General features: G+C 44.4%; 1 long non-coding RNA gene across 1 annotated transcript; it reads left to right on the top strand.

Moving 5' to 3' along the window:
* Positions 1-8,498: 8,498 nt before the first annotated feature.
* LOC132837372 (uncharacterized) lies at positions 8,499-45,272 on the top strand. Its single transcript, XR_009647513.1, has 3 exons — positions 8,499-8,582; positions 12,524-12,652; positions 45,023-45,272. It is a non-coding gene; the product is annotated as an uncharacterized LOC132837372 (long non-coding RNA).
* The last annotated feature ends 26,817 nt before the right edge of the window (positions 45,273-72,089 follow it).

Genomic DNA, 72,089 nt, shown 5'->3' on the forward strand with positions numbered 1-72,089 from the left:
TTTATTCTATCCATGCCCCTCATAATTTTGTAAACATCTGTAAGGTCACCCCTCAGCCTCCGAAGCTCCAGGGAAAACCACCCCAGCCTGTTCAGTCTCTCCCTGTTGCTCAAATCCTCCAACCCTGGCAACATCCTTGTAAATCTTTTCTGAACCCTTTCAAGTTTCACAACAATTTTTCCGATAGAAAGGAGACCGGAATTGCACAAAATATTCCAACAGTGGCCTAACCAATGTCCTGTACAGCCGCAACATGACCTCCCAACTCCTGTACTCAATACTCTGACCAATAAAGGAAAGCATACTAAATGCCGCCTTCACTATCCTATCTACCTGCGACTCTACTGTCAAGGAGCTATGAACCTGCACTCCTAGGTCTCATTGGTCAGCAACACTCCCTAGGACCTTACCATTACATGAATGAGCCCTGCAAAGAGTTGCTTTTCCAAAATGCAGCACATCGAATTAATCTGAATTAAACTCCATCTGCCACTTAGCCTATTGGTCCATCTGGTCCAGATCCTGTTGTAACCTTCTTCGCTATCCACTACACCTCCAATTTTGGTGTTATCTGTAAACTTACTAACTATACCTCTTTTGCTCGCATCCAGATCATTTATGTAAATGACAAAAAGTAGAGGGCCCAGCAGCGATCCTTGTGGCACTGCTCTGTTCACAGGCCTCCAGTCTGAAAAACAACCCTCCACCACCACTCTCTGTCTTTAACCTTTGAGCCAGTTCTGTATCCAAATGGCTAGTTCTCCCTGTATTCCATGCGTTCTAACCTTGCTAATCAGTCTCCCATAGGGAACCTTGTCGAATACCTCACTGAAGTCCATATGGATCAAATCTATCACTCTGCCCTCTTCAATATTCTTTGTTACTTCTTTAAAAAAACTCAATCAAGTTTATGAGACATTATTTCCCATGCACAAAGCCATGTCGACTATTCCTAATCAGTCCTTGCCTTTCCAAATATATGTGCATCTTTTGCCCACCACTGAGTTCAGGCTCACCGGTCTATAGATCCCTGGCTTGTCTTTACCACCCTTCTTAAACAGTGGCACCACGTTTGCCAACCTCCAGTCTTCCGGCACCTCACCTGTGACTATCAATGATATCAATATCTCAGCAAGAGGCCCAGCAATCATTTCTCTAGCTTCCCACAGAGTTCTCGGGTACGCCTGGTCAGTTCCTGGGGATTTATTCACCTTTACCCGTTTGAAGACATCCAGCACTTCCTCCTCTGTTATGTGGACATTTTGCAAGATGTCACCATCTATTTCCCTACAGTCTATATCTTCCATATCTTTTTCCACAGTAAATACTGATGCAAAATATTCATTTAGTATCTCCACCATTTCCTGTGGCTACACACAAAGGCTGCCTTGCTGATCTTTGTGGGGCCCCTAGTTACACTTTTTTCCTTAATATATTTGTAAAAACCCTTTGCATTCTCCTTAATTCTACTTGTCAGACCTATCTCATGTCCGTGTTTTGCCCTCCTGATTTCCCTCTTAAGTATACTCCTACTTCCTTTATACTCTTCTAAGGATTCACTCGATCTATCCTGTCTATACCTGACATATGCTTCCATCTTTTTCTGAACCAAAAGCTCAATTTCTTTAGTCATCCAGAATTCCCTATAGCTACCAGCCTTTCCTTTCACCCTGACAGGAACATACTTCTCTGGACTCTTGTTATCTCATTTCTGAAGGCTTCCCATTTTCCAGCCGTCCCTTTACCTGCGAACATCTGCCTCCAATCAGCTTTCAAAAGTTTTTGCCTAATACCGTCAATATTGGCCTTTCTCCAGTTTAGAACATCAACTTTTAGATCTGGTCTATCCTTTTCCATCACTATTTTAAAACAAATAGAATTATGGTCGCTGGCCCCAAAGTGCTCCCCCACTGACACCTCAGTCACCTGCCCTCCCTTATTTCCTAAGAGTAGATCAGTTTTTGCACCTTCTCTAGTAGGTACATCCACATACTGAAACACAACATTGTCTTGTACACACTTAAGAAATTCCTCTCCATCGAAACCTTTAACACTATGGCAGTCTCAGTCAATGTTTGCAAAGTCAAAATCCCCGACCATACCTACCCCATTATTCTAACAGGTAGCTGAGATCGGCTTACAAGCTTGTTTGGCATTTTCCCTCCGACTACTAGGGGGTCTGTAATACAATCCTAATAAAGTGATCATCCCTTTCTTATTTCTCGGTTCCACCCAAATAACTTCCCTGGATGTATTTCTGGGAATATCCACCCTCAGAACAGCTGTAATGCTATCCCCTATCAAAAATACCACTCCCTTTCCTCTCTTGCCTTCCTTTCTATCCTTCCTGTAGCATTTGTATCCAGGAATATTAAGCTGCCAGTCCTGCCCATTCCTGAGTCATGTTTCTGTAATTGCTATGATATCCCAGTCCCTTGTTCCTAACCATGCCCTGAGTTAATCTGCCTTCCCTGTTAGGCACCTTGCATTGAAATAAATGCAGTTTAATTTATTAATCCTACCTTGTCCCTGCCTGTCCTGACTGTTTGACTCACTTGTGTGCTCAGTTGTACCTGTCTCAGATCGAGCTCCCAAAATCCTCCCTGTGATTGTTATCATGTCCCATCCCTGCATTCCTCCAAATCCGTGTAAGGTCCTCCCATTCCTAAAACCCGCCCTGTATCTGTCACCTGTCCCAGCTTCCACAACCCTCCCTATCTCTGTAAGAAACACCACTGTCCCAGTTGCTACAGCCCGCTGTATCACTAAATGCCAGTCGTCACTATAATATCAGAGTAAGGTGTGAAAGCAGGAACACTGTACTGGGTTAGATATCAGTCCTGATCATATTGAATGGTGGGACCGACTCTGTGTTCAAATGGATGATATCTGCTTTTCTTTCCTGTGGTTCTCTATAAACTTACTATCTATATAACCTCCTTCAGTCCCCACAGCCGTCCCTATCTCCATAAACTCCCCACGACTCTTCCTATCCATGTAACCTGAATCATTCCCCAAAACCTCCCTAACTCCATAACCTCCAAAAGGCCCCACGACCCTCCCTATCTCCATAATATCATCCAGACCCAACGACCCTCCCATTCAGAGTAACCTCCTTCAATTCCCATGATCCACCTGATCTGTGCAACCGCGTTCAGGCCCAACAGCCCTCCCGATCTCTTTGTCCCCTTTCAGGCCCCACAGCACTCCCTGCCTCCATGATGTTCTTCAGTCACCACTGCACTCTCTATGTCCATAATCTCATTCAGTTCCCATATCACTCCCTATCTCCATGATGTCCTTCAGTCCCCATGACCCTCCTTATTTCCAAAGCCTCTATTACCTGTTGAACCTGTAAGCTCCCTCTTTCAGTTTGTTAAACACGAACTCCCATAACCCTTTCTGCTGCCAGTCTGAAACCAAACAGTGTTAGCCTGATAGTAGGTCGGGAGCTAAAATATGTTTGAAAGGATATGTCAGTGAACAATAACTGGACCCTTAGAAACACATTTAATAAGAAGAGAATGTTGCTTTGAGCCTGTAGGATTGTATTTTTATTGGTGTGAGTATAAATGACAGAATAGATACGTGTGTAGGGGTAGTTGTACCGAGGATACAGTTTATTTGAATTTTCAGAAACCTTTACACAAGTTTCAATAAGGGCTAAGAAGTAACTTGGTAGAGAATAGGGCCCCTTAACTATCAGGAGGTGAGTGAGATATTCGACAAAATAGTGATGTCAGTATTTACTGTGGAGAAAGACATGGAAGCTCGGGGGCTTGGGGAAATAAATAGTGATGTCTTGGAAAGAATCCTCACCGGAGAAGAGAAAGTGCTGGAATCTTAAAACAAATAAAGGTAGATCAATCCTCAGTAGCTCTCTAAATCAATCCTTGAATATTCATGGGAAGCCAGGGAAGAGATTGCGGTGACCCTAACAGAGATATTTATATTATCAACAGACACAATGAGTTACCGGAAGAGTGGAGGGTGGCTAATGCTATTCCATCACTTTAGGTCTGCAGGGAAAAGCCAGGAAATCACAGCCCAGTGAGCCAGTGCTGGGTAAGTTGTTGGAGGAGATTCTGAGAGAAAGGAGCTGCATATATTTGGAAAGGCAAAGGCTAATTAGAGAGGGTCATCATGGCTTTGTGAGTGGGAAACTGTGTTTCACAAACTGGATTGACTCTTCGAGGAGGTGGCCAAGAGATAGATGAAGGCAGAGCAGTCAGCGTTGTCTACATGGACTTCAGCAAAGCATTTGACAAGTTTCCAAGGGATGTACAACATCTAATCAAGGTGAAGAAGGAAGCTGACTTAAGGTTGAGGAACCAAGGATCAGAAGGAGGGCTCTAGAGAGTTACATGGGCCAGCACGGTGGCTCAGTGGTTCGCACTGCTGCCTCACAGCACTAGGGACACGATTACAATTCCAGCCCCAGGCGACTGTGTGCATGGAGTTTGCACATTCTCTCCATGTCTGCATGTGTTTCCGACAGGTGCTCCGGTTTCCACCCACATCCCAAAGATGTGCAGGTTAGGTGAATCAGCCATGTGTTGTTCAAGAAAGGGAATAGAGATAATCCTGGGAATCACAGACCTGTCAGTCTTCTGTCTATGATTTGCAGATTATTGGAGACTCTGAGAGACAGGATTTATGATTCCTTGGAAAACCATAGTTTGATTAGAGAAAGTCAGCATGGCTTTGTTAGGGACAGGTCATGACTCTCAAATCTTATTGAATCCTTTGAGAATGTGACAAAACACATTTATGGCTCATTGAGAAAGTACAGAGCATGGGATACATGGAAACTTATCTGTCTGGATACAGAATTCCTGGCCCATAAAAGACAGAGGGTGATGCCAGATGGAAAGCATTCAGCCTGGAGCTCGGTGACCAGTGGTTTTCTGCATGGAGAGGTTACAGGACCTCTGCTCTTTGTGAATTTATGAATGACTTGGATGTGTGAGTGGAAGAGTTGGTTAGTAAGTTTGCCAATGAGATGAAGGTTGGTGGAGTGGTGAATAGTGTGGATGTCTGCTGGACGTTGCAATGGGACATTGACAGGAAGTAGAGCTGGGCTGAGAAGTGGCAGATAAAGTAAAATCTGAAAAAGTGCGAAGTGATGAATTTTGGAAGGTGAGACCTGAATGCAGAATACAGGGAAAAGGCAGAATACTGGATAGTGTGGAGCAACAGATGGATCTTGGATTTCATGACCAGAGATCCATCAAATTTGCCACCAAGCTGATAGTGTTGTTAAGAAAGAATATGTTGTATTGGCTTTCATTCGCTGGGGGATTGAGTTTTAAAGCCATGAGGTTATGCTGGAGCTCTATACAGCCCTGTTTAGATCCCAATTGGAATATTGTGTTCAATTTTGATCCCTTCATTACAGGAAGAATGTGGAAGCTTTTGAGAGGGTAAAGAGGAGATTTACCAGGATGCTGCCTGTACTAGAGAGCATGTCTTATGAAGAAAGGTTGAGGGAGCTAAGGCTTTTCTTATTGGAGTGAAGAAGAGTGTGGTGTGATTTGGTAGAAGTGAACAAGGTGGTGTGAGGCAAAGAGAGAGTGAACAGTGAGAGACCTCTTTATCCCATGGCATACATGGTACCAGGGGGCATGATTGTAAGGCGATTGGAGGATGGGTAAGCGGAGATTACAGATGTAGGTTCTTCACACAGAGTGGTGGGTGGGTAGAACGGGATATTTTCACAGACTCTTGGTAAGGCACATGGATGGTAGCAAAATGAAGGGTATGTCAGTTACTTTGATCTTACAGTCGGGTAAAAGATGGGCATGGCATCATGGCCGAAGGGTCTTCTGCTGTATTATTCTGTGTTCTACGTTCTGTATGGTAAACTGGGTGATAAGCTCACATCAATGTAAAAGGATATGGCATTCAGGAGGAGCTAGTCAACTGGATACAAAATTGGGCTTGATGGTAGGAGACAGAGGGCAATGGGAGGCATGTTGTCTTTCTGACTGGAGGCATGCGACCAGCGGTGTAGTGGGCTTACTGTTGTTTGTCATTTGGATAAATGGTTTGGATGGGAATATCGGTTTTGCGGTAATTAAGTTTTTTTGAGTGACACTGAAATTGTTGGTAAAGTGGACAGTGATGAAGGTTATCTGTGATACAACAGGATGGACAGTACTGCTGGGATAGTGGGCTGAAGAATAGCAGATGGAGTTTAATTAGATAAATGTGAAGTGTTCCATTTTGGTGAAACAAACCAGGGTGGGACTTGTACAGTTAATTTTCGGGCCCTGGGTGGTGTTGTCAGTCAGTGACCCAGGGATGCAGGTACACAGTTCTTTGTAAGTGGTGTCACAGGGAGACAGGCCGGTGAAGCAGGCGTTTGGGATGGTTACCTTCATTAGGCAGAGCATTGAGAGTAGGAGTTGGGATGTCATGTTGTGGCTGTACATAAAAGCATTGTTGACCAGTAGGAAGTACTCATTTGGTTTACTTATGTCCTTTAGAGAAGAACATCTGACATTCTAACCTGGTCTGGCCTGCACGTGAGACCAGACCCACAGCAATAAGGCTGACTCTGTGCTATACTCGAGGTAATTAGCAGCAGAATGCTGGTCCAATCGTGACACCCACATCCCATGAATGAATAAATAATAATACCTATGTCCCTGCCTATCTCTGCAAACCCCTCCCGCTGCAGCGATCTGTACTGATTTTGTAACACCGTTCAGACACTGACCAGTCTCTGTAACACTCTCACCACCTCCAGCACCTTCACCTCTCCCTGTTCCTATCGTGTCAATAAACCCTGACCGTGGTTCCCCTTCCCACTGCCCTCGTCCTGCTAGCAGACCCTTTGCAATCTATTTAACATTTACTCCTAAAGCACCCTCTCACTTCAGGATTTGAAGTACTTTGTGGTGATCTTCTCAGCCTCATAATCTCGTATGATCCCTTTTGTCCTGAGTGAGGGATCAGTGGGAATTTCTTGCTGAGGTTTTTACTGTTTCAATTGAATGTCCTTTTGTTGAGTGTTTTGCCTTGTCCCTTCAAATGTTTACCACTGTCCATTTACAGGCACATATTTCAGTCTGTTTAGCCTGTTTACCTTGGTCAGTTCTCCTCTCAAACTCATGTCATTGGCTATTTTTGTTCCTAGTTGTAGCTTGTCCTTTTTGTGATCCACTTTAAAACTTTATATTTATTTAAACTGCACTTTATCACAATTTCCCGAAGGATCTCTGCAGGTGACATTACTCATTCACTAAGTTTCATTACACGGTCGCTCTGCGATAGTTATGTCCCTTAACAGTTGCACAATGTGTTTTCAAAGAAAAACCGAAAAAAAAATAACCGTACTCCTCTTCCAATGTCAATGTTGTTCGTGTGATTGTCCCAGATTATACAAATATTGAAGATTTCCAAAATTATCACAATGCCTTTGTTATAAAATTCCAATGAGTTCCTGTTCAATGCAGTGATGAGCAACGAAATACTGTTCGGTGGCTATAACTGTTCTGCTGCTTGTGTCCTTGGCAAGTAGTAGCCAGAATTTACATTCAGACTGTCCCTACTTCATGATCTGCGGCCAAATGGTTTCTCTGTAATGCCTTTGTTATCCATTATTGTTAACGTTGCCCATTTTGCCTGAGTTTTCACGAAATTACGAACCACTGAATATTTTTATTCACCCTTTATCCATGTCTCCCTGGTTTCCAAAATCTCTTTTACCTCTGTGTGACAAATCCATTGACCTTATTGCAGCGACGTTGTCCATTTAAAAAAAACATAATATACTCTCTTCCACAATTTTCTGTCACAAATCTAATTGCTGATGTGCAATTTTATTAAAACTCTGTCCCATCCTGTTCCTTTCTGCTTGTCTTCAGCCACATTCCCAAGTTGTTCCATTGCTTCACCTTTTCCCTTTGGATTTGGAAATCTACTTTCACCTGCATCCCCTCTGTCAGTTTAATGCCCTGTCCATAAACCTACCGACATGATTGGCCAGGACACAGGTCCCAGCACGATTCCAGGGGGACCATCCTAATAGATGGGTTTGGATTTGTTACAGTTCGGTAATGGTTTCATACTTAATTGTGGATTGTTAATAATTATTTATAAAATTATTGATTTCAAATGTCTCCTTTTCAGATGGCGGGATTCAATCCTGCCTCCCCTGAACATTAGCTGAGGTTTTGGATACATTCTCTCACAATAATACCACGAGGCCATTACTTCAACTGCTCAGTGGGTGCTCATCCCTGAGCACTGATACCAGGGCATCATGAAGCTAAACCCATTCTTCCAACATGACTGTGTGATCCTGACATCTTCCAGCAATCTGGGACTGTTACTTAATATCGCTCCATTTTCCTGATCTCTGTGGAACTTAGTGCCATTCTCAGTGTGTAACCCTCACTGCATCTGTTTCATTTCCCATTCTGTCCATTTCTCTGTCTCCTGTAGGTACTCAGGAAAGTCCTGACTCAATAGCCTTCCCAGCTGCTGGGTGGATCAACCATCATCACATCATCATCTTCCTGCCAGAGAGACAAAGGGCAGGGAGATCTGGAGCCTTCAATAAATCCTGTAGCGAGGTAAGATCCCCCACAGTGCACAGAGCAAAGAACAATGCGAGGGCTCCAAACATCTGTTAACACAACATGACATAGATACAGTGCTGGAGGGGAGGACAGTACACGCGCGCGCGCACACACACACCCACCGACCCACCCCAGGCTCGATCCCCGCCCCAATGTAACTTCTGTTATATTAAAGCTCACTACTCTGCAATACTGTATCTATGGCATGTCTCGTGGTCCAGTGTCTTCAATAATTTTTAATTCCTGTAACAGGTCCTATCGCTGTAACCTCCTCCCCTCCCGATCGTCCCTCCACATATTAGAAATGTACTTCATTCTTGACGACCATCCCAATCCCTGTAACTTTGTTCAGTGTCTACAACATGCCTTATCTCGGTAATCTCCTCCAATAAGGTAAAAACAAGGACTGCAGATGCTCGAAACCAGAGTCTAGATTAGAGTGGTGCTGGAAAAGCACGGCAGGTCAGGCACCATCCGAGGAACAGGAAAATTGATGTTTCGGGCAAAAGCCCTTCGTCAGGAACAGAGGCAGGGTGCTTGCAGAGTGGGGAGATAAATGAGAAGGGGGTGGGAATGTGGAGAAAGTAGCATAGAGTAAAATAGGGGGTGGAGAAGAAGGTGATAGGTCAGAGAGGAGGATGGGGAAGGTAGCAATGAGTACAATGGGTGAATGGAGTTGGGGAGGGGGGTGATAGGTCAGAGATGAGGATGGAGTGGATAGGTGGGAAGGGAGATAGGTCATTAGGACAGGTCACGAGGGCAGTGCTGAGCTGAAAGGCTGGAGGTGGGGTGAGATGGGGGAAGGGGAAATGAGGAAACTGGTGAAGTCCACATTGATGCCCTGGGGTTGATGTGTTCTGAGGCGGAAGGTGAGGCGTTCTTCCTCCAGGCGTTGGGTGGTGAGGGAGCGGCAGTGGAGGAAGCCCAGGACCTGCATGTCCTCGGCAGAGTGAGAGGGGGAGTTGAAATGTTGGGTCACAGGGCGGGGGGTTGATTGGAATGGGTGTACCAGAGATGTTCCCCTAAAGCGCTCTGCTAGGATGTGTCCAGTCTCCGCAATGTAGAGGAGACCGCATCGGGAGCATGGATACAATAAATGATATTGGTGGATGTGCAGGTAAAACTTTGATGGATGTGGAAGGCTCCTTTGCCGCCATGAATGGTGGTGAGAGGAGAGGTGTGGGCGCAGGTTTTGCAATTCCTGCGGTGGCAAGGAGAAGGTGCCAGGAAGGGAGGGTGGGTTTTTGCTGGGCGTGCAACTGACCAGGTAGTCACAGAGGGAATGGTCTTTGTGGAAAGTGGAGAGGGCTGGGGAGGGAAGTATATCCCTGGTGGTGGGGTCCGTTTGGAGGTGGCAGAAATGTCGGTGGAGGATTTGGTTTATGCGAAGGTAGGTAGGGTGGAAGGTGAGCACCAGGGGCATTCTGTCCTTGTTACGGTTGGAGGGGTGGGGTTTGAAGGCGGAGTTGCGGGATGTGGACGAGATGCGTTGGAGTGCATCTTTACCATGTGGGAAGGGAAATTCCGATCTCTAAAGAAGGAGGCTATTTGGTGTGTTCTGTGGTGGAACTGGCCCACTTGGGAGCAGGTACGGCGGAGATGGAGGAATTGGGAATAGAGGTTGGGAATTCTGCTGGCGGGAGAGTAGGAAGATATGTAATCTACGCATCTGTGGGAGTCGGTAGTTTTGTAAAAAATGTCGGTGTCAAGTCGGTTGTCATTAATGAGGATGCAGTGGTCCAGGAAGGGGAGGGAGGTATCAGAGATGTTCCAGGCAAATTTAAGGTCAGGATGGAATGTGTTGGTGAAGTTGATGAATTGCTCAAACTCCTCGAGGGAGCATGAGGTGGCGTCAATACAGTCATCAATGTTGCGGAGGAAGACGTTGGGAGTGGTGCCATTGTAACTCCAGGAGATGGACTGTTCTACGTAGCCAACAAAGAAACAGGCAGAGCTGGGGCCCATGCGGGTGCCCATTGCTACCCCTTTGGTCTGGAGGAAGTGGGAGGATTTGAAGGAAACATTGTTAAGGGTGAGGACAAGTTCAGCCAAACGAATGAGAGTGTCGGTGGAAGGATACTGTTGGGGACGTCGGGAGAGGAAGAAACGGAGGGCTTGGAGGCACTGGTCATGGTGGATGGAGGTGTAGAGGGATTGGATATCCATTGTGAAGATGAGGCGTTGGGGGCCAGGGAAACGGAAGTCTTGGAGGAGTTGAGGGTGTGGGTGGTTTCTCAACCGTATGTGGACAGTTCCTGGACTGAGGGATAGGACAATGTCGAGGTAGGCAGACATGAGTTCGGTGGGGCAGGAGCATGCTGAGACAATGGGTCGGCCAGGGTGGTCAGGCTTGTGGATCTTGGGAAAGAGGTAGAACCGGGCAGTGGGTGATTCTGGACAATGAGGTTGGAAGCTGTGGGTGGGAGATCTCCTCCTGAGGTGATGAGGTTCTGTATACTCTGGGAGATGACGGTTTGGTGATGGGAGGTGGGTCATGGTGAAGGGGGTGGTAGGAGGAGGTGTCTTTGAGTTGGCATCATGGCTTCAGCGGTGTAGAGGTCAGTGCGCCAGACTCCCACTGCACCCCCTTTATCTGCTGGTTTGATGGTGAGGTTGGGATTGGAGCAGAGGGAGTGGAGGGCTGGGCGTTGTGAGGGTGAGAGGTTGGAGTGGGGGAGGGGGTAGATAGGTTGAGGCGGTTAATGTCTCGATGGAAGTTGGAAATGAAGAGATCGAAGGCAGGTAATACGCCAGCTTGGGGTGACCACGTGGATGGAGTGTGTTGGAGGCCGGAAAAGGGGTTCTCAGAAAATAGGCGGGAGTGTTCATTGTAAAAGTAAGCTTTGAGGCGGAGGCGGTGGGAGACGTGTTCGATGTCACGGCGTGTATTAAATTAATTGATGTGTGGACGGAGGGGGATAAAGGTGAGGCCTTTGCTGAGGACTGATCATTCGTCTTCAGTGAGGGGGAGGTCAGGGGGAATGGTGAAAACTCGGCAGGAGTGGGAGCTGGGACCAGGCGTAGGTGTGGAGCTGGGGGAGGGGACGGTGCCTGTAACTGGAGTGGGTGTGGTGTTAGGCGGGATGGGGATGGAGTCATGGGCAGGAGTGGTGTTCCCCTCAGGGTTCTGGGGGTGGGGATGGTGACAGTGGGACTTGGGGGTGGTGTGAGCAGAATGCAGGTGAGTGGTGTTGGTGGGGGCGGAAGTGTTGGCAAACACGGCAGTGGGGGGGAGCGGCAGTCACTGAGTGTGTGACATCAGCGATGATGTGAGGGGCGGAAGTGATGTCACTTGTGGTGTATGAGGAATTGTGAGGGGCGGGAATGGCATTTACTTTATTTTAACGAATAATTTCCTGTCACAAATCTATTTGATAATGTCGTATTTTAATTAAACTCAGTCCCTTAATGTTTCTTTCTGTTGGTCTTCATCCACATCTCCATGGTGTTCCAATATTTCAACTATTCTCTTTGGTCTTGGGAATTTCCATTCACCTGAGACCTGTCCCTCTCCTCATCTGTGTCCGTTTATAGCACACTGCATAATCCTGGTACCAGAGGAGCCTATCCCAATAAAATAGCTCAGTCCTCCCTGAGTACTGGGAGCAGTGCTCACTGGTCAGAACCACTTCTGATGATACCATTGTGTGATCCTGACACCTTCCAGCACTCTGCTGATATCACTCAGTCTCTCTCCATGTGGTATCCCTCACTGTGTTGGTCTAATTGCTGCCTCTGTCAGTGTCTCTCGCTCTTGCAACTACTCCAGATCCTGAGCCAACAGCATTCCCCACTCCAGAGGGAAGCAACTGCACAGGCCATGGATGGAGACTGGGAATTTCCAGATCTCTATGGGACTCATTGCCATTCTCCATGTGTAACCTTCATTGCATTAGTCTCATTTCCCATTCTGTCTACTTCTCTATCTACTGTAGGTATTCCTGATGTCCCAGACTGAGCAGAATTCCCAATTCCTGTCTCGTCCATCACCACATTGAAGACGGTTGGTCAGCCAGAGAGAGATGGAGAGTGAGATCTGGAGCTTTTAGTAAATCCTGCAGCCGGTAAGATCACTCACAGTAAACAGCATAGGGAGGAGTTCATGGGCTTTAATTCAGACCCTGAGGGCATGATGTAGGAACAATGCTGGGCAAGGAACATGAGAAAAATCTCAGGCTTCATTATCACCACCTTGTCTGTAAATTCATCTGTTCAACAGAACCCTCCCTGTGTCTGTCAGTTTCATCGATACCACTTCCCCAATCTCTATCAGCCCCTACAATCCTGCTTCTCCCTGTCAGCTCCTCATATCAGTAAAACTCTCCAGGTCTCTGCCTTTGCCTTTCATCCCGGGTTTCACATCTCTCCTTAACTGAAGAAAAATAGCTCTTCAGTTCCTGAAGCCATCCCTGTCAGTGTAGTCCTTTCCAGACCTGAACAACCTCCCTGTCTTTGTGACTTTTTCAAATTCCTACTACCTTCATGATCTCAGTAATCTTCCCGTCACGACAACAAAAAAGCTCTGTACCTTAGTAACCTCCTCCAGCTGTTAGACTCCTCCTTGTCTCTGGGCACAAAGCAGAGTGGCCCTGCTTCTCTCATAAATTAGTTTCTGCATTTCTAATGATGACTATGAACTCTTCCTGTCTCTAAGACACACTCAGTCTCTGTAAACTCTGCTGGTCCCGATTGATGTAATTTCCTTCAGTAACTACAAACCATTATACCTTTAATCTCCTCCAGACGCGACCACGCAGTTTATTTCTATAACCTCCATGAGTGATACAGTCATAGAGATGTAGAGCACGGAAACAGACCCTTCAGTCCAACCCGTCCATGCCAACCAGATATCCCAGCCCAATCTAGTCTCACCTGGCAGCACCCGGCCCATATTCTTCCAAACCTTTCCTATTCATATACCCATCCAAATGCCTCTTAAATGTTAAAATTGTACCATCCTCCACCACACCCACTGGCAGCTCGTTCCATCCATGTACCACACTCTGCGTGAAAAAGCTGCCCCTTAGTTCTCTTTTATATCTTTCCCCTCTCACCCTAAACATATGCCTTCGAGTTCTTTTCTCCCTGACCCCACGGAAAAGACTTTGACTATTTATCCTATCCTATCCATGCCCCTCATAATTTTGTAAACCTCTGTAAGGTCACCCCTCAGCCTCCGAAGCTCCAGGGAAAACCACCCCAGCCTGTTCAGCCTCTCCCTGTAGCTCAGATCCTCCAACCCTGACAACATCCTTGTAAATCTTTTCTGAACCCTTTCAAGCTTCACAACAATTCTTCCGATAGGAAGGAGACCGGAATTGCATAAAATATTCCAACAGTGCCCTAACCAATGCCCTGTACAGCCGCAACATGACCTTCCATCTCCTGTACTGAATACTCTGGCCAATAAAGGAAGGCTTACCAAATGCCACCTTCACTATCCTATCTACCTGCGACTCTACTTTCAAGGAGCTATGAACCTGCACTCCAAGGTCTCTTTGGTCAGCAACACTCCGTAGGACCCTACCATTACGTGTATAAGTCCTGCTAAAACTTGCTTTATCAAAATGCAGCACATCACATTTATCTGAATTAAACTCCATCTGCCAGTTAGCCCATTGGCTCATCTGGTCCAGATCCTGTTGTAACCCTCTTCGCTAAACACTACACCTCCAATTTTGGTGTCATCTGTAAACCTACTAACTGTACCTCTTATGCTGGCATCCAAATCATTTATGTAAATGACAAACAGTAGAGGGCCCAGCACCGATCCTTGTGGCACTGCTCTGGTCAAAGGCCTCCAGTCTGAAAAACAACCCTCCATCACCACCCTCTGTCTTCTCCCTTTGAGCCAGTACTGTATCCAAATGGCTACTTCTCCCTGTATTCCATGAGTTCTAACCTTGCTAATCAGTCTCCCATGGGGAACCTTGTCGAATGCCCCACTGAAGCCCATATAGATCACATCTATCACTCTGCCCTCCTCAATATTCTTTGTTACTGCTTCAAAAAAGTCAATCAAGTTTATGAGACATGATTTCCCATGCGCAAAGCCATGTCGACTCTTCCTAATCAGTCCTTGCCTTTCCAAATACATGTGCATCCTGTCCCTCAGGATTCTCTCCAACAACTTGCCCACAACTGAGTTCAGGCTCACCGGTCTATAGTTCCCTGGCTTGTCTTTACCACCCTTCTTAAACAGTGGCACCACGTTTGCCAACCTCCAGTCTTCCGGCACCTCACCTGAGATACAAATATCTCAGCAAGAGGCCCAGCAACCATTTCTCTAGCTTCCCACAGAGTTCTCGGGTACACCTGGTCAGTTCCTGGCGATTTATTCACCTTTACCCGTTTGAAGACATCCAGCACTTCCTCCTCTGTTATGTGGACATTTTGCAAGATGTCACCATCTATTTCTCTGCAGTCTATATCTTCCATATCCTTTTCCACAGTAAATACTGATGCAAAATATTCATTTAATATCTCCCCCATTTTCTGCGGCTCCACACAAAGGCCGCCTTGCTGATCTTTGTGGGGCCCTATTCTCTCCTTTGTTACCATTTTTTCCTTAATATATTTGTAAAAACCCTTTGCATTCTCCTTAATTCAATTTGTCAGATCTATCTCATACGCATTTTGCCCTCCTGATTTCCCTCTTATGTATACTCCTACTTCCTTTATACTATTTTAAGGATTCCCCCGATCTATCCTGTCTATACCTGACATATGCTTCCTTCCTTTTCTGAACCAAACTCTCAATTCCTTAGTCATCCAGAATTCCCTATAACTACCAGCCTTCCCTTTCATCCTGACCGGAATATACTTTCTCTTGACTCTTGTTATCTCATTTCTGAAGGCTTCCCATTTTCCAGCCGTCCCTTTACCTGCGAACATCTGCCTCCAATCAATTTTCAAAAGTCCTTGCCTAATCTCGTCAAAATTGGCCTTTATCCAACTGAGAACATCAACTTTTAGATCTGGTCTATCCTTTTCCATCACTATTTTAAAACAAATAGAATTATGGTCGCTGGCCCCAAAGTGCTCCCCCACTGACACCTTACTCACCTGCCCTCCCTTATTTCCTTAGAGTCGGTCAAGTTTTGCACCTTCTCTAGTAGGTACATCCACATACTGAAACAGAAAATTGTCTAGTACACACTTAAGAAGTTCCTCTGCATCTAAACCTTTAACACTATGGCAGTCCCAGTCAATGTTTGGAAAGTTAAAATCCCCTACCATACCTACCCTATTATTCTTACAGATAGCTGAGATCTCCTTACAAATTTGTTTCTCAATTTCCCTCTGACTGTTGGGGGGTCTATAATACAATCCTAATAAGGTGATCATCCCGTTCTTATTTCTCAGTTCCAACCAAATAACTTCCCTGGATGCATTTCTGGGAATATCCTCCCTCTGCACAGCTGTAATGCTATCCCCTATCAAAAATGTCATTCCCACTCCTCTCTTCCCTCCCTTTCTATCCTTCCTGTAGCATTTGTATCCTGGAACATTAAGCTGCCAGTCCTGCCCATTCCTGAACCATGTTTCGGTACTTGTAATGAGATCCCAGTCCCATGTTCCTAACCATGCACTGAGTTCATCTGCCTTCCCTGTTAGGCCCCTTGCATTAAAATAAATGCAGCTTAATTTATTAGTCCTACCTTGTCCATGCCTGCCCTCACTGTTTGGTTCTCTTCTGTTCTCAGCTGTACCCGTTTCAGATCGAGCTCCCAAAATCCTCCCTGTGATTCTTACCACGTCCCATCCCTGCATTCCTCCAAATCCCTGTAAAGTCCTCCCATTCCTAAAACCCTCAGTGTATATGTCACCTGTTCCAGCTTCCACAACCCTCCCTATCTTTGTAAGACAACCCCCCCGCACCCCTGTCCCAGTTACTACAGCCCGCTGTGTCACTAAATGCCAGTAGTCACTATAATATCAGAGGAAGTGTGAAAGCACGAATACTGTACTGGGTTAGATGATCAGTCCTGATCTTATTAAATTGTGGGACCGACTCAGTAGTCAAATGGTTGATACCTGCTCTTCTTTCCTGTGCTTCTCTATAAACGTACTATCTGTATAACCTCTTCAGTCCCCACAGCTCTCCCTATCTCCATAAATTCCTTCAGTCTCCACGACTCTTCCTATCTATGTACCCTGAATCATTCACGACAAACCTCCCTAACTCCATAACCCCCAATATACCCCACGACGCTCCTTATCTCCAGAATCTCATCCAGACCCGACGACCCTCCCATTCAGAGTAGCCTCTTTCAGTCCCCATGATCCTCCTGATCTGTACAACCTCCTTCAGGCCAAACATCCCACCAGATCTCCTTGGCCTCTTTCAGGCCCCACTGCACTACCTATCTCCATCATGTCCTTCAGTCACCTCTGCACTCTCTATGTCCATAATCTCATACAGTCCGCACATTACTCCCTACCTCTATAATGTCCTTCAGTCACCACGACCCTCCCTATTTCCAAAGCCTTACTGACCTGTTGACCCTGTAAGCTACCTTTTTCAGATTGAGAAACAAGAACCCCCATAACCCTTTCTGCTATCAGTCTGAAACCAAACCGTGTTAGCCTGACAGTCAGTCGGGATCTGGAATGTGTTAGAAAGGATATGTCAATAGAAACACATTTAATAAAAAGAGAACGTGGTTTTGAGCCTGTTGGATTGTATTTTTATTGTTGTGAGTCTAAATGGAAGAATAGATACGGGTGTAGGAGTGGTGTGCCAAGGATACGGTTTATTTGAATTTTCCGAAACATTTACACAAGTTTCAGTAAGGGCTATAGAGTAACTTGGTAGAGAAAAGGGCACCTTAACTATCAGAAGGTGGTTGAGAAATTAAACAAAGTAGTGTTGACAGAATTTAACGTGTTGAAAGACATGGAAGCTCGGGGAAATAAATAGCGATGTCTTGGAAAGAATTGTAAGGAGATTAGATTACTTAGTGTGGAAACAGGCCCTTCGGCACAACAAGTCTACACCAATCCTCCGAAGCGCAACCCACCCATACCCCTAACCGAACAATACGGACAATTTAGCATGGCCAGTTCACCTGACCCACACATCGTTGGATGGTGGGAGGAAACCCACGCAGACACCGCACAACTCCACTCAGTCAGTCGCCTGAGGCGGTGAATTGAACCCGGGTGTCTCGGGTTGTGAGGCAACACTGCTAACCACTGTGCCACCGTGCAGCTCACTAATCCTCAACAGAGAAGACAAAGTGCAATAATCTTAAAATCATTAATGGTAGATCAATCCTCAGTAGCTCATTAGATCTATCCTAGAATATTGTGGGAAGCTAGGGAAGAGATTGCAGTGTCCCTAACAGAGATATTTATATTATCAACAGACACAATGAGTTACCAGAAGACTGCAGGGCAGCTAATGCTGTTCCATCATTTCAGGGTTGCAGGGAAACACCAGGAAATTACAAAACCGTGAACCCAGTGCTGGGTAACTTGTTGGTGGAGATTCTGAGAGAAAGGAGCTGCATGTATTTGGAAAGGCAAGGGCTGATTAGAGATAGTCAGCATGGCTTTGTGAGGGGAAACCATGTTTCACAAACTGGATTGACTCTTTGAGGAGTTCACCAAGCGACAGATGAAGTCAGAGCAGTCAGCGTTGTCTACACGGACTTCAGCAAAGCATTTGACAAGGTTCCAAGGGATGTAGAACATCTCGTCAAGATGAAGAGGAACCAAGGTGCAGAAACAAGGCTTTAGCGAGTTACATGGGCCAGCACGGCGGCTCAGTGGGTTGCTCTGCTGCCTCACAGCACCAGGGGCGCGAATTCCATTCCAGCCCCCGGCGACTGACTGTGTGGAGTTTGCACATTCTCTCCATGTCTGCATGGGTTCCCGACAGATGCTCCGGTTTCCACGCACCATCTGAAGATGAGCAGGTTAGGTGAATCAGCCATACGTTTTTTCAAGAAAGGGAATAGAGATAATCCTGGGAACTACAGACCTGTCAGTCTTCAGTCTGTGATGTGCAGATTATTGGAGAGGACGCTGAGAGACAGGATTCATGATTTCTTGGAAGACCATAGTTTGATTACAGAGAGTCAGCATGGCTTCGTAAGGGACAGATCATGCCTCACAAATCTTATTGAACCCTTTGAGAATGTGACAAAATGCATTTATGGCTCATTGAAACGTTACAGAGCGTGGGATGCAGGGAAACCTGTCTGTCTGGATACAGAATTCCTGGCCCATAGAAGACAGAGGGTGATGACAGATGGAAAGCATTCATCCTGGAGCTCGGTGACCAGTGGTTTTCTATAGGGAGAGGTTACAGGACCTCTGCTCTTTGTGACTTTACGAATGACTTGGATGTCTGAGTGGAAGAGTGGGATAGAAACTTTGCCAATGAGACGAATGTTGGTGGAGTGGTGAATTGTGTGGAGGTCTATTGGAGGTTGCAACGGGACATTGACAGGATGTAGAGCTGGGCTGAGAAGTGGCAGATGAAGTCAAATCTGGAAAAGTGTGAAGTGATTCATTTTGCAGAATACAGGGAAAAAGACAGAATACTGGATAGTGTGGAGGAACAGATGGATCTTGAATTTCACGACCAGAGATCTGTCAAATTTGTCACCCAAGCTGATAATGTTGTTAAGAAGGAATATGTTTTATTGGCTTTCATTAGCTGGGGGATTGAGTTTTAAAGCCATGAGGTTATGCTGTGGTTCTAGAGAGCCCTGTTTAGACGCCACTTAGAATATTATGCTCAGTTCAGACCCCCTCATTACAGGAAGGATGTGGAAGCTTTAGAGAAGGTGAAGAGGAGATTTACCAGGATGTTGCCTGGACTGGAGAGCATATCTTATGAAGAAAGGTTGAATGAGCTTAGGCTGTTCTCATTGGAGTGAAGAAGGGTTGAGGGGCGAATTGGTAGAGGTGAATAAGAGAGTGTGAAGGCAAAGATAGAGTGAATAGTCAGAGACTTCTTTATCCCATGGCATGCATGGTATAAAGGGGCATAATTTTAAGGTGATTAGAGGATGGGTATGGGGAGATTTCAGATCGAGGTTCTTTACACAGAGAGTGGTCGATGGGTGTAATGGTGCATTTAATAGAACCTTGGTTAGGCACATGGATGATAGTAAAATGAAGGGTATGTAGGTTAGTTTGATCTTACAGTCGGGTAAAAGGTTGGCATGGCATCATGGCCGAAGGGTCTTGTGCTGTACTGTTCTGTGTTCTATGTTCTCTACGGTAAACTGGGTAATAAGCTGGGTAAAAAATTCCTGAAGAAGCGCTCATGCCCGAAACGTCGACTCTCCTGCTCCTTGGATGCTGCGCTTTTCCAGCAACACATTTTCAGCTCTGATCTCCAGCATCTGCAGTCATCACTTTCTCCTAATAAGCTCAGATCAGCGTAAAAGGATATGGCATTCAGGAGGAGCTAGTCAACTGGATACAAAATTGGCTTGATGGTAGGAGACAGAGGGTGATAGGAGACGTGTCGTTTTTCTGACTGGAGGCATGTGACCAGCGGTGTAGTGGGTCCAATATTGTTTGTCATTTGGATACATGGTTTGGATGGGAATATTGGTTTCCTGGTAAGAAAGTGTTTTGGGTGATACTGAATTTGGTGGTAAAATGGACAGTGAAGAAGGCTGTCTGTGATTCAACAGGATGAACAGTACTGCTGGGATAGTGGGCTGAAGAATAGCAGATGGAGTTTAATTAGATCAATGCAAAATGTTCCATTTTGGTAAAATAACCCAGAGTGGGACTTGTAAAGTTAATGTTCTGGTCCTGGGTAGTGTTGTCAGTCAGAGACCCATGGATGCAGGTCCACAGTTCTTTGAAAGTGGTGTCACAGGTAGACAGGCAGGTGAAGCAGGCGTTTGGGATGGTTACCTTCATTGGGCAGAGCATTGAGAGTACGAGTTGGGATGTCAAGATGCTGCCTGACCTGCTGTGCGTTTCCAGTACCACGATAAACTAGACTCTGGTTTTCAGCATCTGCTGCCCTTGTTTTTATCATGTTGTGTCTGTACAAGACACTGGTGAGGTCACCGTAAAAGCATTGCTAATATGTAGGAAGAACACATCAGGTTCACTAATTCCTTTAGTGAAGGACATCTGACATTCTAACCTGGTCTGGCCTGCATGTGACTCCAGACCCACAGCAATATGGCTGACCCTGTGCTATCTCTGGGCAATTCGCAGTGGGACAAAGAATGCTGGTCCAATCAGTGACACCTACATCCCGTTAATGAATAAATTAAAATACACGTGTCCCTCCCTATCTCTGCAAACCCCTCCATCTTCAGCAATCTGTACTGGCTTTATAACACCGTTCAGGCCCGAACCACTCTCTGTAACACTCTCACCACCTCCAGCACCTTCACTTCTCCCTGTTCCTGTCGTATCATTAAACCCTGATCAGGATTTCCATTCAAACTGCCCTCCTCCTGTTAGCAGACCCTTTGCAATCCCTTTAACACTTTCTCCTCAAATATTCTCTTACTTCAGGATTTTAAGTACTTTTTGATGATCGTCTTAGATTCATAATCTAATATGATCCATTTTGCCCTGAGTGAGGGACGGGTGGGAATTTTTTGCTGAGGTTTATGTTTCAATGGAATGTCCTTTTGTTAAGTATTTTTCACTGTCCCTCAAATGTTTTCCATTGTGCATTTACAAACACATATTTCAGTTTGTTTAGCTTGTTTATCTTGGTCAGTTCTCCTCTCAGTCTCATGTAACTGGCTATTTTTGTTTCTAGTTATAATTTATCCTTTCTGTGATTCACTTTAAAACTTTAAATTCCTTTAAACTGCATTTCATCACAATTTCCCAGTGGATCTCGCCAGGTGACATTACTCAGTCACTAAGTTTCATCACACAACGGTCGATCTGACATAGTTACATCCCTAGCCAGTTGCACAATGTGTTATTCAAAGAAACATTGAAAAGTTCTCCCAACCTCTCTTCCAATATCACTGTTGCCAGTGTGATTGACAAGATTATACGAAAATAGAAGTTTAACTGAATTATCCCCAAGCCTTTTTTAACAATTCCAATGAGTTCCTGTGTAATGCAGTGATGGGCAATGGAATGCTGTTCGTTGTCTAAAACTGTTCTGCTGCTTGTGTCCTTGGCACGTAGTAGCCAGTATTTACATTCAGATTGACTCTACTTCATGATCTATGCTTTCGCCTTCATTATCCATTATTGTTAGTGTTACCCATTTTGCCTGAGTTTGCACAAGATTGTGAACCATTGAATATTTTTGCTCACTCTGTATCCATGTCTCTCTGTTGTCTAAATCTCTTTTATCTGAGTCTTAACCCCATCTACCTGATTGCAGCGACGTTGTCTATTCAAAATAAAACATAACTTACTCTTTCCCACAATTTTCCGTCACGAATCTATTCACTGATGTACAATTTTATTTAAACTCTGTGCCATCCTGTTCCTTTCTGCTTGTCTTCAGCCACATTCCCATGCTGTTCCGATGCTACACCTTTTCTCTTTGGATTTGGAAAGCTCCTTTCAGCTGAACCCTGTCCCTACATCCTCTCTGTCAGTTGAAAGCTCTGTCCATAAACCTACCGACATGATCGGCCAGGACACTGGTCCCAGCACGGTTCCACTGGGACCATCGCAATGGATTATTTTGTAAATCAGGTATGGGATGAAGTATCTCTGGTTGATGAGCCTTTCTTGCCCAGCCGGAGCTGCCCTTGAGCTGAGTAACTTGCTCGATCATTTCAGTGGGTCATTGAGACGCAAACACTTTGCTGTGGGTACGTCGTGCAGACCACGTGAGGATGGACAGATGTCCTTCTCGAAAGGACAAGTGTTTGGGTTTTTTGTACATCAGCAATGGCCTCACATTTATTTGTGGATTGTTAATTACTATTTTTAAAATTATTGATTTCAAATTCCACCATTTCTGATGGTGGGATTCCAGCCTGCATCCCTTGAACTTTAGCTGAGCTTTTGGATACATGCTCTAGCAATAATACCACGAGGCCATCACTTCACCTGCCCACAGGTTGCTCATTCCTGACCGGTTATATCAGCGCATGATGAAGCAAAACTTGTTATTCCAACACAGTTATGTGTTCCTGATATCTTCCAGGACTCTGGTGATATCACTTAGTATCTCACTCTTGCTCTTGCTGTCGCTTTCTCTCTATCTCTCTGTCTCTCTTCTCTCTCTCCAGATTTTCCAGATCTCTATGTCTTCAATAATTTGTAACTCCTTTAACAGTTCCTATCTCTGTAACCTCCTCCTAGCCCAATAGTCCCTCCACATATTTGAAATGTACTGCATTCCAGACTACTATCCCTATCGCTGTAACTTGCTTCAGTGTTTACAACATTCCTTATCTCAGTAGTCTCCTCCTCCAATAAATGTAGTCAGTGGCATGCAACACGGAAACTGTTCCTTCAACCAACTAGACCATGCTGACCAGAGTCCATGAACGAGTTGCGTTTCCCTGTATTTGACCCGTATCCCTTCAAACCTTCTCCTCCCCATGTACCTGCCCAACTTTTACATGATGTAATTGTACTGTTTTCTACCATTTCCGCTGGAAGCTCATTCCATAACTGCACCATCCTCTGTGTAGAAAGTTTTCTCCTAAAATCTCTTTTAAGTATTTCCTCTCCCATCTCATATTTATGCCCACTAGAACACAGAACATGACAGCGCAATACAGCCCCTTCTCTCTTCGATTTTGCGCCAACCTGTAGACCCAATCTGAAGCCAATCAAACCAACACCATTCCAATTCTTGTCCATATCCCTACCCAAAGACCGTTTAAATGCCTTTAGAGTTGACCCCGACTATTCTGAGTAAAGAACCTACCGCTGGCATCTGTCCCACATCTATTTATTCATATTAATATCTGCCTCAATTTAAAGCTATCTCTCCTCGTGCTAGGCATCGCCATCCAAGAGAAAAAGCTCTCACTGTCCAACCCATCTCCCCTGCTGATTATCTTATATATCTCAATTAAGTGACCTCAAACACATTCTCTTGAACAAAACAGCTTAACGTCCCTCAGCCTTTCCTCATAAGACCTTCCCTCCATACCAGCTAACTTCCTAGTAAATCTCCTCTGAATCATTTCCAAAGCTTACACATCCATTCTGGATGACCTGAACAAATGTGGCCCTCGATCCCCCTCGATAACTATATTCCCTGCGCACTATAACCCGTGTTCTATCCGGACTTTCATCAACAAACTTTTTAACAATGACTCCTATCCTCTTGCCGAAATAATTTCTGTAAATGATGCATAACAGTGAATCTAGTAATGTTCCTTATTGCACACCGCTAGCGATAGGTCCGTTGTCTGCACAACAAGCCTCTCCCACCACCCTCTGTCTCCTCCTGTCAAGCCAATTTTGTGTCCAGTTGGATAGCTCTCCCTGTGATCTAACCTTACTAACCAGTGTTCCACGCTAAACCCTGTCCAAGGCCTTGCTGTGGTCAGTATAGACAACGATTCCTGTTCTGTCACCATGTATATTCTTAGTCACCTCTTCAACAAACTCATCGAGGAGAAAGTGAGGACTGCAGATGCTGGAGATCAGAGCTGAAAATGTGTTGCTGGAAAAGCGCAGCAGGTCAGGCAGCATCCAAGGAACAGGAGATTCGACGTTTCGGGCAGAAGCTCGAACCTCCTGTTCCTTGGATGCTGCCTGACCGGATGCGCTTTTCCAGCAACACATTTTCAGCTCTTCAACAAACTCAGTCAAATTTGTGAGACACTACTTGTGCAGGCTTCCAGCTCATCCCCCGTGACTGTCACTGATATGAATACCTCTTTAAGGGGCACTTCTTCATGAGTTACCCCCAATGTCCTCAGATATACATGATTAGCTCCAGGGATTTGTCTAATTTTTACGCATTTTAAAATCTCCAACAACTCTTGTCCTGATATACAGAGTCTTTTGAAGAATTTATTTCCCTGACTTCCCCAGACTTTAAGTTCTGATGTGAAGTTTTCGTCAAGGATCTCACTCATTTCTTGTGGTTCCACGAATGGATTATCCCATTGATCTTCAAGGGGACAAATTCTGTGCCTAGTTTATCTTCTCTCGTTAATATTCATGTAGAATCCCTTTGAATTTTCCTCAGCATTACCAGCCAAAGTTTTCTCAGGTTTCCTTTTTGCCCTCCTGCTCTCCCACTTCAGTGTATTACTGTACCCACAATGTTCTTTGAGGAATCCAGCTGGACATATATGACATGGACCGCCTTTTTTCTTGACCAGAACCTCAATAACCCCAGTCATCCAGAATTTTCTACTTGTAATCAGCATTGTCCTTTGCACTAACAGAAATATCCTCACCCTGAACTCTCATTTTATCTTTCTTTCGAAAGCTTCCCACCTGCCTGAGGTCCATTTACCTGCAAATAATCTCCACAATCAACTGTTAAAAGGTCCTGACTAATACCTTCTGGATTGGGGCAGGCCAATGTTGATGTTTCACTTTTGGACCAGGCCTGTCCTTTTCCATAACTGTTTTCAAACTAATATAGCTGTGGTCACTTTGTCAAAGTGCTCCCCAACTAACACTTCAGTCCCTTTGCCTACCTTGTTTCCCAAGGGGAGGTCGGATTTTGCCTCTTTCCCCAGAGGGAGGGCAATTAACCAGTGGTAATTGTGCACATCAGTACACATGACATGGAGGTCTATACAACCTACATCATCTCTGAAATCTGCTCCATTCCCTAAATAGTCCCTGTCAGTATAAACCAGAACTGTCCTCCCACTATCCTTATCCCTGTAAACTGCTCCATCCCCCCAACCTCACCATCTCCATGAACTCCTGCAGGTCCTACAGCTCACCACGTTTCTGTAACCTCCTGTGGGCTTATGGTCCTCCCTCCCTGTCAAACCTCCTGCAGTCCCATATCCCTCCCAATCTGGCTCCTCTGCTCCAGATCAGACCATTGCTGTCTCTGTGAACACCTCCACTCCTGACAAATCTTCCCATTTGTGTAACTTCAGTCTGACCCCATACTCTCCAGCTTCCTGCATCCTCTTTCTGCCATTGCATTCAAAATCATGTTTATGTAAAATCCACCAGTGCTTAAACCTTCCTCAACTCAGTAACCTCTTGCAAAGCACCTAAACTGTGAAACCTTTCATTTTGCAACAATCCTCCCTCCCTCCCTCCTCAAATGCGTTCATTATCATATACCCTCCTAATTACTGAATCCTCCTTTTGGCACTGCAAGCCTCCGAATGTCTGCAAAATCCTCCTGTCCTGATATCCCTCCCTATCTCTGTAACCCCCACCACCCTCCAGTGCCCTTCCGGGGAACGTGGCAGAGGAGGGAAGATTTGTAGAGTCCGGGCCATGTTACGGAGGGAGAATCCTGGGAATTACAGATTTGGTCTAATGTCTGTGGTGTGCACATTATTGGAGAGAACTCTGACAGACAGAATTTATGACTACATGGAAAACCATAGTTAAATTTTAGACAGTCAGCACGGGTTTGTGAGGGGCAGGTCATGCCTCACAAACCTTACTGAATTCTTTGAAGATATGACAGAATATGTTGAAGCTCATACAGAAAATAAGGAGGCATGGGATACAGGGAAATCAGTCTGTCTGGATACATGATTGGATGGCCCAGAGAAGACAGAGTATGGCAGCAGATAGACAGTATTGAGCCTGGAACTCAGTGACCAGTGGTGTTCTGTAACAGTCGGCTTTGGGACTCTGCTCTGCTCTCTGTGATTTTTATAAATGACTTGGATGTGGATGTTGGAGAGTGCGTTAGTAAGTTTGCCAATCTGGTGGAGTTTCATTCTGGAAGGTGGAATTTGAGTACAGAATGTAGGGTGAAAGGCAGAATGGTTGGCCGTATGGAGGATCAGAGAGATGAAGGGGTCCATGTTCATAGATTCCTCAAAGTTGCCACGCACGTTGATAGGTTTGTTAAAAATGCATATGTTGTGTTTGCTTCCCTTAGCAAGGGGATTTATTTGAAGAACAGTGAGGTTTTACTGCATCTTTATAGCATCCTGGTGAGACCACACTTGGAATATTGTGTTCAGTTCTGGTCCCCACTATACAGGAAGGATGTGCAAGTTTTAGAGAGCATACACAGGAGATTTACCAGGATGCTGCCTGGAATGGAGGGCATTTCTTATGAAGAAAGGCTGAGGGAGCTAAGGCTTTTCTCATTGGCGTGAAGAAAGGGGTGGGCCAAGGTGGGAGAGGTGAACAAGATGATGAGAGACACAGAGAGAGTGAATAGTCAGAGACTTTTTCTCCTTTGGCATAAATGGATATTACAAGCGGGTGTAATTTTAAGGTGAATGGAGGATGGATAAAAGGATAGAGAATGGTAGGTGGTTGGAATGTACTGACAGTGGTGGTGGTAAAATTAGATACTTTCGGGACATTTAATAGACTCTTGGATAAGCACGTGGATGATAGCAAAATTAAGCTTATGGAAGTTAGTTTGGTCTTATAGTCGGGTAAAATGTTGGCATGGCATCATGGCCGAAGTGTCTTGTGCTGTACTGTTCTGTGTTCTACGTTCCGTATGGTAAATGGGTAATAAGCTCAGATCAGTGTAAAAGGATATGGCATTCAGGAGAAGCTAGTCAACTGGGTACAAAATTGCCTTGATGGTTGTAGATAGAGGGTGATGGGAGACATGTTGTTTTTCTGACTGGAGGCACGTGACCAGCGGTGTCGTGGGTCCCCTGTTGTTTGTCATTTGGGTAAATAGTTTCCTGGTAAGTAAGGTTTTTGGGTGAGACTGAAATTGGTGGTAAACTGGACAGTGATGAAGGTTATCTGTGATACAACAGGATGAACAGTACTGCTGGGATAGTGGGCTGAAGAATAGCAGATGGAGTTGAATTAGATAAATGTGAAGTGTTCCATTTTGGTGAAACAAACCAGGGTGGGACTTGTGCAGTTAATGTTCGGGCCCAGGATAGTGTTGTCGGTCAGAGACACGGGGATGCAGGCACACAGTTCTTTGAAAGTTGCATCACAGGCAGGCAGGCTGGTGAAGCAGGCGTTTGGGATGGTTACCTTCACTGGGCAGAGCATGGAGAGTAGGAGTTGGGATGTCATGTTGTATCTGTACAAGACATTGGCGAGGCCACCATAAATGCATTGCTGATCAGTCGGAAGAACTCATCAGGTTCACTTGCCCACTTTAGGGAAGGACAACAAATATTCTCACCTGGTCTGGCCAACATGTGACTCCAGACCCACAATAAGAGGGCTGACTCTGAGCTGTTTTCTGGGTAATTAAGAGTGTGGTAAACGAATGTAAGTCCAGGCAGTGACCCCCACATCCCATAAATAATTAAATAAAAATACATATGTCCCTCCCTACCTCTGCAAACCCCTCCAGCTGCAACACTCGTACTTAGTTTGAAACACACTTCAGGCCCTGACCACTCTCTGTCACACTCTCACCACCTCCAGCACCTTCACCTCTCCCTGTTCCTATTCTGACATTATACCCTCACAGGGATTCCTCTTCCAACTGCCCTCCTCCTGCTAACAGACCCTTTGCAACCACTTTAAATCTTACTCCTAAAACACTCTCGCACTTCAGGATTTAAAGTACTTCTCAGCCTCATAATCTAACATGATCCATTTTGTCCTGAGTAAGAGACAGGTGTGAGTTTCTTGTTGAGGTTTTGTCTATTTCAATGGAATATCCTTTTGTTGAGTGATTTACACTGTTCCTTCAAATGTTTACCACTGTTCATTTACGCACACACAAGTTTCAGTCTGTTTAGCTTGTTTAGCTTGGTCAGTTCTCCTCTCAAACTCATGTAATTGGCAATTTTTGTTTTTAATTGTAGCTTGTCCTTTCTGTGATTCACTTTAAAATTTTATATTTCTTTAAAACGCACTTTATCACAATTTCCCAGAGGATCTCTCCAGGTGACATTACTCATTCACTAACTTTCATCACACAACGGTTGATCTGACAGAGCCAGTTGCACAATGTGTTATTTAAAGAAACACAGAAAAAATTTCTCCGAACTTCCCTTCCAATATCACTGTTGTCAGTGTGATTGTCAAGATTATACGAATTTTGAATTTTCACTGAATTGTCATTATGCCTTTATTAAAAATTCCAACGAGTTCCTGTTTAATGCAGTGATGAGCAATGAAATGCTGTTCAGTGGCCTAAAACTGTTCTGCTGCTTGTGTCCTTGGCAAGTAGTAGCCAGAATTTACATTCAGACTGACTCTATTTCATGATCTGATGCCAAATGCTTTCTCTGTCATGCCTTTGTTATCCATTATTGTTAGCGTTGTTCACTTTGCCTGCGTTTGCACAAGGTTGTGAACCATTGAATATTTATTTCCACCTTTTGTTCACCCTGTAACCACGTCACCCTGGTGTCTAACTCTCTTTTATCTCTGTCACAAATCCATCTACCTTATGGCAGAGACTTTGTCCATTCCACAAAAAAAAACATAATTTACTGTTTCCTACAATTTCCGGTCACAAATTGATTCGCTGACGTACAGTTTTAGTTAAACTTGGTCCCTTCCTGCTCCTTTCTGCTTGTCTTCAGCCAGAATCCCCATGCTGTTCCGACGCTTCACCTTTTCTATTTGGATTTGGAAAGCTCCTTTCACCTGAACCCTGTCCCCGCATCCTCTCTGTCATTTTAAAGCCCTGTCCCTAAACCTACTGACGTGATTGGCCAGGATACTGGTCCCAGCACACTTCCAGTGGGACCATCCGAATGGTTTATTTTTGAACTTAAGTGTGGGATGTTGGTGTCTCTGACTGACCAGTCTTTCTTGCCCAGCCCGAGCTGTCCTTGAGCTGAGTAACTTGCTCAGCCATTTCAGAGGCAAACACTTTGTTGTGGGGATGTCCTACAGACCACGTGAGGATGGCAGATGTCCCCTAGTGTATTTTTGATGAACAAACATTGTTTTGGTCATCAGCAATGATTTCGTACTTATTCATGGATTGTTAATAGCAATTTTTAAAAAAAAATGATGATCGCAAATTCCACCATTTCTGATGGTGTGATTTAAACCTGCCTCCACTGAACATTGGGTGAGCTTTTGGATACATGCTCTCGCAATAATACCACGAGGTCATCGCTTCACCTGCTCAAAGGTTGCTCATTCCTGAGCACTGATACCAGGGCATCAGGAACCTAAACCTGTTCTTCCGACATGATTTTTTCGTTATGAAATCTTCCTGACCTCTGGTGATATCACTCAGTCTCTCTCCATGTGGTATCACTCACTGTGAGGGTCTAATTGCTGGCTCTGTCAGTGTCTCGCACTCTTGCAGCTACTCTGGATCCTGAGCCAATTGAAGTCTTCACTCCAGAGAGACGCAGCAGCACAGGCCAGGGACGGGGACAGCGTTTTTCAGATCCCTGTTGGACTTAGTGCCATTCTCCATGTGTATCCCTCACGGGATCAGTCTAATCTCCCATACTGTCTATTCCTCTGACTCCTGTACGTATTAGGAAGGTCCTGAGTCAATAGACTTCCCAGCTGCTGGGTGTCTCGTCCATCGCCACATTGAAGATGGTTGATCAGCCAGAGAGGCAAAGGGAAGGGAGATTTGGAGTCTTCAATAAATCCTGCAGTGAGGTAAGATCACTCACAGTGAACAGCAGAGAGCAAAGAGAGAGCTCCAAACATCGGCTAACAAAACATGACATAGATACAGTGCTGGAAGGGGAGCACAGTACAGACACATGCCAGGCTCAATCAACACCCCTATAGTAAGTTCTGTTGTGCTAAGACTCACTACTGTGCAACACTCTATGCATGGCATGTCTCGGTGACTCGTGTCTTCAATAATTTGTAACTCCTATAACAGTTCCTGTCCCGGTAACCTCCTCCCTTCCCTATACTCCCTCCACATATTTGAATTGCACTGCATTCCAGACTACCATCCCTATCGCTGTAACTTGCTTCAGTGTCTATAACATGCCTTATCTCAGTAGTCTCCTCCTCCAATAACAGGAGACAGGGTCATGCAGCACGGAAACATTTCCTTCCATCCAACTAGTCCATGCTGACCAGAGTCCCTGAACGAGTTGCGTTTCCCTGCACTTGACCCATATCCCTTCAAACCTTCTCCTCTCCATGTACCTGCCCAAATGTCTTTTCCATGTTGTTATTGTACTTTTCTCTACCAGTTCCCCTCGAAACCCATTTCATATCTGCACCATTCTCTGTGTGGAAAACCTTCTCCTCCAAACCCTTTTTAGTTTTTTCCTCTTCCATCTCCTACTTATGCCCTCCAGAACACAGAACATAGAACATGACAGTGCAATACAGGCCCTTCAGCCATCAATGTGTGCCAACCTGTGGAACCAATCTGAAGCCCATCTAATCTTCCCTACTCCATTCTCATCCATATGCCTATCCAATGACTGTGTAAATGCCCTTAAAGTTGGCGAGTCTAACACTATTTCAGGCCATGAATTCCATGCCCTGACTATTCCGAGTAAAGATTCTGGATTAGTGGTGCTGGAAGAGCACAGCAGTTCAGGCACCATCCAAGGAGCAACGAAATCGACGTTTCGGGCAAAAGCCCTTCATCAGGAATAAAGGCAGTGAGCCTGAAGCGTGGAGAGATAAGCTAGAGGGAGGGTGGGATGGGGAGAAAGTAGCATAGAGTACAATAAGTGAGTGGGGGAGGGGATGAAGGTGATCGGTCAGGGAGAAGAGAGTGGAGTGGATAGGTGGAAAAGGAGACAGGCAAGTAGGGCAAGCCTAGACAAGTCATGGGGACAGTGCTGAGCTGGAAGTTTGGAACTAGGGTGAGGTGGGGGAAGGGGAAATGAGGAAACTGTTGAAGTCCACATTGATGCTCTGGGGTTGAAGTGTTCCGAGGCGGAAGATGAGGCGTTCTTTCTACAGGCGTCTGGTGGCGAGGGAGCGGCGGTGAAGGAGGCCCAGGACCTCCATGTCTCGACAGAATGGGAGGGGGAGTTGAAATGTTGGGCCACGGGGTGGTGTGGTTGATTGGTGTGGGTGTCCCAGAGATGTTCCCTAAAGCGCTCTGCTAGAAGGCGCCAGTCTCCCCAATGTAGAGGAGACCACATCGGGAACAATGGACACAATAAATGATATTAGTGGATGTGTAGGTAAAACATTGAATGTGGAAGGCTCCTTTAGGGACTTGGATAGAGGTGAGGAAGGAAGTGTGGGCAAAGGTTTTACAGTTCGTGCGGTGGCAGGGGAAAGTGCCAGGATGGGAGGGTGGGTTGTTGGGGGGTGGGGGCATGGATCTGACCAGGTAGTCACAGAGGGAACAGTCTTTGCAGAAGGCGGAAAGGGATGGAGAAGGAAATATATCCCTGGTGGTGGGGTCTTTTTGGAGGTGGCAGAAATTTCGGCGGATGATTTGGTTTATGAGAAGATTGGAGGGTGAAAGGTGAGCACCAGGGGCGTTCTGTCCTTGTTATGGTTGGAAGTGTGGGGTCTGAGGGCGGAATTGCGGGATGTGGACGAGATGCATTGGAGGGCATCTTTAACCACGTGGGAAGGGATATTGCGCTCTCGAAAGAAGGAGGCCATCTGGTGTGTTCTGTGGTGGAATTGGTCCTCCTGGGAGCAGATACAGGGGAGGCGGAGGAATTGGAAATTCGGGATGGCATTTTTGCAAGAGGTAGAGTGGGAAGAAGTGGGTTTCGGGCATAAGCCCTTCATTCCTGATGAAGGGCTTATGCCCGAAACGTCGAATTTCCTGTTCCTTGGATGCTGCCTGACCTACTGCGCTTTTCCAGCAACACATTTTCAGCTCTGATGTCCAGCATCTGCAGTCCTCACTTTCTCCTGTGAAGAAGTGTAATCCAGGTAGCTGTGGGAGTCGGTGAGTTTGTAAAAAAAGTGTCACTGTCAAGTCGGGCGTCATTAATGGAGGTGGAGAGGTTCAGGAAGGGTAAGGAGGTGTCAGAGATGGTCTAGGTAAATTTAAGGTCAGGTGCACAAGGTGGCACCAATACAGTCATCAATGTAGCGGAGGAAGAGGTGGGGAGTGGTGCCGGTGAAATTATGAAAGATCAACTGTTCTACGTAGCCAACAAAGAGACAGGCATGGCTGGGGCCCATATGTGTGCACATTGCTACCCCTTTGTTCTGGAGAAAGTGGGAGGATTTGAAGGAGAAATTGTTAAGGGTGAGGACCAGTTCAGCCAAACGAATGGGAGTGGATGGGTACTGTTGGGGACGTCTGGAGAGGACAAAACGGCAGGCTTGGAGGCTCGGGTCATGGCGGATGGAGGTGTAGAAGGATTGGATATCCATGGTGAAGATGAGGCTTTGTGGGCCGGGGAAACTGAGGTCTTGGAGGAGGTGGAGGGCATGGGTGGTGTCTCGAACGTATGTGGGGACTTCCTGGACTGGGGGATAAGATAGTATCGAGGTAGTTAGAGATGAGTTCAGTGGGGCAGGAGCATGCTGAGACAATGGGTCGGCCAGGGCGGTCAGGCTTGTGGATATTGTGAAGGAGGTAGAACCGGGCAGTGGGGGGTTCCCGGACTATGAGGTTGGAAGCTGTGGGTGGGAGATCTCCTGAGGTGATGAGGTTCTGTATGGTCTGGGAGACGATGGTCTGGTGATGGGTGTTGGGGTCATGGTCAAGGGGGCAATAGGAAGAGGTGTCCTCGAGTTGGCGTTTGGCTTCAGCGGTGTCGAGGTCAGTGTGACAGGCTACTATTCTGAGTAAAGAACCTACCTCTGGCATCTGTTCCATATCTATTAATTAATACTAATATTAATTGCTACCTCAATTTAAAGCTATTTGGCCTCGTGCTAGGCATCGCCATCCGAGGGAAAAGGCTCTCACTGTCCAACCCGTGTCACCCTCTGATTATCTTATATGTCTCAATCAATTGGCCTTCAACTCTTCTCTCAAACACAAACAGATTCAAGTCCCTCAGCATTCCTCATGACACCTCACACCGTACCAGGTAACATTGTAGTAAAACTCCTCGGAACCCTTTCCAAATATTTTGACATCCTTCTTCTAAAGCGGTGACCTGGACCATAGGCAACACTCCAAATGTGGCCGCACCAGAGTTTTGTACAGCTGCAGCATTATCTCATGGTTCCGACACTCAATCCCTGTACCAATAAAAGCTCACACGCTGAATGCCTTCTTAACAACCCTATCAAAATGGGTGGCAACTTTCAGCGATCTCAGTACATGGACACAGTAATCTCTCTGCTTATCTACACTACCAAGTTCTGCTTTACCCCCATCCACCTGTTTGGTCCACTCAAAGAAGTCAACAAGGTTTGTGAGGCATGACTTACCCTTCACAAAACCGTGCTGACTATCCCTCATCAACGTATTCATCTCCAGATGATTATAAATGCTAGCCTTTACAAGCCTTTCCAACACTTTGCCCAGAATCAAAGGAAAGCTCACAGCTCTATAATTACCCAGGGTTGTCTCTATTCCCCATTTTGGTCAAGGGGACCACATTTGCTGTCCTCCAGCCTTCTGACACTATTCCTGAAGGCAATGACGACATAAAGATCAAAGCCAAAGGCTCAGCAGTCTCCTTACTGGCCTCCCAGAGAAGCTAAGAATAAATCCCATCTGGCCCAGGGGACCTTTTTTTTCACTTTCCAGAATTGCTAACACCTTATCCTTCTGCAGTTCAATCCCATCTAGTTATGGACTCCACTACCCTGGGGTAAAGACGTTGGCTACCTGTACCCCTCATGGTTTTATAAACCTTTATAAGGTCACCCCTCAGCCACCTACGTCCAGTGTAAATGTGAAGGACAATGATATAAATATTTCTGCTCGTGTCCCTGCTACTACTTTGCCACAATGTTCTGGGATACACTTGTTCAGGACCTAGTGCTTTCTCTACCTTTGTGTTCTAAGACCTCCAGCACCATCCCTTCTGTAATGGGGACTCTTTACAAGCCATCACTGTTTCTTTCCCTTTGTTTCCTTGTCTTTGTCCACAGTACGTTCTGACATGAAGCGCTCATTTAGGCTCTCGCCCATCTCCTGTGGTTCGACACTTGGATGGCCTCACTGATCATTGAGGAGCGCTAGTGTCTCTCCAGTTGCTTTTTTGTACTTGCGTGCTGTAGAAAATTCTTCGCATTATACTTAAACTTATCTGCCAAATCTATCTCATTCCCCAATGTTGCTTTCCAGCTTATCCATTTCTGTCAAACCCTCCAGTTCAGTAACATCTTCGTCAATCTTTGCTCCATTTGCAGTTTCAGGAAATGCTTCCCACATCAGAATGATCAGAATTGTATGCAGTGTTCCAAAGCTGTGCTGATTATCCCTAATCAATCCTTGTCGTTGCAAATGTATGTAAATCCTGTCCCACAAAATCACTTCCAACAACGTCTGCATCGCTGACATCAAACTAATTGGTGTTGATGTCCCTGACTTACCCTTGCAGCCTTTCCTAAACACTGGCACAACCTTAGCCACCCTTCAGGCTTCCAGCTTATCACCCATGGCTATTAGTGATAGAAATATCTCTTTATGGGACCCCTCAATTTCTTCCTGAGCTTCCCGCAATATCCTGGGATATACTTGATTAGTTCCCAAGGATTTGTCCATCTTATATGTATTTTAGAACCTTCAGTACCTCTTGTTCTCTTAAGTGGAGTCTTTTGAAGACATCACTGTTCCTTATTCACTGACTTCCCCAGCATTTCTCCAAGTTAAGTTCAAACATGAAATTTTTGGTCAGGATCTCACCCATCTCCTGTGTTTCCATACTTGGATGGCCCCATTCATCGTCAAGGAGCCATATTCTGTCCCTAGTTAATCTTCTGAAGAATCTCTTTGGATTTTCCTCAGTCTGATCTGCCAATGCTTTTTGTGGTCCCCTTTGTGCCCTCCTGATTTCCCTCTTAAATGAATTTCTCCATCCGCTATGTTCTTCAATGGATTCCCTTAATCCAGCTGCCTATATGTGTCCCATTTTTGTTGACCAGTGCCTCAATGCCCCCAGTCATCCAGTGTATCTCACTTGTGTCAGCATTGTCCTTCACATAACAGAAATATGGTGTCCCTTAACTCTCATTTTATCGCTCTTTTGAAAGCTTTCCACCTGCCTGACGTCCCTTTACCTGCAAATAGCCTCCACAAACAATTGCCAAAAGCTCTTCACTAATATCTTCTGGATTGCGGCAAGATGAATTTTGATCTTTAACTTGTGGACCAGGCTTGTGCTTTTCCATCGCTATTTTCAAACTAATACAATTGTGCTCACTTTGCCAAAGTGTTGCCCCACTAATGCCTCAGTCCCTTTCCCTACCTTGTTCCCCAAGGGGAGGTCAGGTTTTACTCCTTCCTGCAGTCCAACCATTTACATTCTGACTGAGATATTTTTCTTGTACATGCCTAACAAATTTCACCCATTCAAGCTCTGAGCGCTCTGGCAGTCCCAGACTAGATTTGGAAAGTTAAAATCACTGACCATTCCAACCCTATCATTCTTACAGATATCTGAGATCTCCCGACATATTTGTTGCTCAAAATCTCGCTGGCTGTTGGGGGCCTGTCGTACAGTCATATCAAACTGATGACCCAGTCTCATTTCTCAATTGCACTATTATAGCTTCACTGGGCGTTCCACAGGAATAACCTCTCTAAGTGCTGCAGTGATATTTCACTGATCAAAAACTCCACCCCTTCCTCTCTCACCTCCTGTTCTGTCCTCCCTGTGGAATCTGTACCCTGGAACATTTAGCTCGCAGTCCTGTCCCACTCTCAGCTGTTTTTCTGCCATATCTATGGTATTCCAAACCCATGTTCTCATCCATGCGCCGATTTCTTTTGCCTTAATTGTTAGGCCTTTTATTTTCAAATAAATGCACTTTAATCAATCAGTTTTCCCTCAATGTCTGCTGTTCTCTTTCCTGATGTTTCTACTTACATTCCTGTCTTGAAATTCTGTCTCAGCCTCTTCCTTCAGACTGCAGCCTGGCACCATCCACCTCACTATGGACAACATCCCCACCTTTCATGTTATTTGCAAACCTACTAATGATACCTTCTGTTTTCACATCAGAGTGATGAATGGACATAATAAACAGCAACAGCTCCCGCACAGATCCATGTGGTACAACCGTTGGTGAAAGAATTTCAATCGTAAAAACAGCCCCCCACCAGTTGTGGATCCTATTTGCCAAATTGCCTTGGATCCCATTGGTCTGTTCGACCAGCCTTCTATGTGGGACCTCGTCAAACGATGTAATGAACTCCATAAACCCACATCATCTGCACGGCCCTCATCAAAATCCTCAATCGTAATTTCAAATAAAAATCTCAGCTGAATTTGGGAAAGGATCTTACTCATCATAGATTTGGTAGAGTATCCCAAATCGATCTCAGCCTTTCCAAATTTTGATTCATTCTGTTCCTCAGAATTGTTCCCAATAATTTCCCACCCCCTGCTGTCAGACTATCTGCTCTGTAATTACCTGGCCTGTCCCTGCTGCCCTTCGTGAACAAAGGAACTACATTAGCGATCCTCCAGTCATTCAGCACTTTACCTGTGGCCAACAAAGTATTAAATATATCCACCAGGGCCACAGCAATCTCCTCCCTTACCTCCCATAGCAGCCTGGGATACATTTCATTGGGCACTGGGGGTTTCTCCACCTTTAAGCCTGTGAAAACATTTCATACCTCCTCCTTATTGATCTTAATATGCTTGAGAAACTCCCCATCCCAACTGAAATCTCCGGCTACGATGCCTTGCTCCTGTGTGAATACAGATGGGAAGCATTCATTGAAGACCTCACCTACTTCCTCTGGCTCCATGTACCGATTGTCCCTTTGGTTTCTAACAGGCCCCACACTTTCCCCAGTAACTCTCTTATTCTAACTATACTGCTAAAGTACCTTGTGGCTTTTCCTTAACACAACCTACCAAGCATGTTTAATGACCATTGTTTGTCCTTCATTTTTAAGGAGCCCCCCCTGCACACTCTATACTTTCGAATGGCTTCACCTGAGTTTATTGCACTGTATTCTCTTTATCAAACTCACGATGTCGCTTACCCAGTATTCGCTGGACTTGCTGCCTTTACTATTCCCTTGTCAGGACCACACTGGCCATGAATTCTCACTGTATCACTTCAACATACTCTCATTTTCCAAATATGGAACCAACTGCAGATTGTCCTCCCAGTTTCGGTTTGCCAGATCATCTCTAATGATAGTGATACTGATAGGAGACTTAGTTGTGAGGGGGACAGACAAGAGGCTGTGTGGCTGCAGAAGAGACCCCAGGATGGTCTGCTGCCTCCCAGGTATCAGGGTCAAGGGTGTCTATGAGCGATTACTGAACATTCTGAAGTGACAGGGTAAATACCCAGAGGTCATTGTGCACATCGGTCCACATGACATATTTAGTCAAAGGGATGGGATCCTGTGAAATATGTACAGGGAGTGAGGAAAGAAGTTAAAAAGCAGGACCTCAAGGGTTGTGATCACCTGATTACTCCCAGTGCCATGTGCCAGTGAGGATAGAAATAGAAAGATAGGCCAGATGGAGATGTCGCTGAGGAGCTGGTGGAGGGTTTTCAGTTTTTGGATCGTTGGGATCTCTTCTGGGGTAGAGGTAACCTGAACAAGTTGGCACGGGTTTGACTTGAACCTGAAGGGCACCCGTATCCCTAGGTGGAGATTTGCTAGTCTTACCCTGGAGGGTTTAAACTAGTTTGGCAGGGGTTTGGTCTCTGAGTAAGAGGTGTACCATCAACCAGTCAGGGGAAAATACATCAGCCATCAAGAGCAAGTTTCCTATCCCGGATATCCGGGGCACAGTATAGGGAGGGAAAAGACTTCTGGATTAAAGGACATTTATTTTAACACACGAGACCTGACTGGTAAGGCAGACGAGCTCAGAGTATGGATTAGCTCTGGGGACTGGGATATTACAGCCATAACAGTAACATGGCTGAGCGAAGGCAGGACTGGCAGCTCAATGTTCCAGGACACATAAGCTACAGGCGTGACAGAAGGACAAGTAAGTGAGGAGGGGCAGCTGCCTTATTGATAACGGAGGACATAACAACCGTGCTTAGGGACGATACTCTTTTGGGCTGATCAAATGAGGTCATATGGCTAGAAGTTAGAAACAAAAAGGGGATGGTCAGTCTGCTGGGATGGTGTTCTGGACCCCCAAATAGCCAGTGGGTACTAGAGGAGCAGATGTGAAGAGAGATTGCAGGTACCTACAGAAATAATAGAATAGTATTGGTTGGAGATTTTAACTTCCCCTGTATTGACTGGACCACCCACAGTGTAAGAGTCCTGTATGGGGTGGAATTTGTCAAATGTGTCCAAGAAAGTTTCCTAGATCAATATGGAGAGGGCCCCACTCTACTCAGGCAGCTGAAAACGGGACGTCCCCTCAGAAAACGAGGTCAGGCAAGTGACTGAAGTGTCAGTCGGAGAGCACTTTGGGTCCAATGACCACAACTGTCCTCTTTTTTAACACAGTTATGGAAAAAGATCAGGCAGGTCCACAGATTAAGGTCATAATCTGGAGAAGGGCCAATTTTGGGGCTATTTGGCAGGATCGAGCAGAGGTCGATTGGATTAATTAAAAATCACACAACACCAGGTTATAGTCCAACAGATTTAATTCAAACACCAGCTTTCGAAGTCCAGGTGATCATTCTGAAAGATGAAAACTTAAACGAAATTTGTTTGGCATTACATTCCATCACACTGCAATCCTGTTGCTATAAATTCTGGGCCTGTTTATTGTGCTCCACAACCACCTGATGAAGCAGCGCTATGAAACTCAGTGCCTCCAAATAAACCCTCTGAACTGTCAGCTGGTGTTGTGTGATTTTTAACGTTGTCCATCCCAGTCCAACACCAGCTCCTCCACATCATGCTCCCATCCACTGGGTGAGTCTGTTTGCAGGAATTGGAATGACAGGCAAATGGGAGGCTTTTAAAAGTGTGATCTCAAGAATCCAATGTGTACCTGTCAGAGTGAAGGGAAAAGCTTGCAGGTTTAGGGATCCCTGGCTGATGGGGGATATTGAGGCTCGTTTCAAGAAAAAGAAGGCGGCACACATCGTCTTCAGTGTTTCCGTATCTACGTAACCTCTTCCAGTCCTAAAGACACGATAACACAGTGGAGACTCGACAATCCTCTCCGGTCCCTGCAGCACTCCCGATAACCGACTGAAAGCCTGTGATTCTCCCGACCCAGTTCTCGCAAGACTCACTCTCTGTGTTACATCATCCCATCGCGAACACCCACCCTTTCAGTATAAGCCCCTCCTGTATCTCCACTCATTTACGCATCTCCATAACCTTCTCCAGCTCTCACACCCCTACCTGTGTAAACTCACCCTCCCCTACAACCCTTTCCACTTTGACCAAGTTGGAAATGGTTACTAATGCTTCCTTATCTGTGAAACTGTCTCCAATCAAAATTACTGCCCTTCTGGATAATCTGTCAGACTCCACACCCTTCATATCTAAATAATCTGTAGATGTATACCTATAAACATCTTCAGTCACGACTACCCTCCATATCTGTTTAGTCCTCCAGTCTATACAACCCACTCTATCTCTGTCATCTGCTCCATTCACTGAAATTCCTCCCTGTCTGTGTAATCCGCTCCATCCTACTAACACCCTTCTAGCTGTAGACTGCTCCACCCCTCCTAACCTCTCCATCTTCATGAACACATGTAGACCGTACAGCTCTCCACATTTCTGTAACACCCTGTGGTTCTATGTGCTCCCTGTGAAACCACCTCCAGTCCCCACAACCCTCCCAGTCTGTGTCGTCTTCTCCAGATCAGATCATTGCTGTCTGTGTTACATCCGACAATCCTAGTAAACCTCCCTAATGTATCTATTAATTCAGATCCCATCGTCTCCAGCCTCCTGAAACCACTTCCTGCCATTGTAATCTTCCCTATTTAGAACTCAGAACAGTACAACACCGTACAGGTCCTTCAGCCCTCAGTGTTGTGTCAATCTTTTATCCTACTATAAGATCAATCTAACCTGCAGACCATTGAAACAAAGAAAATCACAGCACAGGAACAAGCTCTTCAGCCCGCTAAGTCTCCGCTGGTCCAGATTCTCTGTCTAAACCCGTCGCCTATTTGGTGACGATCTGTATCCCTTTGCTCCCTGCCCATTCATGCATCTGTCTGGATATATCTTAACTGACGTTATAATTCCCGCCTGTAGCCCCTCCGCTGGCAAAGTGTTCCAGGCCCCCATCACCCTCTGCATAAAGATCTTTCCAGCGTATCTGCCCTAAACTTTTACCGTTTCACTGTGAACTCGTGATTCCATGTAATTGAGTTCCGCACTCTGGGTGAAAAATGCTTCTTGCTGCTCCACCTTGTCTACACATCCCATGATTTTGCAGACCTCAATCAGGTCCCCAGTCAACCTTCGTCTTTCTAATGAAAATAATCCCAAACTATTCAATCTCTCCTTATTGCTAACGCCCTCTACACCAGACAACATCCTGATGAACCTCCTCTGCACCCTCTCCAAAGGATGCACATCCTTTCGGTAATGCGGACATCAGAACCATACGTAATATTCTATAGCAAAGTCCTATATAACTGTAACATGACCTGACAATTCTTGTACTCAATACCACGTCCAATGAAGGAAAGCATGCCATATGCTGCCTTGACCACTTTACTGACCTGCGTTACCACCTTCAAGGATCAAAGGACCTGAATACCAGATCTTAATTTTCCCCAGGACCTTCCTATTTACTGTATAATTCACTTTTGAATTGGATCTTCCGAAATGCATCACCTCGCATTTGCCCGGATTGAACTCAATCTGCCATTTCTCTGCCCGCCTCTCCAATCTATCTATATTCTGTTGTATTATCTGACATTCCCCTTCACTGTCTGCTACTCCACCAATCTTAGTGTCATCTGCAAATTTGCTAATCAATGAACCGATACCTTCCTCCAAGTCTACCAACATTCAACTCCTCACCACCACCACCCCCTTTACAGGGGAAGGATCCTGACCCTAACAACCACGAGAGACTGACTGACCGTGTCCAAGCTCCCAGACTGGGATCTGAGACTCCCCTTGACTCCCTGTGCTAGGCACTGTGACTGACTGTGGATAATGATACCAAGCTTCCTGGGTTTGTCTTTGCACTAAACACCAAGACAATGCAGGAGGCGGGTGAGCCTGGTAGCTCTAGCTGAGGGGTAACACTGCTAAAGGCAGGGTGAGGTAAGGCAATAATTATGTGAGCATTTAATTCAGCACAAAGTGAATCTGTACAAACACGGAGTGAGCAGCCCAGAGGGACAGTCCATGAGCTGGGTGTGTCCCTGAGCACAGTGTCCTTGCAGCAGCATTGCAATGAGAGCTGTCAGTGCACTCTGAGCTGCAGCATTGAAGTACAGAAGCGTACTGTCAGTGGGTCGGAGATCTGCTGGGATGGCATGGTGAGGCTGACGTGTCAGATGCCAGCATTGGAGGATATGTAGTACATGCAGCTTTTGTCTGTGCAGTGTCCCCTGAGACGCTGGTGTCCAAGACAGAAGGCTACAGGAGCGAGGGTCATGATGGCGTCACCAGATACCAGCTCTAACATTCATGTCAAATTGTCCATATTGGGTTTCCCCACAGTGCGAGGGAGGACATGAACCTGAAAATTAATGAGGAGAGATCTGCATGAATGTGGCTGCTGATCATCAGGAGTTATTCAATCAAAACTGGCCACTATCTTGCTGAAATCTTGTCTTGAACTGTACAGCACAGGAACAGGCCCTTCGGCCCACTAAGTTACACTGATACTTGATGTCTTTAGAAGTTATAAAATGTTGTATATCATTATATTCCCTGCTAACTCATGTACACGTCAAGATACCATCATTGCTGTTGTATATTCTTCTACAATCTCCTCCATCAGTGCATTCTGGGTACCTTCACATTCTGTCTGGAGCACAGCAAAAAAAAACTTGCTTCTCATATCTCCTTTAAATATTCCCCAATTACCTAAAACTTATGCCCCCTAGCAATTAATGTTCCTACTCTGGGGAAAAAAGAGACTGCAACTGTCTATTCTATCCATACCTCTCATAATTTTGTAAACCTGTAACAGGTTCCACTTATGTCTAATATCCTCCAAACCAGACAACATCCTAGTAAATGGTTTTCAAACCCTTCGACATCCTTTTGCTGATCTGGTAATCGGTCCTGCACACAATATTCTAAACGATGCCAAAATATAGTTCTATCCAGATGCAACATGTAACAATGTTTCCGTGTGTTGCCACTTTCAGGGAACTATGGACCAAATCCCTTCAATGTTGAAGCTACTTAGAGGTCTTTCATTTCTTGTATATTTCTCTCCTGCAGCAGACTTTCTCAAAGGTATCATTTCGCAATTGCTTATTTTAAATTACATTTGCTTTTTCTGCATCCAAGTCTCCAGCCCACGTATATCCTGCTGCATCATCTGCCAATCACCATGACAACCCGCAACTCCCCCAATCTATTCACGCATATCCAGACCGAAAAAATACACCCTTCCACCACTACTGACTGCTATGACCAAGCAGTTCTCTGTCTATGTTACTGACTGACCGCTGATCCTAGTTCACATCCCCTTCTGTATGAGCCTGCTGTAAGGAACCATATCAAAGGCCTTGCAGAGGTCCAGATGGCCAACATCCAGCTCCATGCCCTCATCAATCCACTTTCTCAAAATATTCAATCACGTTTGTGAGACACATTTTCCCCCCACAAAAAACCATGTTGCCCATCGTGAATAGCTCCATACTTTTCCAAATGTGAGTCAGTCATATCAGTAAGAATCTCTAATATTTTCCTTACAACTGATGTAAGGCTCTCCGAGCTGAAATTTCTGGAATTATCCGTGTTGTCCTTCTTCAACCAAGGAGCAACATTGGCTTTTTTCAAGTTCTCAGGAACCTGTGCTGTGACTGAACAGCAAACAAAATGTGTGCACGAAGTCTCAGCAATTAACTCCCTCGATCCCCTCAGTATTCTGGGATTAATCCCATTATTTCCTGGAGACTTGTCGACCTTAATATTTTTCAAAACACTCAACACAGCCTCCATTTTTAATATCAAAATGACACAGGATATCAGCATATGGGCGACACGGTGGCACAGTGGTTAGCACTGCTGCCTCACAGCGCCAGAGACCCGGGTTCAATTCCCGACTCAGGCGACAGTCTCCCCGTGGCTGCGTGGACTCCTCCTACAGTCCCAAAAATGTGCACTTAAGATGAATTGGCCATGCTAAATTGCCCGTAGTGTTAGATTAGGGGTATGGGTGGGTTGCGCTTCGGCAGGTCGGTGTGGACTTGTTGGGCCGAAGTGCCTGTTTCCACGCTGTAAGTAATTTAATCTAATCCATCTCTTGATTCACCACCCACCATGTTTTCTTCCTTTGTGAATACCAATACAAAGTATTCATTAAAGACTTAACCCCCTTCCTCCAGCTCCACGCATTAATTCCTTCCTTTTTCCTGGATCGGGCATACTCTTTCCTTGGTTATTCTGTTCCTCCTGATAAACTGCTTTGGCATTTTCCTTAATCCTGTTTATAAAGACATTGCATCGTGCTTTTTCGTCCAGCCAATTCTTTTTCTTTCCGTTTTTCCTGTCTTTTATCATGTTTTTCGAGGCTTCTGAGGGTCTTCAGTTCCCAAACTCTTAGATGTGCTTCCTTGTTCTTTTTGACTGAACTGACAATTTCTCTTGTCATTAAACTTTCCCAAATCTTGCCATCCTTACCACCCTGTCTCCATGACCAGATCTCACATCCCTGAATATACTAACATCGAGAAGGGTCAGATGGGCTTCTCAGACAACTCTCACAGATTCATCATAATAGCGCCCATTGTTGAGGTCCTTTAAGCCTTATTTGAAACTCAGAACCATATACAGATATTCGACAGTTTATATTGCTTGCCTTTTATATTCCTTATTTTACTTTTCCTTCTCTGGTCTGAAAAGAAATTTGCTAAAGATGACTTGATATTTTTTGACAGTATCATTTCACAAACACTGGTTGCTTTCTAATTTCATTTTGGATCTTCCTCCTCCACATTCCGCACTCCTCTCGGCATTCTGTAGTATTACGTTCCCGTTGTGTGATGTAAGGTTTCCTGTTCTGTCTTTGTATTCCTAGATTTCAAGGGGGCTCTGGATTTAGCTGCCTGACCCTTTTCAATTTGAGAACACATTTTCTTACAGCCACTTTAATCTCCTCTCAGACTACCTGCCACTGCTCTGATTCTGATTTATCTTCTAGTTACTTGTTTCTGTTCACTTGAAGAAACAAAGTTAGACAGTGCCTTCTTAGTCTCGCTTTGTCCTTTACAATACTTATGTTAAAACCAAATGAATTATGATCACTATTCCCTAAATATTGTCCTTTTCTTTCCAGATGGCAATGACTCAGTGCTACCTGAGAAAATGTCAATGTCCTCATACTTGCTGCTGAGTATCCGCGGTGGAGGGAGGGAGTCGTTGTGGATGGGGACCATTTATTTCGGCTGCTCAGTCTTTTATCGCGTCAAACTGAGTGCTTCTGGAGTTGCACTCATCAAACAAGTGGAGATTATTTGATCATATTCCTGATTTGAACCTTGGAGATTTTGGACAGGCTTTGGCAAGCCAGGAGAAAAGTTACTTGCTGCAGGATTCCTAACTTCTGATTTGATGTTCTCACCGTAGCATTCAAATGGTCTTGGGTTAACCTGAGAATGTTAGTGCCAATGGATTCATCATTGGTACTGCCTTTGAATGTTGAATGGCGCTGATGAGATGATTACGATGGTCATTGTTTGACATTTATGTGGCACAGATGTTACTTGTCACTTGTCACTTGTCAGCCCCGAAGCCTGGCTGCTGTCCAAGTCTCGCTGCAGTTTGACTGATTTTTGTGATCTTAGGAGTTGGGAATTGTAAACTCATGAGCCAACCTCATCACATCTGATCATATGAAGGAGTGAGCTTGCAGATAGCTGGTTTTCCAAAGTCCCTGCTGCCTTAGTTCTTCTAGATGGCAGTGAGTTGAGAGGGTACTGGAGCAGTATACACTGGTATTGCTGCGCATCAGTGGGAAATGGATGGATAGCCGTGGAAGTGATAGTTATTAAATTAGCTGAAATTTGACCTCAGATTAAATTGCAAGAATAAACATCACAGGTTTTGGGGAGTTAGTAGATGAATTCCCAACCTCTGACCTGCTCTTAAAGGCAGTGTTATTAATATGGTTAGTTCAGGGCAACTCCTAGTCAATGATGGCACCTAGGATGCTGATAGACACTGTGTTGGGGCCTCAGTGATGGGAATGCTATTGAAAATCAAAGAATGATGGTTTGATTCGTTAGTGATATATTTGTCTCATGTTTGAGTGTCGTGAGCATTACTTGCTGCTTGTCAGACAAAATCCGGATGTTTTCCAGGTCTTGTTGCATTTCAGCATGGCCTGTTTCAGGAATGGTATAATCAGTGACCATTCTTCTGTGTGACCTCATGATGGAGAGAGGGCCATTGCAGCAGCTGGAAATGGTTGAGCCTCAGACACTCTCTTTCCTGAGGAATGGCTGCAGAACATTCCTGGAGTTCCAGTTACTCACACTGGGAACAGGCATTATTGTTGTTGGGAATAATTCCCACCAGAAGAGTACTTGCCCCAGATTCTGATTAACTATATTGCCATACCTTGTTAAATGGTGACTCGATGTTAAGAGTAATTACTCTCACTGCCCCTTTGGTATTCCACTCTTTTAAATTGAGCTTCCAGTGGGTTCAGGATCTGAGTGAGCCTGACGGGTCACTAACTGAATGACACTGAGCAGATTATTGCTGATTGATCCCATTATTGCTGACACTTTCTACCACATTTCCATGGTAGACCGTACACCGATGGGTCAGTGACTTGCTGCAACGCAAGGGCCTTGCTTTTTGATCACAGGATACAGGCGGGCAGTTTATCACATTGTTGGTAGGTGTCAGTATTATTGCTGGAATGGAACAGCTTGGCTCGAGATTTGCCAATCTCAGGAGTTAAATCACAGTTTACAGTGTCCCAGCCATTTCTTGACATTGTGTGGACTGAATCGAATTGTCTGAAGATTGGGGTCAGTGATGCTGGGGCCTACTGAAGGAGGGTGAAATGGATCATCTGCTCAGCCCATCTGGTGAAAGTTGTTACAAATGCAGCAGCTTTATTTTATTCCTGATGTGCTGGGCTCCCCAATAATGGGTGATTTCATTGTTGGAGAGCAGCAGCCTCCTCCTCCAGTGGTCTCTTTCATTGTCCACTATCTTTTATAACTGCATGTGGCAGGACTGCAGGGATAGATCTGAACCATTGATAGTGGGATCACTGAGCTCTGTCCATCACTTGCTGCTTGTGCTGTCGGAATACAAGTGGTCCCGTTTTGCAGCTGAAGGCAGTAAGAGTTTCTCCAGGTTGTCCCACGTCTCCAGGTCTGGCTGGTGCTGCTCCCAGCATGTTCTTCTGCACCCAACACTGACCCAGTTACTGTAGAGTGGGAGATATATTGGGCCGTGACGGTTACTGTACAGTGGGAGGTATGTTGGGCCGTGATGGTGACTGTAAAGTGGGAGGTATGTCGGGGTGTGATGGATACTGTACAGTGGGAGGTATGTCGGGCCGTGATGGTTACTATACAGTGGGAGGTATGTCTGGCCGTGATGGTTACTGTACAGTGGGAGGTATGTCGGGCCGTGATGGTTACTGTACAGTGGGAGGTATATCGGACCATGTCCGGTTACTGTACAGAGGGAGCTATGTCGGTCCACGAAGTGGACTGTATGAGTTGCGCAGAAAATGTTTCTGCTGCTTCCAATGGGCCATTGTAGTTCATGGATGCCACGTCCTTAGTTGCTTACTCCATTTAAAGTCTGTACCTTTCAGTGCATGTCATGGTGAGGAGTGTCTGGAAAATGTGAAGTTAACCCTTGCTCCCCATAAGGACTGTGCAGAGACCATTGTTACCGATATAAGAAATGGAGGGGTGTATCTGCAGCAGGCAGATCGGTGATGATGTGGTCAATTATAGGTTTCCCTTTTATTGGTTCCCCATAACCTGCCGCAGAGCAGTCTAGCTGCCGCAGGATCCAGCATCAATGCTGAGCGATATGATTGTATTAGATTCCCTGCAGTATGGGAACAGACCTTTCGTGCCAACCAGTCCACACGAACCCTCCAACGAGCAATCATGGCTAATTCACCTGAGCTGCACATCTTTGGACTGTGGGAGGAACCCCCCGCTGACACGGGGGTAATGTGCAAACTCCACATAGGCACTTGCCCAAGTCTCGAATCGAAAGTAGATCCCTGATACTGTGAGGCAACAGTGCTAACCACAGAGCCACCATGCGCCCCTATACTGACTATAAGCCAAGAAGCTGCCCTCTTCTGCCTGGCTGTGTCAATTCAGTGGGACAGAACCTACCAGAGAGGATGGTGATGTTACCTGGGACATTGTCCTGTTCACATTATCTTGCTTTCCAGACAATATCTGATTGTTATTTGATTAGTCTGTGAGAATATACAAAAGGTCAATTTATATATTGTATAGTGAAGAGTTAATGTCACTTTATTTCTTACATATTTTAATTGAACCAAACATCATTGTTTTTCAGTTGGAAACAATTGAAGTGAACAATAATTGATTTGCCAGAGCGCACACCTAATTATTACACAATTCAGTGACTGTAATAAACAGCTGATTCATGTTCAGATCAGCGAACACACCATCTTGCAGGCAGCAAAGCAGTTGAAAATGACTTTGAGAAAAAGCCTGAATACAGACATTGTGTTACTGGCCCTCACCACCACCTCCAAAACACTGGCCATCGCCAAAATCTGTCCAGTGAGCTTCCAAACTGGAGCTGAGCAGTTACTCTCACAATCCCTCAAAATAGACTGGTTAGAGATACACCTGAACAACGGGGAGTGGTGTGTGGTGCAGACTGGTCAATGGACTAGCACATGGCGCTGGTCCAGATGAAGTTCAACATTTGTAAAAATGACCTGTAAACAGCCATGTCTTGCAAGTATATCTCTTCTGTGTGCCTCCTAATCTCTGTAATTCTGCACCTTGCACACGATCCTGAATGAAGGTGTTATAAAGGTGATGGCATCTTACATTGTGTCCCTCATAAACCATATCCAGTGTATGTTAGCCCCACAATGTCAATATACAAACAGAATTGTGCAGCTCCATCGATGCACAGGATGATCCCAGCCCAACGTCCTTGTTTATGACTTGAGTTGGAAATCTCTGTGTAAATGTTTGCAGCATTGTTCTAACCATTAACAGCAAAGTCTCTTTGCTGAAGGTCGACGTCCTTTCATAATACCAACTTTTAGATTGTCCAATAACACAAAATCCACCCATTTATTCTGTACACTGTTATAACAACAATATAATGAAAACAGTGCCCAACTCACAAAAAGGAACATTGGAATGATGATTCTCATTCCCACACCCAAGACCACATTATTATTAAGTGCAAGAACTTTGAAAATATGCAATTATTTTCCTTTGTATTAATGTTGTGAACCAATAGTCGACTCTCTTGCTCCTCAAATGCTGCCTGAACGTCTGTGCTTTTTCATCTCTAGTCCTTTGTGGTAACAATATCACTGTGTGTTTAAACATGTCAGTCAGATATGAATACATTTTGAATTGCTTATGTCTGTCTCAGAGCTCAGTAATGTTGGGTGTAAATGTCAATGTCTGTGTGATGCTTGGTATGTAGGCCATGCCTCTGAGAGACTGACAGGTTATCCTTTCAGCTGTTCACAACAAGCAAGTTGTGGACTGAACCCAACCAGCCTGAGCTCACAAAACCTAAAGCATAGTGTCCAGCATTGTGCATGTTTGGACAATATTTTTCATTTTTATTTATTCATAGAATTTGATTGGGTCAGTGTTTATTGTCAGTCCCTTTTTGTCCTTGAGAAAGTGGTGGGGAGGTGCTGCACTCAAACACTGCAGTCCATGTGTTGTAGTTAGACTTCCAATACCATTCGGGAGGGACCTTGAAACAGTGACACTGAAGGAACAGCAATATACTACCCAATAAGTATTAGGATGGTGGATGCCTTGGAACAGAATGCAAACATGGTGAGGGTCCCATGTATCTGCTTCCCTTGTCCCTCTTGATGGTCGGACTTCAGAGGTACGTTGTAAGGAGCCTTGGGAAATTTCTGCTGAGCAGTGTGTAGATGGCAAGAATTGCTGCTACTTAGTTTCAGTAGATGGAGGAGTAAAGCTGAACTCACCCGGGGAAATGGGGGTGGGGGGGGGAGGGGTTGGTGATATTTCATTACACCCATATTCAACATGTGTCTTATCGTTGGAGGGACAGGCTTTTGGAGATCATGAAGTGAGTTATTTCTGCAGGATTCCTTGCCCCTGACATATTCTAGTGGCCAATTAATTTACGTACGTCAATGTGTGGCGCTGGGAAAGCATAACAGATCAGGCTGCATCTGAGGTAGAGGAGAGTCGATGTTTCAGCATAAGCCCTTCACAGGCGGATATGTCTTAGGAAGAAAGGTCGAGGGAGTGAGGGTTTTATTTTAATTGAAGCGAAGAAAGATGAGCGGTGACTTCATAGAGGTGTACATGATGTTGAGAGACTTAGACAGAGTGGATAGCCAGAGCCTTTTCCCATGGCAGAAATGGCTATCACCAAGGGGCTTGACTTTAAGTTGATTGGATGAAGGTACAGAAGAGATGTCAGAGGTAGGTTCTTTATTCAGAGAATATTCAGGAACGCACCGCCAGCAGTGGGTGTAGAGTCAGATCCACTAGGGATAGTTAAGAAGACTCTTGGATCGGCACATGGAAGTTATTACATTGAAGGTTATGGAGGATAGTCTGATCTTAGAGTAGGATAAAAAGGCCAGCAGAACATGGAGGGATGAAAGTCTCTAATGTGCTGTACTGTTTTATGTGCCAACTTTCACTCAGTTTGTGGATTCTCATCAGTTGGTGAATGTTTGAGGGAGTGAGGTGTACCAGGAGTGAGGTGTACCGGGAGTTAGGTGTGTGAGGTCAGGAAGCTGTGGAGGGGCGTTAGACCAAGACTTCCAGTTATGGTGTGCATTGTTATATTCACCTGAGTGTCAGCACAATATGCGTGGTTACCTCGACCAGAAAATATCCACCAAGTTCCGTTGTTAAAGTGATTCTTGGCTTGCTGTTTGCTCCTGGTTTCTTCAGATACATTCTGCTGGATGGCCTATGAATTAGTATCTGACCATCCACAGACATGTACAATTTTATTTTATACTGGTAAACATGAAGGTTAATTTATTGGATACAGTTTCAGAGGGTTCACTGTGAGACAGAAGATGCTGCAGAAGATTTTCAATTGTGAACGTTTTCACCCAGTACCTGGTCCAGAGGGCAGATGTAATGGAATCTGGGGGGCAAGCCATATGAATCGCCATAAGTAATTTGTGTGGTGTGATTCTGACACACCATGTCCATACATCAGCTCCCTGGGCCAGGCTGTTAATGAGGACGAATTTGTAACATCTGGTTCCTGGTCAGTCACTGGTATCTAATTTGGAAAGCATTTGCACCTACACTGAGAGTAGTGATAACCTGTTGGCTAGTTTCCTCCTGTCCAAGTTGCATTCCCATTGGATCTCTGTGATGGAATGTTTGAATGACTTCCCTGACCCAGGTTGGAAACTGTCTGATCAGCTTCATGAGCAGGCCAGTGTCTCACTCAGTGCCACAGGCAGCTGTAAGGTCCAGTAGCACTGTACCCGAATTCAGGCCTTTTGAAATCCTCTTTTAATCTCGGTTATGATGTAAAGTGATGGGTTTACTGACCTGAACAAAAATCAGGAGTTTGCCATGTTTGTGAATTGGGCAATAATCAGATATGAGCTAAAATTATTCAACTGACCAATAACTGCACCATCTCTGAAAACAATTACATTGATTCTACATTGATAGAATTAAATTTTAAAAGCAAACAACTTTTATGATTCAAGATTTAAAAATGCACATTTTGCTTAGTATCGAAAAAGAACGTTGTTTGACTATTTTGCTGATTGCAATTACACATTGAATCTCAGTATTCAAATACATACATTGTCGCTCTATCATTTGCAAACTGATTGCATATGTGAAAATGATTGAATAATCAAATCTTCTTATTATTCTTACACATTTAAATATAATCAATGGATTTCATCTCACTGAAATGTGTGAGCTTCAGCTATTTGCCAACAATTCTATTAGTTTTAAAATAACAATGGAAAAGGATAGACCAGAACTTAAAGTTGAAGTTCTAAATTGGAGAAAGTCCCATTTTGACGTTATTAGGCAAGAACATTCAAAGCTGATGGCGGCAGATGTTCGCGGGGAAAGGGATGGCTGGAAAATGGAAAGCGTACAGAAATGAGATAACGAGAGTCCAGAGACAGTATATTCTTGTTAGGGTGAAAGGAAAGGCTGGTAGTTATAGAGAGTGCTGAATGACTAAAGAAATTGAGGGTCTAGTTAAGAAAACGAAGGAAGCATATGTCAGGTACAGGTAGGAAAGATCGTTTGAATCCTTAGAAGAGTATAAAGGAAGTTGGAGTATATTAAAAAGGGAAAATAGCAAGTCAAAAAGGCGACATGAGATATCTTTGGCAAATAGAGTTACGGTGAAGCAAAAGAATTTTACAAATATATTGAGGACAAAAGGTTAAATAGAGAGAGAATAGAGCCCTCAAAGATCAGTAATGTGCCTTTGTGTGGAGCCGCAGGAGATGGGGGTGATACTAATCGAATATTTTGTATCAGTGTTTACTCAGGAGAAAGACGTGGGCGATGTCGAAATACAGAGAAATAGATGGTGACATCTTGAAAAATGTCCTTATTACAGAGGGTGAAGTGCTGATGTCTTGAAATGCATAAAAGTGGATAAATTCCCAGGACCTGATCGATCAGATTTACCCAACAACTCTGTGGGAAGCTAGCGAAGTGACTGGTGAGCCTCTTACTGAGATACTTGTAACATTGATAGTCACAGGCGATGTGCCAGAAGACTGAAGGTTGGCGAAAGTGGTGCCACTGTTTAAGAAAGGTGGTAGGAACCAGCCAAGTAACCATAGACCAGTGAGCCTGACATCAGTGGTGGGCAAGTTGTTGGAGGGAATCCTGAGGGACATAATGTACATGTACTTGGAAAGGCAAGGACAGATCAGGGAGAGTCAAAATGGCTTTGTGCATGGGAAATCATGTCTCACAAACCTGATTGAGTTTTTTGCAGAAGTAACAAAGTGGATTGATGAGGGCAGAGCAGTGGATGTGATCTATATGGACTTCAGTAAGACATTCAACAAGGTTCCCCATGGGAGACTGGTTAGCAAGGTTAGATCTCATGGAGTACAGGGAGAACTAGTCATTTGGATATAGAACTGGCTAAAAGTAGCAGACAGAGGGTGGTGGTGGAGAGTTGTTTTTTAGATTGGTGGCATGTGACCAGTGGACTGTCACAAGGATCGATGATGGGTCCACTACTTTTAGTCATTCATATAAATGATTTCCATGTGAGTATAAGAGTTATTGTCAATAAATGTGCTGATGACACCCAAATTGAAGGTGTAGTGGACAGCGAAGAAGGTTACTTCAGATTACAACGGGATTTTGATCAGGTGGGCCAATGGGCTGAGAAGTGTTAGATAGAGTTTAATTTAGTTAAACGCGAGATGCTGCATTTTGGGAAAGCAAATCTTAGCAGGAGCTATATTCTTAATTGTGAGGTCCAAGGGAGTGTTGCTGAACAAAGAGAACTTGGAGTGCAGGTTCCTTGTTCCTTGAAAGTCGAGTCACAAATAGATAAGACAGTGAAGAAGGCATTTGGTATGGTTTCCTTAATTGATAATAGCATTGTGTACCGTGGTTAGAAGGTCGTGTTGCGGCTGTACAGGAAGTTGGTTAGGCCACTTTTGGAATATTGTGTGCAATTCTGGTTTCCTTCCTATCGGTAGGATGTTGTGAAACTTGAAAGGGTTCTGATAAGATTTACAAGGATGTTGCCAAGGTTGGATTGTTTGAGCTATAGGTGGAGGGTGAATAGGTTAGGGTTATTTTCCCTGGAACGTCGGCTGCTGAGGGGGTGACCGAACAGAGGTTTATAAAATCATGAGGGGAATAAATGGGGAAATAGATAAGATATTTTCTCTGGTGTGGGCGAGTCCAGAACGAGAGGGCAGAGGTTTAAGTTGGGATGGAAAAATATAAAAGTGACATAAGGGGCAACTTTTTCACACACAGGTTGGTACGATTATGGAATGAACTGCAAGAGGAAGTGGTGATGGTTGGTACAATTGCAACATTTAGATGGCGTCTGGATGGGTATATAAATAGAAAGTGTTTAGAGGCATATGGGCTGAATGCTGGCAGGTGGGACTAGATTGAGTTGGGATATCTGGTCGGCATGGACAAGTTGGATGGAAGGGTCTGTTTTCATGCGGTACATCCCTATGACTCTGTGACTCTAATTTAGCAATGACAATAATTTGACATGCACTGTCAAATAAAAAATATTGTTTTATATTATAAAATTGTAGCATACAATTATTTGAAAACTTGTAATTTTTAGAATGAATGATAAAGAACAAAGAACATTCCAACACAGGAACAGACCCTTCAGCCCTCCAAGCCTGCGCTGATCCAGATCCCCTATTTTTTAAACCTGCCACATATTTTCTAAGGGCCTGTATCCCTCTGCTTCCTGCCCATTCATGGATCTGGCAGATACATCTTAGATGACCCTATCGTTCCTGCCCCTACCACCTCCGCTGGCAACATATTCCCGGCTGCCACCACCCTATGTGTAAAGAACTTCCCACATATATCCCTCAGACCCTAAATGTTTCCCCTCTCACTTTGGAACTCAATCACTAGGGGTCATGAGTTCAAAATCTGGCAGGAAAGCTTGGTATCCACCCTGTCTCTATCTCTCTTGACTTTGTAGACCTCAATTAGGTCCCCCTCAACCTTTGTCTTTATAATTAAAATAATCCTAATCTACCCAACCTCTTTCCATAACCAGCACCCTCAATCCCAGGCAACCTCCTGGTGAACCTACTCTGCACTCTGTTCAAAGCATGCACATCCTTTCGTTAATGTGGTGATCAGAGCTATATGCAGTATTCCAAATGCGGCCAAACCAAAGTCGTATGCAACTGTAACATGACCTGCCAGCACTTGTACTCAACAACTGATCCAATGAAGGAAAGCTGGCCATATGTCGCCTTGAAAACTTTACTCACGTGTGTTGGCATCTTCAGGAAACAATGGACCCGAACACCCAGATCTCGCTGTAAGCCAATTTTCCCCAGGACTTTTCTGTTTACTGTATAGTTCACGCTTGAACTGGATCTTTCAAAATGCATGACCTCTCAGTTGCACAGATTGAACTCCGTCTGCCATTTCTGTGCCCATCTCCCCAATCTATCTATATTCTGCTGTATTCTCTGACAGACCCCTACATTATCTGCTACTCCCAACAATCTTGGTGTCATCTGCAACCTTGCTGATCAGGCGACCGATACCTTCTTCCAAATCATTGATATATATCACAAACAACAGTGGTACCAGCACAGATTGCTGTTGCACAACACTGGTCATAGGTCACCATTTTGAGAAATCCCCTTAAGCTACTACTTTCCGTCTCATGTTGCCCAGCCATTTCTCTATCCATCTAGATAGAACACCCTGAAACCCATGCTACTTCACCTACTTCATCAGGCTACTGTGCAGACCCTAACAAACCACCCTACTCAAGTCCCTCAGTATCTTCTCCAGCAGCTTCCCTACCACTGATGTCAAGCTCGCTCATCTATAATTACCTGGATTAACTCCGCTACCCTTCTTAAACAAGGGGACAACATTAGCAATTCTCCAGTCCTCCATGACCTCACCAATGTTCAAGGATCCTGCAAAGATATATGTTAAAAATCCCACTTATTTCCTCTCTCAATTCCCTTAGTAACATGTGGTAGACCCCACCCAGACCTAGGGGCTTGTCTACATTAATACCTTTTAGAATATCCAAAACCTCCTCCGTCTTTATGTCGACTTGACTCAAAGATCTACCCTTAAAATGAAAATCCATCATGTCCCTCTCCTTGGTGAATATAGATGCAAAGTACTCGTTAAGAATCTCACCCATTTTCTCTGACTCCATGCATAACTTTCTTCCTTTTTCCTTGTGTGGGCCAAACATTCATATTGTTACCCTTTTGCTCCTTATGGTGAAAACAAAGTTTATGGTATTTCCCTCAACCCTGTTTGCTAAAGATACCTCATGACCACTTTTAGCCCTCTTAAATCGTCAATATTTACTGTGAAATGTGGTTAGTGAAAAGAAAATAAACACTTGTTCGTGTGAGTGGGAACTCAGACCTTTTCAAAGTGTTTTGCGCCAAAACATATTTGAAATCCATCTCAGTGCAAATAAAAGCAAGAGAAGAAACCTCTTGGGAAGAGGAATTTTCAGCCACTGTCCCCCCAAAGTACTTCTGAGGTAGAAAAGAGTGAGGGTTTGTAACAAGGGCACAACAGTAACTATGGGTGGTTTGAACATGCAAATTGACTCGGTTAATCATTTCGACAAAGATATCTTCGAATAAAGATTCATGGACGGTATGAGAGACTATTTCTGCGAGCAGGATGTCATGGAACCAACCAGAGAATAGGTTAATTTTGATTTGATATTATGTAACAGGGAAGGATTGGTGGATGAGCTTTGCCTTGGAAAGAGTAACCACAACATGCTGGAGTTTCACATTCAGATTGAAAGAGTGAAGACTGAGTCATACATGAGAGTGTTAGGGTTAGGCAATAATAATTATACTGGCCTAAAGAAGTATTTGACCAGTGTGGACTGGGGGGAGAAAAGAACAGTCAAAGACGGGACAGCTGAACAAATTTGGCAAATAATTAGGGAGATACTAAAGACCGAAGAGGAATTGCATAACGGGGAAAAGTCATTCATATCTTGATAAGGAAGTCAAAGATAACATGAAAGCAAATCATGGGGCATATCATACTGCACAAGTTAGTCACACTGTGGAGGATTGGGCTAGCCAATGGCCTCGTGGTGTTATAAATGTATTTTGATATGATAAACCCAGATAATGTTCTGGTGTTCTGGGTTCAACCCTGCCACAGCAAATGGCGGAGTGTGACTTCAGATCTGGAATTAAGGGACGGATGGTGGTTATGAATCGATTGGCAAGAAAAACTCACCTGGTTCACTAATGTCCTTTCGGGAAGGAAACTGCCATTCGACCATAGATTCGCCACTCTCAGACTGAAGGCATTGCTCCTTATCTCCGTTATAAAAGATCTTCTCTTGACTCTCAGGCTATGTCCTTGGGTCCTTTCTCTCCTAACAGTTGAAGCACCTTCCCAACATCCACTCTGACCAGGCAACCAGTATTCTGTATGCTTCAATTAGATCCCCCTTCATCCTTATAAACTCCAGCGAGTATAGAACTAGAGACCTCTTATGTTAAGCTTTTCATTCCTAGGACCATTTTTGTGAATCTCCTCTGAACACACTCCAGGGACGGTACAACCTTCCTTAGTTATGGGCACAAAACGGTACACAACACTCCAATGTGGTCTGAACAGAGTCTTATCGAGCCTCAGAAATCCATCCCTGTTTTAATATTCAAGTCCTCTCAAAATAAATGCCATCACTGCATTTGCCTTTCTGACCAGGCAGACCACCTGAAAGAATAATCTTACGATGGGCAATAATAGATTAACCATGGAGTTACAAAAATGAACAATGATTAATACATACTGGGAAATGGATCCCACCTTTGACTAAAGTCTCTATGGTAATCCACATGCTGCAGAATCTAGACAGGCTGCAGTTACACACAGATGGTTTGCAAACAAGCCTGACAGCTCCAGACCCTGTAATACTCACCTGAAGTTGGACCTGAATGTGACATTTCCCTTCAAGGGAATATTGCCCTTGAGCCAAACAATGTTTGAGTCTGATTGATCAGGGTAAATGAACCTGATCATTCCATTGACAGATCCTCCTTACCTTCCCAAAAGGGCGTGAAGACTTCGAAGGATAAAATCACCACAAAACCCCACACAGTGCAGTAACTCGAGAATAACCACGGAAAGAGAACACACTTCCAAGACCATCAGAAGAACAAGAAGACATCACCAAGTCGAGCCCGGTCAACTTCTAGTGGGGTGGTTTCTGATCATCCAAAGTTAAGTTCAAGCATAGGATCATTTGTAGCGTTTATCATTGTATTATAATACATTTTATTGTTATAATATTAAATGTGTTCAATAAACAAATATTGTTTGAAAGAGTTAACTCAGTTCTTTTGCCGAATATAAGATTTCAAACACACTGTGCGCCAGATACAACACCTTCCTAATTGCTGACTCAACCTGCAAGTTTATCTAAAGACAATCCTGGTCTGGAACTCGCAACTCTCTTTGCACTTCAGCCTTCTGATTTTTCTCTCCACTTATGAAGGAGTCCATGCCTGTCTTGTTCCTACTAATGTGCATCACCTCGCACTTTCCCAAGTTGTACTCCATCTACCACTTCTTTGCCAACTCTTTTAATCGTTATTCAGTTTCTCATCTATTATTTGTTCCACACGACTCTCTCTCCAGCGTCATTTTCCAGTGCCCAAATATCCACTTCTGCTTCTCTTTTGCCCTTTATATATCGAACGAAACTCTTACAGTTGACCTTTATATCGCTGGATAGCTTAACCTCATATTTAATCTTGTCCGTCCTTATTTCTTATTTTGTTGCCATCTGTTCTTCTTTGAAAGGTTCCAAATCTTCTGGTTTCCCACTGCCTTTTGCTATGTTATCTGCTTTCTATTTTTCTTTTACCCTAGCCATGACCGTCCCAGTCATCCATGGTTGCCTCATCCTTGCTGTACAATGCATCTTTTACCTCGGGATAAATCTCTGCTGTGAGTCCTAAATTGCTCCAAGAAACTCCCGCCATTATTGTTCCACTGTCATTCCTGCTCGGCTCCTCTGCCCGTCAATTCTACCAGGCTCCTCCTTTGTGTCTTTGAAGGTGCCTTTATTCAGCTGGAATATTAAGTCCGATTCTACTTTCTCCCTCTCAAATTGAAGAGTATGTTCAATCATATTATGATTACTGCCTCCGAAGGTTCCTGCACCTTAAGCTTCCTTATCAAGTCTACTTCACTGCACAGCTCTAAATCTAGTATTGCCCGTTCCCTCATTGCCTTCGCCATAAGCTGCTCCAAAAAGCCATCTCGTAGACATTCCACAAATTCTTTTCCTTGCAAACCACTACAACTGATTTTCCCAGTCCATCTGCCTATTGAAATCCCTGCAGTCACTGTAACTTTGCCTTTCCTACATATTGTTTCTATCTCCTCGTCTATCATGTGCCCCAGCTTCTGATTACGATTTGTAGACCTGTATATAACTCCAACTACGGTTTTTCAACTTTACGGTTCCTCAATTCTACCCACACACATTCCCCACCATCTGACTCTATTTTAAGTAATGGAACTGAGTGATGCGACTGCAAAACACTTTAGCATTGTCTCAAATTTATAGTTTAGACATGGTGTAATAATATTTCATTGTCAATTACTTTGCAATATGGCTACAGTGAATTTCTTTGGCCAAATATTCTGTCTGTATTACGGAAGAATCCAAACTTGAAACTGTTCGAGAAGGAAGATATGAAGATATGAGTCTATAGGAGATTAAGGTGGGTCAAGTGAACAGTCAAATACTGGTGTATGGAACATAGTAGGAAAAATCCATCAGCGCTAAAAGATATTGGTGAGTTGAATGGAAGCGTAGTGTATTATTTCAGTGGAGAGATTGGCTTTAGGCATGGAGGAAACAGGCACCTGGATTACAAAATAAAAACTTTACGTGCACATCAATTTTTTAGGGAGCTGAAACAAATGTTGAAACTTTCTGAAACAGAATACATTTAAAAGTAAGGTCGATTTTCTACAGATTTGCAATGTAGCGGTGTAAACACATCGAGAGAGCGATGGCCTCAGTGATATGAACTATATGAAATGCTGTCCAGAGAAGATACACGCAGTTGACTCTTGTGAGGAGCATTTATTGCAAGAGGAAATCTTAAATGACTGGCTCTGGATCAGCTTGGCTTTAGGTGAACAACATGTGATCTTGTTTAACCTCAGAATATTCCAAGTAGTCTTTTCAAGTTGAATTCTAAAACAATATTTCAGCTTCTGTGAGAGATTACCATGAGTGGACGGCCTATAAAACTGGAAAATGACTATTTTAAGAAGATGGCGATTTGGTGTCATCCTCTCAGAGTGTTGTGTCTTTGTACAATTCTCTTCCCAGATAGCATTGGGGAATAAGACATTAAATATTCTTCAAACGCAGGCAGGCAGGTTTTTGACTAAGAGTGACGCACCAACATTGTCAGGGCAAAGGAGGAATGTGTGATTGAGGCACAATCAGATCATCCACGATCTTATCACATGATGGAGCTGTTTTGATTCCTTACCCTTGATGCTAGCTTCTACATTTCTTTTGTCTTTAGATACCGAAAAAAATATGACAGGGTTCTCATGAGCATGACGACTTTTCCTTTCAGATTATTGTACACAGCTTTCCATATGTGACTTTTAAACAGCACTGGAAACGCACTCAGGAAAGATTCATGATGTTGTCAAGAGGTCAGGAGCATAGGACAAAGGGAGAGTCTCGCTTGAAACTGCTTTAGAAATCAGATTGGGTCGAATGGTTAACTTTAATACTGCAGTTTCCTATCAGTTGTTCTTGTGAGGTGCGTTTCATTAACAAGGCCAGCATTCTGTTCCATGTGTCCAGCAGTACTGTTACATGAATGTTACCAACACTTCAACAGAACAAACCTGAATGTTGTCCAGGTCTTGCTGCACATGGACACAGACTGGTTCAGGAGCTGAAGGCGTCTTGTTTTCTGAATATTGCATGATTTTCTGTAACCATCCCACACCCCACCCCCAACACACACACACACACACACACACACACTTTGTAATGTAATGCTGTGGACAAGACATTTGTGAAACAGCTGAAGCTATTTGTGCTGAGGAAGCGTCCTTGAGGATCTTTTGCAGACATGACCAGGACTGCATGGATTTATGTACACAAAGCACAATCATTGTGCTTTATGCTTTAAATCACTCTAACCAGGGGCGTTTACAACTCATTGCCATTAAGTGCAATCCTGCTCAGGCTCCTTGAGACCGACCTCAGTTAAACGCTGCCTTGATGTCAGGGCCAGACACTCTTCCCTGGGCCCTTGTGTTCACATTTTTTGCTCATATCAACAGGTCGCGGTGTGAGGGCATGGAATGCTTTATAACCAGTCAGAGAGTTGATGGCTGTGAAGAATTGGACATGAAAGAGGATATTAGACCTTATGATATTATTGTGGGGCAAGGCAGGCTTACGGGTGTGGGGTGGTGGGGGTTGTCGGTGTGTGTGGATGGTGTGGATGAATGACATACTCCTGTTTGTGATGTTCTCACGTTCTGCTATTTGAAAGTAGAGGCTATTATTTTCCTTGAAACTCTGTTATTGAATATTGCCTGATTTTCTGGACCATCTATGGGTGAGGAATGGGGCTGTACTCACAGTGAAACTGGGTCTACAATTTGACCAATAAATGAAGCACAAATTGCAGAAAGGGGAAGCTTGGATCGTGGGCTTGGAAGGTGGGCTTGGATCGGCGCAACATCGAGGGCCAAAGGGCCTATTCTGCACTGTATTTTTCTATGTTCTATGTTTGAAAAATGACCCCAAGCTCCCTCTGTCACTCCATACTGCCAAGAATTCTGCCTTTAGCCCTGTATTCTTTAAGCAAATGCAATCTTCCAAATAAATTGCTTCACACTTTTTAAGGCTTTTTAAGGTTCTATGTTCTCAGTGCGGAGTGATGAGGAGCCTCTTTCACGCCCCAACCTGGGTTTTCTAATTACACTTTCCAAACTAGCCCAAACTGTGTTTGACAGTTTTGAGGGGCTGAATGGTCTCCTCTGTGTCTGTGCACCAGGTGATAGGAGTAAGCAGCCTCTAAATGCTCCTGCCTAGCAGGTTTAATGGGCTGAATGGAACACAGAATCATGGAACTGAGGAGCAGGAGTGGGTCATTAGAAACTTTGAGCATTCTCTACCAGGGATGAAGATTGTGGCTGATCAGGTTGTGGTCTCAGCCCCACTTTCCTCTCTGTGTGCCATTATCAATGACGCACTTCTCTGTCCAATATTTACCTAACTCAACATTCAATAAATGTAAACAAATAGACATCTCAAACATTTGGGGAAGAGAACTTCCACTTGAAATGTCTGTTTAGAATTTATGCACATCCCTCGTATAGTCAGATAGCATGCAAATGTCTAAGTGCTGACCAGACTTCCCATTATGATCGAGTCTGATTTGACAGCATTTTGCTCATATTCCTCTAAACCTCCTTATTCAGATACCCATCAAGATGCCAGACTCCACCACTTCCTCGGCAGATAATTCCATATGAACACCTCCCTCTGTATGAAAACATTGTGTCTAAGTTCCATCTAAAATATTTCCTGTCGTACCTTAAAACAGGCCTCCACTCTGAAAAGCAATCCTCTACCAACCTCTGTCTCCTCCCTTCAATCTAATTTTGTATTCAATTGGCTTGGGTGCGCTGGTTCCCATGTGACCTAACCTTACTAACTTGCCTAATATGCAGAATCTTGTTGAACAATTTGTCCTAGTCTGTATGGAAACCACCTACAACACTGGCTTCATTAATCTGCTCTGTCACCTCTTTAACGAACTCAGTCAAATTAGTGCGAGACGATTTTTCATGCAAAAAGCCATGGTGACTATCACCAATCAATCCTTGCCTTTGAAAATGCATGCAGTTGGCTATCCCTCAGAATCCCCTCCAAAAACTCACCAACCACTGATGTCAGGCTCACTGCTCCAGAGTTCCTTGGGTTGTTGTGTAATGGTTTTCTTTTCTACAGCCACTCCTCCATTGGTCACAGCAAATTATCGGTGCAACCAGGCTAAGGATATGGTCAATGATCTAGGTCTCATACTGGGTCAGGTTCAGCCTCGGAAGAGGTCAGGTTGATTTCCTTCATTTGTTAAAATAACAAATTCATGATAAAGCAAAGTTCCTCAAACTATGATGGAAAGGTGAATGTCAAACAGAATAGAAATTACAAAAATGTACATTAATATTTCCATTTCTAAAAATACTGTGGAGCACAAACATACACAGACACACACACATATACATACACACACACACACACACACATGTACTGAAATACATGCATAGACATGCACACACAGACACACTCAAACACGCACATAGACATGTACACACAGACACACTCAAACACACAAAAACACAGACACATAAGCACGGATACATACACACAGAACATGCACATACAATATACGCACAAACACAGACAAATGCATGTACCATACATTGTAAAACATTAGAACAGAAAAAAGGCAATTTAGCCCATCCAGTCTACTGAGCGATTGATTATGGCTGTCATGTTTTTCAAGCCCATTCTTCTGCCTTTTCACAACAAGCTTTGATCCCATCTTTAAGCATAACTTATCTCGTTATATCCTAAAGTCGCTAATGTGTCAATGTGTGTGTATATATGCCCGTGTGTCTCTCTCTTTGTGTGTCCGTATGTGTCTGTGGGCATGTGTTGTCTCTGTGGGTGTCTGTGCGTGTGCATGTGGCTGTGTGATTTTGTGTGTGTGTGCATCTTTGTATGTCTGTCTGTGCGCGTATGTGTGTCTCTGTGCATGTGTCTGAGTGTGTGTCTGTCTACCTGTGTGTGTCTCTATGTGTGTGTCTGTGTGTGTGTGCGCGTGTGGGTAATGTACGTGTGTGTGTGTTTGCCTAATAGCAGGAGACAGCATTATTGAGGATGGTTGTTTCTCAGACTGGAGGCCTGCTGCTATGGACTAGGTCAGCTCAGTCAAAACATTCTTAAGTCGGCAGCGGAGACCATAACTTTGCAATTTGTTTCAGTAAGTGCACAGTGAAAATTACCCAGAGTAACCTAGCAATGTTGACTATCAGGTTTTGAAAATAGACAAAAAACTAATTTACAAAATTACACAATGAAACACAAAGAACAGAATAAAGAACCCCTACAGAACTAGACTTAATTAGGTGTTCTGAATGTACACAACAGTCCCAATAAGCAACACCTCCCCCCCCCTTACAAACTGTAAAAAATGGAACATATGCTTACTGGTTGAAGTTAGAAGGGCAGAAGGAGGGAGAGAGAGAGCCTGACCACACAGCTGAACTCCAAACTGGTACTGAACAGCTCACCGAGATAGCTGACCACTCCCCTTTCATTATACCTTTAATCACAAAACCATTTAATCCCTGGACCAAACCAGTCAGCTTGGAGGTGGGAGCTACTTACGACACCTCTTAAAAAAAAATCAAGGTCACAGTATCTTTGAGAAAAGGGACCAGCTTTGTGACACTGCACAGTGGTGTTCCACAGGGACTTGTGCTCAATCCATTTTTGTTTGTCATTTATACAAATGATTCAGATGAGAATTATGGAAGGCGTGGTTAGAAAGATCGTGGATGAAACCAAGATTGGCTATATAGTGGACAGTGAAGATGACACAGGGACCTTGATGAAATGGCTTAACGAATCTTAGAGTTGTACAGCGCAGAAGCAAACACTTTTGACCAACTCGTCCATGCAAACTGATTTCCTAAACTAATCGTGCCCTATTTGGATCGGAGCAATGGCTCAGTGCTTAGCACTGCTGCCTCATACTACAAGGTGACTGACTGTGTGGAGTCTGCACATTCTCCCAGTGTCTGCGATGGTTTCCTCCCACAGTCAAAAGATATGCAGATTGGGTGAATTGGCTACGCTAAGTTGCACATAGTGATAGTAGCATTAGTCAGGGGTAAATGTGGGTAGATGGTTCTGGGTGGGTAACTCTTCAGAGGGTTGGTGTGGACTTGTTGGGCAAAAGGGCCTGTCTTTACACTGTAGGGAATCAGATCTATTTACAAGCAATTTGCCCATATCCTTCTAAATCCTTCCTATTAATATACCCATCTGGGTGCTGTTTAAATGTTGTAATTATACCAACCTCCACCACTTCCTCTGGCAGTACATCATACGCACACTCCAATTTCTGAGTGAAAAAGTTGCCCTTGAGCTCCCTTTAAAATCTTTCCCCTCTCACATTAAATCTATGCCTTCTAATTTTGGACTTCCAAACGTGGGGAAAAGATTTTGACTACTCACCCTATCCATGCCCTACATGAATTTATAAACTTCTAGAAGGTCCAAATGTGACTCCAACCCAGGGCCTGTGCATTCAGTCATTAGATTAGATTACTAGATTAGATTAGATTACTTACAGTGTGGAAACAGGCCCTTCGGCCCAACAAGTCCACACCGACCCGCCGAAGCGCAACCCACCCATACCCCTACATTTACCCCTTACCTAACACTACGGGCAATTTAGCATGGCCAACTCACCTGACCCGCACATCTTTGGACTGTGGGAGGAAACCGGAGCACCCGGAGGAAACCCACGCAGACACGGGGAGAATGTGCAAACTCCACACAGTCAGTCGCCTGAGGCGGGAATTGAACCCGGGTCTCTGGTGCTGTGAGGCAGCAGTGCTAACCACTGAGCTAACGTGCCGCCCACTATTGTCATCCGGGACTTAAATTCTGAAATCAATACTGAAACCTCGTCCATCTTGATCAAATCACAATTCTAAACTCATTTTAGTCAACGTGTTCAAACATATTATAAAACACCTCTAGTAGGATTTGAAGCTAAAACTTTGCGGCCAGAGGTAGGGACCCTACCACCACTCCACAACAGTCCCTTAACTTTCTACATTATTCTCCTGTGTGTTTGTTCATCAGCCTGTTCTGACATGCTGTGACACGCCTCTACACCTGAATCCAGACTGTCTGGTCTCGAGCCAGGGACACGTTCAGACAAGTTCAGGAATTGAAATAGAATCCAGGGCTCTGCATCAGAGGTAGGGACACTACCGACTACACAAATCCTAAACCAGGCCCAAAGTTTTAATTTTAAGTGACAGCTTTCAGTTCGTATGGATTCATCAAAATCTGGTTCACTTTAATGAATAACACAGTTAGACTAATAAGGTTGTTTAAAAAATGCAAGGTACTTGCCTCAATTGTAGGATGTCGAGTTTATGTGCTCTGCCTTCGAGATAAACTATGAACATCTTTAAATACTTGACTATTATTTCCTGATTAAATGGCTATTGTTTGTAGTCTGCAATATGAGGGAATGAAATCCTGCAGGCACACACTGCACTATGAAGGATCTCGAATAGATATCAATACTGACCATCAGAGACAAAGAGAGCGCATACTTTCTGACCTCAAACACCGATCACTGTTTCCCATCTCTAATGTGTGACTGTTCACTTCCTAAAACCATTAAATGATACAAGACAGCTGATTACTTTCCATCCTTTCTTCCCCAGTACTATCACTCACTGGGCTGAAGAATGGCAGATGGAGTTTAATGTTGATAAATGCAAGGTAGTGTACTTTTCATATACAATGAAAAGTTGAGCCAATGGTAGTGCTGTAGAACAGAACGACCTAGGGTTTCAGCCATAATTCTTTGAGGTTTGCATCATGTGTAGACAGGGTGGTTATGAAGGTGTTTCGCTTGCTGGCCTTCATAATAGAGACATAGAGTCATAGAGAGGGACTGCGTGGAAACAGACCCTCTGGTCCAACTCGTCCATGTCAACCAGATATCTTAACCTAATCTCGTTAAATTTTCCAACACGTTACCCATATCCCTCTGACGCCTTCCTATTCATATTCTCATCCGCACGCCTTTAAAATACGATAATTTAATTTGACCAGCCTCCATTATTTCCTCTGGCAACTCATTCCATACGCGCATCACCCTCAGTGCAAAAAGAATTGCCCCTGAGATTCCTTTTAAATCTTTCCCCTCTCATCCTAAACCGATGTCATCTAGTTTTGGACTCGCCCAACTCAGGGAAAATACATTCCTTATTGACCATATGCATGCCTCTCATGATTTTATGAACGGCTGTAATTCACCCCTCAACCTCCAATGATTAAGAGAAAACAGCCCCAGCCTATTTAGGCTCTCCCTAAAGCTCAAACCCTCCAGCCCTGGCAGCATCCTTGTAAATATTTTCTGAACCCTTCCAAGTTTCACAACATCTTTCCTATACGAATGAGACCAGAATTGCACACAATAATCCAAAAGCGGCCTAAGCAATGTCCTTTACAGCCACAACATGACCTCCCAAGTCTTGTACTCAGTACAATAAAGGAAAGCATGCCAAACACCTTCAATATCCTATCTACCTGCGACTCGACTTTCAAGGAACTATGAACCTGTACTCCAAGGTCTCTTTGTTCAGCAACATTCCCCGGGACTTTACCATGAAGTGTATGTGTCCTGCTCTGATTTGCTTTTCCAAAATGCAGCACCTCTCATTCATCTAAATATATCTCCATCTGCCACTCCTCAATCCATTGGCCCATCTGATCAAGATCCCATTTTTCTCTGAGAAAACCTTCATCATTGTCCACTACACCTCCAATTTTGGTGTCACCTGCAAATTTACTAACTATATTTCCTATGTTCATATCCAAACCATTTATATACGTGACAAATAGCAATGGACAGTCCTTTGAGCACAGGAGTTGGGACGGTATGCTCAGGTTGCATAGGACATTCGCGAGGCATGTTCTGGAGGACTGTGTACAGTTCTGGTCGCCCTGTTATATATAGGATATTATCAAGATCGGGAGAGTTCAGATGATATTTATCAGGATGTTGCTGGGAATGGAGTGTTTGAGTTATACGGACAGGTTTGATAGACTCGGACATTATCGACTTGAGCATAGGAGGCTGAGAAGTAACCTTATAGAGGTTTATAATATCATGAGGGGTATCGATAATGTTGAATGGTAGGTGTCTTTTCCCTCGAGTAGGGGATTGTTTTAAGATAAGAGGAGCACGTTTCTAAAAAGACATAGCGTCATACAGCTGTATAGCATGGAAATAGACCCTTTGGTCCAACGCGTCCATGCAGACCAGATAGCCAAAATTAATCTCCTCCCATTTTCCAGCATTTTCCCCATTTCCATCTGAAACCTTCCCATCATCTGCCCATCGAGATGCCTTTTAAATGTTGTAACTGTGCCAGCCTCCACACCTTCCTCTGGCACTCGTTGCACACAACGGCCCTTTACATGAGGATTTTGCCCACTGGATCCCTTTTATGTCGTTCCCATCCCACCTTAAATATTTGCCATTTAGTTTTCGACTGCATTACCCTTGGGAAAAGGCCTTGGCTATTCACTCTAACCATTGCACCCATGATTTTAATAACCTCTAACGTCAGCCCTCATCCTCTGATGCTCCAGGGAAAACAGCCTCAGCCTATTCAGCCTCTCCCTGTAGCTCAAAACCTGCAATCCTGGCAACATCGTTTTAAACCCTTTCTGAACCCTTTCAAGTTTCACAATATCCTTCCGACAGCAGGGAAATCAGAATTGCATACAGTATTCGAAAAGTGGTCTAACCAATGTACTGTACATACGTAATCAAGTCTCATAACTCATATACAAAATGCACTGACCAATAACATACCAAATACTTTCTTCACTATTATATCTACCATCAAAACCACTTTCAAGGAACTATAAACTTGTACGCTGAGGTCACTGTTCAGCAACACTCCCCATTACTTTACCATTAAGTGTATTAAATCCTGACCTCATTTGCCTTTCCCATATACAGCATCTCACATTTATCCAAGTGAAACGCTGTCTGCCACTCCTCGGTCCATTGGTCAATCTGATCAAGATCCTGCCGTAATCTAAGGTAACCTTATTTGTTGGCTATTATACCTCCAATTTTGGTGTCATCTGCAAACTTACGAAATATACCTCCTAGGTTCATATCCAAATCATGTATATACATGATGAAAAGTAACAGAACCAGCACCGATCCTTGTGGCACTCCACTGGTCACAGGCATCCAGTCTGAAAAACAACTGTCCACCACAACCCGCTGTCCTCGACTTTTAAGCCAGTTCTGTATCCAACTGGTTAATTCCTCCTGTATTCCATGTGACCGAATCTTGCTAACCAGTCTTCCATACAGAACCTTGTCGAATGCCTAACTGAAGTCTATATAGATCACATCCAGCGTTCAGCCTTCATCAATCCTCTCCATTACTTCTCAACAAAAAACAATCAAGTTAGTGAGACATGATTTTCCAGGCACAACCCAATTTGCCTGTCCTGATAAAGCATTTTTGCCCAAAATGTCTATTTTCCTGCTCCCCAGATGCTGCCTGACCTGCAGTGCTTTTCCAGCACCACTCTAATCTAGACTCGCATCTCCAGCATTTACAGTCGTCACATAGAACATAGAACATAGAAGGATACAGCGCAGTACAGGCCCTTCGGCCCTCGATGTTGCGCCGACCGAATCCTACCTAACCTATACTAGCCCAATAACTTCCAAATGCCTATCCAATGCCCGCTTAAATGACCATAAAGAAGGAGAGTTCACCACTGATACGGGCAGGGCATTCCATGAACTCACAACCCGCTGTGTGAAGAATCTACCCCTAACATCGGTCCTATACCTACCACCCCTTAATTTAAAGCTATGTCCCCTAGTAACACCTGACTCCATTAGCGGTAAAAGGTTCTTAGTATCTACCCTATCTAAACCCCTAATCATCTTATACACTTCTATCAGATCTCCCCTAAACCTTCTCTTCTCCAATGAGAACAGCCCCAAGTGCCTCAGCCTTTCCTCATAAGATTTTCCTACCATTCCAGGCAACATCCTGGTAAACCTCCTCTGCACTCGTTCTAAAGCTTCCACATCCTTCCTATAGTATGGCGACCAAAACTGCACACAATACTCCAGATGAGGCCGCACCAGAGTCTTATACAACTGCAACATGACCTCAGGACTCCGGAACTCAATTCCTCTGCCAATAAAGCCCAGTACACCATATGCCTTCCTCACAGCACTATTTACCTGGGTCACATTTGCCTATACCTAACGTGTCTTTCCAAATGCATATAAATCCTCTACCTCATGATTCTCTCCAACAACGAGCCGACCACTGATATCAGGCTCACCAACCTATAGTTCCCTAGCTCTTCCTTTCCGTTTTGTTTAATAGCACAACTTTCGTCAAACTCATGAATTCCAGCTTTTCACCTGTAGGTGTTCATGATAAAAAAAAATCTCAGCAAGGGGCCCTGCAATCACTTCCACAGCTTCCTATAGAATTATTGGGTCCACCTGATCAGGACCCATGAGATTTTTTTTACACAGCATGTGGTTCATGTGGGGAGTGAACTTCCTGAGGAAGTGATGGATTGTGGGTAACGTTACTTCATTTAAAATGCATTTGATTAAGTAAAGGAATAAGCGAATGTTTGGACAAATCTGGACCAAGCGCAGGCAGATGAGACTGGTTTAGTTTGGAATTATTGCCAGCATGGACTGTATGGGCCAATAGGTCTGTTTGCAAATATCCTGTTTAACTCGATGAGTCTATGTGTGTTTGCATGTTCAGGTATGTATCTGCATTTTTCTGTTTGTGGTTGTCTATTCCCATGTATCTACATATATCGCTATGTACCACTGTGTGCATGTCTATCTCTCTGTGCTTGTTACATGTGTTCCTGCATTAGTGTGTGGATCTCTGTCTCGGCATCTCTGTGCAATGGGAACTCTTCTTGTTTTTGGGGTGAATCACTGAAATGGGGTCAAAACCGCTCTCCCTTCCTCTCCCTTTCCCTCTTTTCTTTAAAGTGATCCAATCCCACACTCTGCTAGCCTGGTTTAGGTCTTTCCAATTCTTTCTCACATATAAGGTTACTTGTAAGAGTAAGACATTAAAAATTGCAAGTTACAGGAAGTGCATTAAAATTAATCTCATCGCCTTGCAATGTGGCTCACTCGGATTTGCTTGGATATGATTGCAATGGAAATCTGCTTTAATGAGTACACTGTGTGTTGGAAGTACTACCCAGTGACAAACCGTTTCCAGGTGTGTGTGCTTGTGTGTGTGTGTGTGTGCGTGTGTGTGTGTGTGTATGTGCGTGTGTGTGTGTGTGTGTGTGTTTGGTGCAATCAGAATTTAGATTGGATTGTGCTGTGAACTACTGCCCTCTCTCCCTCCCAAACTGAATCCCTGATGGTTTGCACACTTTACCACCACGATTACAGTGGCGTGGGAGGTGGGAGGTGGGAGATGGGAGATGGGAGGTGGGGGTTGGGGTTGGGATTGCAACAGAGATTGACAACAACAGAAAGCCCAGCAGCTCTGGAAGCATCTTTGGACAGAAATGAAAATTGACGTTTTGGATCGAGTGACCCTTACTCAGAACTCGTGTCAGGGGACATTACATCACTTTAAGCACCACAGAGACTGCCAGACTTGCCACACACAGATACACACACGAATACACACACATAGAGGCACTCACTATTCATTGACACTAACACAGACATGGAGAGTGTCAATATTTCTCTTGCTCCACGGTGTCCTTGTCAATATTTCAATCGTTCTATCTGGTGTGTGTCAGTTTTTCTGTGGAGTATGATTGTAGGACAATTTTAATCTTTCCAGATATCAAAACTGGAAGAATTGTAACGTTTTTTTGAGGACGGCGTGGAACTCCAACAGGAAAGTTATATTTTGGTGTCGAGTTCAGGTGTGTGGCAGATGCAGATCAAAGCAGAACAGTATGAGGTGATGCTCTTTGGTAGGAAGGACATTGAAAGGTAACATTAAACAGGCTGCACTGTTATAAAGGAGGTGCAAAAGCAAAGGGTGCTGGATATATGAGCACAGATTTTCAAAGACATCAGGACAAGTGGAGGTAGCGTTAAATTTCACAAATTAGTGTCAGTATCTGAGCTGTTTACAGGAGGAAGGAGTCTCCGTGCTAGCTTCCTGGGAGGTGGTGGTGACGATGTGATGTGAGCCCACCATCATGCCCACAGAAACCGTGGGGATTCCATTTGTACCAGCTCAACACAAAAGGGAGATAGCATCAGGGCCACGGCTTCTAAGTTGTGCCGGGGGGAAACGGAACTGCCAGTGGGTTAAAGTGAGAATTTCCCTTCACTGAACATTGCTCCTTACTCGGTTGATGGGTTGTGGATGTTTCAGAATTTCCACACGAGACATCCCAGTCCTCTCCGGTTCATGCCATGGTCCTCCCCACATGGCGGAGAGAGGGGGGGAGGGAATGGATATCGGACACTCCATCACCTGGCGAGGCCCATTGTGTCCTATTCCAGGCTGTTTCTCCTGGAATGGGAG

Source organism: Hemiscyllium ocellatum, chromosome 49 (genome assembly GCF_020745735.1).
Source record: "Hemiscyllium ocellatum isolate sHemOce1 chromosome 49, sHemOce1.pat.X.cur, whole genome shotgun sequence".
NCBI classification, from domain to species: Eukaryota; Metazoa; Chordata; class Chondrichthyes; order Orectolobiformes; family Hemiscylliidae; genus Hemiscyllium; species Hemiscyllium ocellatum.